Source organism: Rhea pennata, unplaced genomic scaffold (genome assembly GCF_028389875.1).
Source record: "Rhea pennata isolate bPtePen1 unplaced genomic scaffold, bPtePen1.pri scaffold_46, whole genome shotgun sequence".
Lineage (NCBI taxonomy): Eukaryota > Metazoa > Chordata > Aves > Rheiformes > Rheidae > Rhea > Rhea pennata.
The window spans coordinates 566,145-636,677 of NW_026907685.1; the positions used below are offsets into that span (position 1 = coordinate 566,145).

A 70,533-nucleotide genomic window follows, 5' to 3' on the forward strand; every position below is an offset into this window, starting at 1 on the left:
TTCTGTACTGGGCCTGTCCCAGCTCCTCCTGCTTGCACAGAGAAACTGCAAGCAGGCAGCCAGCTAATGAGAGCCCACTGAGGCACCTTGGTGATTTCGTAACACTGCGTTTAGGGGCGATTCTTGCTGCTCAGAGGTGTTCAGTCAGAATCCCACAGGTGGTGACCTTACTCCAGTGGCTCCTCAGACAAGCACAGGCACCAAATACCTCAAGCTGTGGTTCCTCTTGTACTGAGCAGGATTACTATTGCAACAACACATCAGCAGCAGAGCACAAACTAAGCTGTCTCACGATGGTCTAACCCCACCTCACTCTCCCTGTCAGTGGGTGAACAACCCAAGGGTTGACAAAATCTGCTTCACAATGATAGCAAGAGACGACATCAAAGGATCAAAAGGCAACATTGCTATGAATGCTTGGCCGCCCTCACGCCCTCACCGGGTAAGTGAAAAAATGATCACAGCAGTGGTATTTCACCAGCAGACAGGCCTTATTCTACATCTCTCATGTCTCTTCACAGCACCAGATTAGTGCCCAGTTTTCTAACTCTCATTTCTACATTTACTAGGAACCAGCGAGATGACTTTGGGAGCAGAGGTGTATGCAGTCCCGCAATTGCCGTATGCAGCAGATCATGCCAGGGTGAATGCCACATACCTGCATTCCTTGCACCTCGCAATTAGAACAGCGGTGAAGAGCTGGCTTCACCTACCTTCCAGTTCTTGTGATGCCATTCTATATGCCAGCAATCGAGATGGCGGTTTGGGGCTGACACGGCTTGCAAGCCAAATTCCAACAGTACAGGTTCGCCGATTGTTGAGGATCGCTCACTGCAGCGATAACATCACAAGGACTGTCGTTCTTGAAGAAGGAATTCAGTTACAGAAAGTCTGGATTGCTGCTGGAGGGAGAGCCCATAAAGTGCCAACAGTATGAGATGAATTCTTGACAGTAGTCCCATCCGCCCTGGAAGGTATCGAGTGCTCTTCAGAGTGGGAGTGTCCTGCTCCAAAAGTCACCTACCCAATACCTAGCAAGTGGAGGAAACGAGAGTTAGAGAGTTGGCCCAATTTTAAATTGCAAGGCCGCGGAATTACGAACTTTGAAAATGATACCATCTGTAATGATCGGCTGGTATATTATAGAGCTGTTCTTCACGGGAAATTGATGACAGCAATCCAGCTACGGGCCAATGTCTGAGGGCAATGATGGATTGCTCGATGACCTTGGACTCTCTTCTAGCCACATGAAGAGGACAGCGAGGGCCTTCACAAGAAGAGCTCTCCTTTCCTCTGTCGATATTATACACATCTTGGTCAGCAAAGGTAAGGATGTTTAAATTTTGTTTGTAATACAGAGGTTTTCTTTGTAATACAAAGTCCTTCTTCCGAAGGCAACAGCAAAATTCTTCACGCAGATGATATGGGCGTGCTCAGTCTTCTGGAAACACTGAATTTTGCCCTTGCCCAGCTCCCATGGGGTCGAGCTGTATGGTTGGGGTGTATGATCTTATTCTCAAATGACTGTCACCGGATTTGACTCAGGCGGGCAGGCCGCCTTTATAATCAGATCGGAAAAGGTGCCACAGTACTCTGTGGTTCATAAAAAGATGGGACCTTAGTTACGCTAGTGACTGACCTCACCGACCAGTCAATAGTATACGAGGGGACCCAAAATCAGCCTGAGGGCTGATCGAAGGCGCACCAGTTGAGCTTGGTGGGCTGGTTCTTCTGCGTCATATCCGAACCCCCACAGATATGTTCACCAACCCTTTAAAAACCTTGGGTTGTGAATTTTGTTTTGGTGGCCACCCAAACAGGAGAGATCTCCCAAGAGATTGCAGTGCCAAAGCCTGCAAGAGTAACATCAGCGGAATGGGTCCACCTTTCTCAAAACTTGACATTTTTCAATTTGGACTGTGACGGACGGGAAGGCAGTAATCTCATGCCCATCCCCGACTGCATCAAAGATCTGCCTGAGGTTTATGAGGTGCTGGCACCTGTCAGATCACCTCTGATGACTGGACGCTGAGGAAACCCCACAGGAGGATGAGGTAGGCAGTGAGCTGACATCTCCCTCAGGGGCCGCAATCCGTTTACCTACTGTGACAAGTCCCATGCTTGGTTCCAGCAAGGGGGCAATGGACGGGAGTATGGCAGTTGAGGAGGTCTGCGATCAACATCCAGCATGTGCTGCAGAATCAAGATGGGGAAGATGGTGGCTCTCACTGAACATCTGTAGATTGCCCACAGTCGGCACGCAAAGCTTGCCTCTTCATGCCAAGAGTAGTGTCATGACACATGGCTGGCTTGTGTTCTTGCCCTCTGAAAACTTCCGCCAGGTCAACTCACAGCTTTCTGCTAGGAGTACCACCCTGCTCAACGCCTCCCCCACAAACGAGGACTCACAAGGAAGAGCTGTGGGCATGCAAAGCTTGTCTCACGCATACCCAGAGCAGCCCCACAAAACGTGCCAGCTGGCCTTCTGACCCTCCCAACACTGACACGAGGCTACTCACAGCTTACTCACAGGAGTTCCATGCTCTCAAATGCCTCCCTCAACAGCCAGGACTCACAGGTAAGAGCTCTGGCACATCAAGCTTCCCTCTTGCATGGCTAGAGCAGCCCTGCAAGATGAGCCTGGCTTGTCTTCCTACCCTCCTGGAACTTACTACAGGCCTACTCACAACTTACTCCCAGGGTAGTCACCCTTCTGTAAAGCCTCCCACATGAACTAGGACACACAGGCAGGAGCTCTGGGCATTCTGAGCTTGCCTCGTGCATACCGAGGATAGCCTCATGACATGTGCCTGGTTTGCCTTCTTGCCCTCTGCACGCATATGCCATGCTGACTCACAACTTTCTGCTTGGAGTGCCAGCCCGCTCAGATGCCTCCCTCACCAACCAGGAGTCACAGGGAATAGTCCTGGGCATATCAAGCTTGCTTCCACAGATCTAGAATACCCTCACATGTGCCTACCCTCCCAACACTTAGGCCAGTCCTACTGACAGTTTAATCCTAGGAGTTCCACCCTGCTCAGACACCTACCACACCCACCAGGACACCCAGCCAAGAGGTCCTGGCATGCTGAGCTGGTCTCCGCATGCCCAGGGCAGCCCCACAGCACGTGCCTGGCTCGTCTTCCTACCCTTTTGACACTTATACCAGACCTACTCACAGCTTCGTCCTAGCACCCTGCTGAAATGCTTACCCCACAAACCAGGACACAGAAAGAAGACCTCTGAGCATGCCAAGCTTGCCTCTGCATGCCTGCTCACATCATGTGCCCTAATTCCCTTCTTACAGTCCTGACGCTTAAACTAGGCCTACTCACAGCCCGCACCTAGGAGTGCCACCCTGCACAGACACCTCCCCCACCAACCAGACCACAGGCAGAAGAGCCCTGGGTATGCCAGTGTTCCCTCTGCAGGCCAAAAGTAGCCCCACGACATGCGCCTCGGTTGCCTTCTTACCCTCCCAATATTTAAGGCCAGGGGAAATCTCAGCTTATTCCTGAGACTGTCACCCTGCTCACACACCTCCTCCACAAACCGGGACTAACTCGGAAGAGTTCTGAGCACACAAATCTTGCCTCTGCAAGCTGTGAGCAGCCCCACAACACCTGCCTGGCACACCTTCCTACCCTCCCAACACTTACACCCGGCCTACTCACAGCTTACTCCTAGGAACTGCACCCTCCTCAAATCCTTCCTTAACAGCCAGGACTCACAGGTAAGAGCTATGGACACAGCAAGCTTGCCTCTGCATGCCTAGAGCAGTCCAACAACATGTCCCTGGCTCGTCTTCCTATCATCTCAAACTTTATACCAGGCCTACTTGCACCCTACTCCCAGGAGTATCACCCTGCTAAAAAGCCACAAACAATGACCCACAAGGAATCACACAGAATCACAGAATGGTTGAGGTTGGAAGGGACCTCTGGAGATCATGCAGTCCAGCCCCCCCTGCTCAAGCACGGTCACCTGGAGCACCTTAGACAGGATCAAGTCCAGGCGGGTTTTGAGTATCTCCAGAGAAGAGGACTCCACAGCCTCTCCGGGCAACTTGTTCCAGTGCTCTGTCACTCTCACAGCAAAGACGTTTTTCCTCACATTCAGGCAGAACTTCCTGTGCTTCAGTCTGTGCCCGTTGCCTCTTGTCCTGTCACTGGGCACCACTGAAAAGAGTCTAGCTCCATCCTCTTGACACCCTCCCTGAAGGTATTTGTAGACATTGATCAGATCCCCCTCTCAGGCTTCTCTTCTCCAGGCTACACAGGCCCAGCTCTCGCAGCCATTCCTCATCAGAGTGACGCTCCAGTCCTCTAATCATACTGGGGAGCCCAGAACTGGATGCAGTCCGCGAGATGTGGCCTCTCGAGGGCTGCGCAGAGGGGGAAGATCACCTCCCTCAACCTGCTGGTAACACTCTTCCTCATGCACCCCACGATACCTTTGGCCTTCCTCGCTACAAGGGCCCATTGCTGCCTCCGGGTTAGCTTGGTGTCCACCAGCACTTCCAGGTCCTTCTCCGCAGAGCTGCTTTCCAGCAGCTCAGCCCCCAGCCTGTACTGGTGCACAGGGTTATTTCTTCTTAGGAGCAGGACCCTGCACTTGCCCTTGTTGAACCTCAGGAGGTTCCTCTCCACCCAACTCTCCAGCCTGGCCAGGTCTCTCTGAATGGCAGCACAGCCCTCAGGATGTATCAGCCACTCCTCCCAGCTTGGTAGCATCAGCAGACTTGCTGAGGAGGCACTCTGTCCTTTCCTCCAGGTGCTTGAGGAATAGGTTGGACAGGATGGGACCTAGCACTGAGTCCTGGGGGACACTGCTAACTCCAGGCCTCCAATTAGACTCTGTGCTGCTGAGCACAGCCCTCTGAGCTCTGCCTTTCAACCTCTTCTCAATCCACCTGACAGTCCACTCATCTAACCCACTGTTCCTGAGCTTCTCTAGGAGGATGTTATGGGAGCCAGTGTCAAAAGCCTTGCTGAAGTCAAGGTAGACAACATTCACTGCTCTTCCCTCATCTACCCAGCCAGGCATTCCATCAGAGAAGGCTTTCAGATTGGTGAAGCAGGATTTCCCCTTGCTGAATCCATGCTGACTACTCCTGATCACCTTCTTTGCCTCCATGTGCTTGGAGATGGAGTCCAGGAGGAGCTGTTCCATCCCCTTTCCCGGGATGGAGGTGAGGCTGACTTGCCTGTAGTTGCCTGGGTGCTCTTTGTAGCTCTTTTGGAAGACTGGAGTGATCCTGGCATTCTTCCCGCCCTCAGGCACCGATCCTGTTCTCCACAACCTTTCAAAAATGATGGAGAGTGGCCTAGCAATAACATCTGCCAGCTCCCTCAGCACTTGCGGGCCCATGGAGCTGTGGGTCTCAGGTTTGCCTACATGATCTCTAATTTGATCCTCCTCAAGCAAGGGAAAATCTTCCTTTCTGCAGACTTTCACTCTTGTCTCCAGGCTCTAAGCTTCCTTGGGGGTCTGGCCTTAGCAGGGAAGACTGAAGTAAAGGTGACATTCAGTAACTCTGCCTTCTCTGTATCCTTTGTCACCAGGGCCTCCACCAATTCCACAGGGGGCCCACATTTTCCCTAGGCTTCTTTCTGCTACTGATGAATTTGAAGAAGCCCTTCTTGTTGTCCTTCACATCCCTTGCCAGATTTAATTCCAGGTGGGCCTTAGCCTTCTTCATTGCACCCCTGCATTCTGTGACAACTTTCCTGTATTCCTGCTAAGCGGTCTGTCCCTTCTCCCACTTTCTGTGTCATTTCTTCTTCTCTCTGAGTTTTGCCAGGAGCTCCTTGCTCATCCATGCAGGTCTCCTGCCCACTTTGCTTGACTTCTTCCTCAGAGGGATGCACTGAATTTGCACTTGGAGAAAGTGATGCTTGAATATTAACCAGCTCTCCTGGAGTCTCCTTTCTTCAAAGGTCCTAACCCATGGAATTCCTCTGAGCAGGCCCCTGAAGAGGCCCAAGTTTGCTCTCCAGAAGCCCAGGGCTGCAATCCTGCTTATTGCCCTGCTTCCTCCATGCAGGATCCTCAACTCCACCATCTCATGGTCACTGTAGCCAGCTCTGCCCTCAGCCTTCATGTCTCCAACCAGTCATTCTTTTTTTTTTTTTTTGTTAGTACAAGGTCCAGCAGCACACTTCTCATTGTCTCCTCCACCACCTACTGCCAGCAGAGTAGGTTTCCCCTTGTGACAGAGAGCTACCAAGTGGTTTTGCTTGCTAACTGTAACTACTTACACGGAGCTTTAAGTAGGATAATGGAATACGTACCATGCCAGCGATTGCTCGTACTAAAAAGTTAAAAAAAAAAAAAAAGAAAGACTATATATTTTGGGGGCATCAAAGAATGCCAGTAGAGGAAATGTATTGCATTGACTGGAGGCACTGGAAGAAGAGTGACTGGTGTGCCAATAATTTTTAAGAGTTTCTTAATGGCAATGAGGTAGAATAGCGTAAGTTTCTCTCCGATGCTTTCTCTAAAATTCCTCAAGCTTCTACCTTGCCCTGTCCTTGCACAATGACAATGTTGCAGTCAGGGAAAGCTTTTGAGTGCTGGCTCAGTTCTGGACTTGGAATTTGTGCTCAGGGTTTGTGGTAGTGACTAGAGTTTTGGCAGAGGCCTCTGGGTTTTGTGGGAGGGTGGCCTTGAGCCCACTTTATCCCTTCTCGGCAAAGGATGTAGGCTAGGAAATAGCTTCAGGCACAGGCTCGGGGTTAGGGGAAGAGGCAGAGAGGGAAGCTTCAGTGCAGCTCTTTGGATTTGGCCTTAGCAAATCGAGGGAGGAAGGGGGCAAGGCAGAACGGTCTGGCACTTTGGGTTTCACATGAGCTAATACAGGATGGAAGGAGGCTTCAGGTTAGTACTTAGGTATAGGGGAGAGACCTCCCACAGGGGCTCTCGCAGCTCCCAGTCACAACTGCAGAACCAAGGCCCCTTACCTCCCCAAAACATGTCCTCTCTCTTGGCCAGCATCTGGGAGCCCTTCCTGTCCAGGAGCCTCCAGCTCCTGCATGCTTGTCTGAGGGAACACAGAGCACCTCCTCATAAGCACTCAAGTGCTTTCCCTCCAGTCTGCATCCCTCTCTGATCGTTCCAAAACCTCTCTCCCCGTCTGGCCTGCCCGTCACCCTTGCCTGCCTCATGGTCCTCACCAAGCCTATTCCTGCAGCACAAGAGACCTCACAACCTGCAGCCCAGCCCTCACACCTTCACCAGCAGTTCCCTCTGCTCTGCCTCTCCCCTTTCCTCTCAGCACCATGCCCTTTCAGTCCAACACCCCACAAGCCCTGCCCTTCCTCTGCCTCCCACCTCCCACAGCCCTTGCAGCGAGGTTTAAAAGATGGCTGGAGCATTAGGGGCTGAATGGGAGCATCTCCAGGCTTATGCTTTAGGCAGTTACACAGGGTTTGGGCTTTGTGTTTAGTGGAATCAGGGAAAGCTTTTGGGTGCTGGCTCAATGCTGGGCTTGGCATTTGCGGTCAATGTTTGTGGTGGGGGCTAGACTTTGGGCAGAGTGCTTTGGCTTTATGTGGGAGGGAGGCCTCAAGCCTGCTTTCTCCCTTCTAGGCAAGGGATGAGGGCCAGCAATTACCTTCAGGCACAAGCTCAGGGTTAGGGGAAGGGAAAGAGAGGGAAACCTCAACATAGCTCTTTGAATTTGGCAAGTGGAGGGAGGAGAGAGGCAAGGTGGAAGGATATGGCTTCAGGTTAGTGCTTCGGTTTGGGGGAGAGACCTCCCACAGGGGCTCTCGCAGCTCCCAGTCACAACTGCAGCACCATTCCCTCAAGGCCCCTTAAGGGGGTCCCCAAAACATGTCCTCTCTCTTGGCCGGCATCTGGGAGCCCTTCCTGTCCTTGCACGCCTGCCTCCAGCTCCGGCATGCTTGGCTGAGGGAACACAGAGCACCTCCTCATAAGCACTCGGGTGATCATCCTCCTACCTGTCTCTGCCTCTGCCCTCCCATAACCTCTTGGTCCTCTGTTAACTACCCACAAAGGTTCTGCTGAAGACCTCACAATGCCTGCCTTATGCTCCTCACCAAGCACATTCCTGCAGCACAAGTGACTTCACAGCCTAAAGCAGCCCTCACACCTTCACCGGCAGCTCCCTCTCGGCTGCCTGTAGCTTCTTCTCCCCTCTCCACACTCTTTCAGTCCAGTTGGTGCAGAGAGGCCATCAGCTTTTTTGTTGGGACACTATCTGTAGTCTCAGAGCCTTTCTTTCAGGCCATAGGAGCAAGTGAAGACTTGGTGTAAGTCTTCCCGTTAAGTGAAGGTTTACTATTTTGATTGCCTGCTACAGGGAAAATGAACGAATACTTCATTTTTTTTAATATATTCTGTATAGCAGAAGAGATTGACCGCAGGGCAAAGGGAGAAACTTGTGCTCTAGTTCCAGACCACTGCATTACCTGCATCAGCTAGTTTAAGGATGATTGCTGAATCCTCTACTTGAGGAAAGCTTGCCACTTTCAGGTGGTTTATGTTGTGGGCTCTCCTAGAAGCACCAGTACTGCCCCACGGTGGCAGCTGGCAGAGCAAACGACAGGTATAAAAGTACACAAAGTGAATGACAACAGAACCCTCCTCTTCTCAGGTTACACTTAAAAATGACAACACGTAACTTCATGTAACTTCTGCATCTTGAACTGTCTTTGCATCTCAGCTTTGAAATCATAGGCAAGGGATATGCCAAGTAGGGAAAGTGCATCCTTCTTGCCAAAGACTGGGTTCACAGAACTCATTTTTCAAGCGATCCAGGGATATGGGGGTTAGAGGAGAACAGAGGCCAAGGACCCCCTCTCTAAGTGACTGAACAAACAGGCAGTGACACTTGCCAGAGGAAAAGCGGGCAGTTATCCAGTGTTAGCACTGTCTCTGTCTTCACAGTCCTCCATGTAGCCAGAAGCTCCTTACTTTTGCTTTGCTGTAGCTCTTTGCTCAGCTAGTTGCAAAGGCAGTTGAATGACCACAGCCTGCTGCCTCTGTGTAACGGCTTCAGCACTGCACTGAGCTCTTCTGGTGCCTGGATGTCATATTGCCCAGGGCACTAGCAAATTCCCCAGACATGGGGTAGGAAGCCCCAGGAAAGCATTGTGGTCTGTTTTTTGGTCTGCAACACAAGGTTTCAGGAATCAATTAGAAGATCAGCAGCCATCCCTCCAGCCATTCCTCCAGCCAACTCTTCCTTGAGATCCCTGGGAGGGCTGAGACTCGGGAAAAGAGTCATATCTGATGAGCTGGAGAGAGGACAGGAACAAGAGCTAGTTCTACATAACATCTGTATTACAAGTGCCTCTGGCTTTACATTCTGCACTTTGGGAACAAGAGCTTGCCTTTTTTCATAGATAATATGTCTTCTTTTTCTCATATCAGTTTTGTTTCTACAATGTTTCAGAAAAACAGGAAAGAGAAAATTGTCACGAGGTTTCTTTTACCTAGAGGAAAAAAGCTTAGCTGATAGATAGACGATCTTGTAGAGTAAAATTAGCTATGGCTGTAACATGCACAAATGCAGCAGAAGTCCTTATGACCCTCTCTCTTCTTAAAAAAAAATACTCATTTGATGTAGATGGTATAAATATATCCTTCAGTGGTGTTTATTCAAAAAACATTTCTATTCTATTCTAACTCTACTGCGGAACTAGAACAGCTCAGAAGCTGATTTCTGGACATAAGATAAGTCTTAGGAGTCTTGAATACCTGAGGTCAGAACTGGAATACCCCAATATTGCCCATGAATAATGCTTGACTCCATCAGGTATCTTGCCTACAGCTTACATACACCTTTTTCTCTGTAAGGCAGAAATGGCCACCTCCAGCTTAAATGCATTTGGTGGCATGACTCTGTGTTGGGAGTAATCTCTTGTTGAATCTAGGTAAAGGAAAGAGAAAAGAAAAAGGCAAAGACAAAGCCAAAGACAATGACAACGACAAAGAAAAAGGGAAAGACAAAGACAAAGAAAAAGAAAAGGAAAAAGGGAAAGGGAAAGAAAAAGAAAAAGGGAAACAAAAAGGGAAACAAAAAGGAAAAGAAAAGGGGAAAGAAAGGAAGAGGAAGAAAAGGGGAAAGAAAGAAAGAGAAAGAGAAAGAGAAAGAGAAAGAAAGAAAGAAAGAAAGAGAAAGAGAAGGAGAAGGAGAAGGAGAAAGAGAAAGAGAAAGAGAAAGAGAAAGAGAAAGAGAAAGAGAAAGAAAGAGAAAGAGAAAAGGGAAAGGGAAAGGGAAAGGGAAAGGGAAAAAGAGAAAGAGAAAGAGAAAGAGAAAGAGAAAGAGAAAGAGAAAGAGAAAGAGAAAGAGAAAGAGAAAGAGAAAGAAAGAGAAAATGAAAGGGAAAGGGAAAGGGAAAGGGAAAGGGAAAGGGAAAAAGAGAAAGAGAAAGAGAAAGAGAAAGAGAAAGAGAAAGAGAAAGAGAAAGAGAAAGAGAAAGAGAAAGAGAAAGAGAAAGAAAGGGAAAGGGAAAAGGAAAGGGAAAGGGAAAGGGAAAGGGAAAGGGAAAGGGAAAGGGAAAGGAAAAGGGAAAAAGAGAAAGAGAAAGAGAAAGAGAAAGAAAGGAAAAAAGGATGGGAAGGGAAGGGAAGGGAAGGCAAGGCAAGGCAAGGCAAGGCAAGGCAAGGCAAGATTACAGAAGTTGAACGGCATTGTGCTGATTAAGGTGCCGTGAATAGTATCATCTGGCTAACATCAGGTGAAAACGCTGGGAGCTCCTGTCCTAGCAAGTGGCCAGAGAACATGAATTTGTCTCACAGTCTGAAGAGACACAGTCACCTGCATGGCAGGGCAGGCAGTCCTTGTGTTTAGAGCAGTTTTGGAGGGACACAGGCATTTCCCTAGCCGCACCTTTTCACCCTCCCCTTTGGACCAGAAAAATCCTGTCCAGCTGCTGCCACCAAACGGTCTGCCTTTCACACTACAGGCCCTGCAACATTACCAGATGTGGTCAGATCTAAGCGGGACCTTTGTGTTCCCAGGTACACTCAGCATCTCTTTTGTTTTTGAACTGGACTCTGTTCTCTGACCAGTCCAAGCTCTTTTTCAGAGTCACGTCTGAGTGCAGTCTTCCCCTAGCTGAGAGAGGTGGCAAGCATAGGCAGCTGGGAATGAGCAGACCAGCTCTCCTGGGTCGGCAGGAGCTTTTCTGCCTCTAGTGATTCACTAGTGTTCACACGGAGAGCAAGGGAAAAGTCAAGGATTTCTCCCATTGAGAACATCACATGATGTGGGCACCTGAAAATTAAATAAATGTACAGCTAGACTCATCTGCTCTGCCCCATTTCCTGGAGAACAGCATGTGAAAGTGCTGAACCTTCACCTATGGAAGAGTGTGTACATCAGAGCTTGTCACACTCTGTTATCCATATAGTCTGGAAAAATAGCACGCATGGTAAATTGATGTGAGGTCAGGGACAAAGCCCTCTACAATGGGTTGGGTCACTCCCGTCTTTCGTTGCTTTGAGAGGAGGCTGGTGGTGACTGATTCCAAAACAGATAAATCTGCCAAAGAGGGGAAAGTAGGCTATGAACCGGTCCTCTTTCCTCTGAGAAGCAGCTGGCCATGGTGCTTATTTCATCTTTCATGGTAGTAAATGAGATAATATATCCACTGGGTCACTGGATTAACTCACCTTCACTCAACTCAGGGCATCCATCTCCTGGAGCTGTCACCTCCATGTGCCCACTGCTGTAGAGCAGGAGTAACTCCTCTGCTGCTCGTGGGCAGAAGGCACTGATGCGCTCAGCCAGCGCAAACTGGAGTTCAAGGTAGGAAACTGCCAAAAGGTGCTCAAGAGGCATAAAGAGGCCATGCGGAGGGCTTCTGTATGAAATGGAATGTGTTTTGCTCATGGAAGTCCATGTAATTTCTCGGTGTCTTTTTTTCCTTTGACAGTCCTCACTGACCAGAGGGAGGAAATAATGTCCAACAGCAGCTTCCTCACTGAGTTCCTTCTCCTGACATTCGCAGACAAACGGGAGCTGCAGCTATTGCACTTCTCGCTGTTCCTGGGTGTCTACCTGGCTGCCCTCCTGGGCAATGTCCTCATCATCACAGCCGTAGCCTACGACCACCGCCTCCACACCCCCATGTACTTCTTCCTTCTCAATTTGTCCATCCTGGACTTTGGTTCCATCTCCACCACAGTCCCCAGATCCATGGCCAGTTCCCTGTGGAACACAAGGGCCATTTCCTTCTCAGGATGTGCTACTCAGGTCTTTCTATTTCTTTTCTTCATTTCTTCAGAATATTATCTTCTCACTGTCATGGCCTATGACCGCTACATTGCTATCTGCAGACCCCTGCACTATGGGACACTCATGGCCAGCAGAACTTGTGTCAAAATGGCAGCAGCTGCCCGGGGCAGTGGTTTTCTCAATGCAGTGCTGCATACTGGAAACACATTTTCAATTCCACTCTGCCAAGGCAATGTTGTGGAGCAGTTTTTCTGTGAAATTCCCCAGCTCCTCAGGCTCTCCTGCTCTGACTCCTACTTCAGGAAAGCCGGGGTTACCGTGGTTAGCTTTTGTGTAGCTTGTGGGTGTTTCGTGTTCATCGTGCTGTCCTACGTGCAGATCTTCAGGGTCGTGCTGAGGATCCCCTCTGAGCAGGGCTGGCACAAAGCCTTTTCCATGTGCCTCCCGCACCTCACTGTGGTCTCCCTGTTTGTCATCACTGCAGTGTTTGCCTACCTAAAGCCCCCATGCATCTCCTCCCCAGCTCTGGAGCTAGTGGTGGCCGTTCTGTACTCAGTGGTGCCTCCAACACTGAACCCTGTCATCTACAGCATGAGGAACAAAGAGATCAAAGAGGCACTGATGAAATTGGTTCAAAGTATAGTATTTTACCAGTCATAGGCTGCCTTCTGTCTTCGTGAGCGATTCCCAGTTTCTCGTAGGCTGGCTTACGAGGTGTGGGCCCAGTGAGGAATGGGGCAGGGGACATGGTAACAAAGGGCATGGAAAAGGCAAAGGTTTACAGTGCCTTCTTTGTCTCAGTCTTTCCTGATAAGACATGGCTTCAGGAGTCTCAGGTCCCTGAGACTCATGGGAATATGAGCAGTGAAGATTTACTGTTGGTGGAGGGGGATCAGATTGGAGAAGATCTGAACAATTTGAAGTTATGGGACCTGATGAGATGCATCCATGAATGCCGAGGAAGCTGACAGACATCCTTGCTAGGCCACTCTCCATCATCTTTGAAAGGTCCTGGCAGTCAGGGCAGGTCCTGGAAAAAGCAAATGTCTCTCTGACATTCAAGGATGAGGATCAGGGGAGCTATAGGCTAGTCAGCTTCTCCTCGATCCCTGGGAAGGTGACAGAGCAAATCTTCCTGGAAACTATTTGCGAACACATGAAGCATAAGAAGGTGATCAGGAGTAGTCAGCCTGCATTCACCAAGGGGAAATCATGCTTAACCAGCCTGATGATAGCCTTCTATTATGGAGTGACTGGCTGTGTAGAGGAGGGGAGAGCAGTGGATGCTGCCTACCTTGACTTCAGCAAGACTTTCAACACTGTCTTCCATACTATCCTCATAGACAACCTGATGAACTACAGATTCGATACATAGATGATGGGGTGGTCTGCCACTGGTTGTATGACAGAGCTCAGAGGGTTGTGATCAGTTGGAGGCCTGTAGATAGCAGTGTCCCCTAGGGGTCAGTACTGGGTCCAGTCTTGTTCATCAATGACCTCGAGGAAGGGACTGAGTGCCTCCTCAGCAAGTTTGCTGATGATACAGAAGAGGTACAGTGCTACGCAGCTTGGGGTTCCCAGCATCTGAGGGGATCTAATATTACCTATCCTCTTTTTCCTTCTTGTGTTAGCTCCAATAAATGGTATTTTAAGCAACACCTTACAGAATCTGAGTGCTTTTCTTACTGGGATCATAAGCAGCACTGTCCCAGTGCCTTGCACTGGTGTAGAACAGGCTCTCCCTCCCGGCCATTGCAACACCTCTCAGGAGCCCAGAGGCACCCTGGGATGGGAGGTGCAGGGTGAGCAGCCCCAGCCCCAGTGCTCTCCAGCAGCCCCTCTGAAGCCAGAATAGTCCCTGACAGTTGGCATAGGGACTCCCTGTGGGTCATGGGGTGTCTGGGATGTGCTGATAGAAACCACAGGCATCGTTATTTAGAGTGCGCACAGACCATATGCAGTGTCTAGGTGTGCAAGAGCAGGCAGCTCACCAGTGCATTCCCTTCTACTTCATAGTCTTCTTTAAGGACTGCTTTCCAATGAGTTTTTCCCTGCCTGGGGTTTGGCAAGGAGCTGTTGGAGACCTTCTTTCTTCCCTCTGCCCTGTTCTGCTCTTTTGTCAGCCCATGGGCACCTCCACAGTCCCTCTGCGCTGGGTAAAGATGAGTCTCCATGTGCCATCCTCTGACCCCAGGTAGGAACAAGCAGTGCCTATCTCTGCTCGGTCCAATGTAGGTGCTCGGAGCAGGCCAGAGGAACAGAAGAAGAAGGTGCAACAGGCACAATGGCACAAGTAGCATCAAGGGAAATTTCAGCTGGGTATTAGGGAAAAAGCTGTCACCATGAGAGTGGAGCAGTAGGGGTGCAAGGGCCCAGAGATTTTCAGACCTTGCCTGGACAAAGTACTGGCCAACGTAATCTACCTGGGAAGTTAGCCATGCTCAGAGCAGGGGTTTGAGTATAGATCTCCAGATGTCCCTCCTGACCCAGATCCTCTAGGATAGGTAAGAGGTCTCCGGGCATGATAGTATACTCCCATGGGGCTGAGATCTTTCTAGCAGTTTGTCACTAGTAGATGAGGAGGTCTCTGTCACTCTCTAGTTCCCGTGAAGCAAGACTCAGTCACATGCTGGTCCCCATGCTATCCTTCAAGGGGTGCCTTTCCTGAGGAATGAAGGTGCCCTGAAGACCGTCCTCAGCTCCGATCAGCTGGGAGTGGTGAAGCACAGTGGCTCAGACTGCAAGAGCAGCAAGGGACAGAGCAGCAAGAATGGGTACAGTGAGGGGAAATGGAAGAGAAGTGGCTCTAAATGAAGAAGCAAGTACAGCAGCCGCTGGAAAAGCTCTTCCATTTCCCACCTGCGTCATCTGACCATGTATTTGAGCCTTCCTCAGGCACAGTCCCAAGAGCAACTAGCCAGCTCTGACCTTCTGGACCTTGGCACTCACAGCTCCCCATTACTACTGTGTTGTCACCATGGATGGTCTTGGGTGTAAACTTCTCCCAGATGTGGCTGCATAATTTCACCATCTGCTCCTGGAATTCAGGCTCAATCTCACTGTCATGATGCTCCTCCAAGCGTGGCACTTCTGGTGTGGGGAGAACTGGTGAATGCATTCCTGGGAATGGTTATAGAACTGGGTTTCCTGGCTGCTACCTGTGGAGGCAGGCTAGGGAGCAAGCTCACAGGGCTTAGGCTTTTGTTGTCTTATGCTGAAACGCAGCTGTCCAGAGCTGGACACATCTTGCCCTTCCTGAAGCACAGCACTGAGCACAGCGCCATTCCTCTACCGGGCTTTAATTTCAGCACATTCTCTAGGTACTTGTCTTCTGAGATTTCCTTCCCATCCACCTTCAGTTACAATGTGAAGTCCTGCACAGCCCAGAGAAAGGATAGGAAGAACTAGAAAACTTTGTCTGACTCCTCCAGCTCATCTCCACTCCCCCTAGGAGTTGCTTTCACCTTTACATTCTCCATCAGCTTTGTCACATAGCTGGGGAGCTGGCTAAGGAAATAGAGACCCTGGATCCTCAAGCCAGCGCACTCTACCCTTTCCACCCATCAGCACTTAATAAGGAGAAGTGGAGATTCTGCAGGGACAGAGAACAGCCTGGAGTCACCAGCAGAAGTAGGGCTGAAACCCTCAGCCCTGAGGTGTAGGGCACAGGATCCCTGAGGTCCTGTGTCACTGTGCCCCACCAGGAGGCTCTGATCTCCCCAAAGAAAGCAGCCATTTGAGGACCTGGGATATGCAAACCCCTAAGCTAACGCTTAGAGAGAGGAGGTCTCTCTGGTGCTGCTGCCCTGCTGAGGATACTGCAGCTGGCCCATGGCCTGCTGGTTGATGGTGCCCTTGCTGTTATAGACCAGAGCACTGGACAGCACTATGGCTAGCTCAGAGATCCATGCGTTGCTCTGGAACAACCTTGGCTCATACCAAGAAACTCTGTGCAAGACCCCTAAGAGTGGGCAAAGCTCTAAATTCCCAGGCCTTAAATGTCCAACCATGGGCCATGGCAGGGACAGCTTTTTGGAGAGATTCACACACATAACATCACCACGTCTTCCTATAGCCACCTTGTCCTCAACCCTTAACTCTCAGAGTCCCACAGGCTTCTGATTACTAGAAAGTGCTGAGGAATCTGGCAACTTGTCAACCTCAGGAGCCTTCTCCTAGCTCCTCTGGCTGTCAGCACCACAGAGACAGCTCCAGTTCAAAAGGCACTGCAAGCCTGCAAGGCACTAGATTTCAAAAGGCCCACCAGCCTAACGGCTGCTGAGTAATCACAGATCCAGAATGAGAGGGAGCGTGGCTGTGAAGACATGATGTCTCACCAACCAGCATGGCCCCAGCCACAGACTTCCTCCAGTACCCTGCAGACAGCCAGGATCCCAGGCAGAATGAGGGCTCTGACAGTCAAAGGCAAAGGTGAAAAATGCCAGGTAGGACTTCATGCACCAGAAGACTTTATCCATGTAGTTCTACACTGGCCTCCTGCCCCACAGGTGCAGGATGTCCTGCCACATCCTTCCTGGCATACCGGCACAGGCAATGAGAACACCTTGAGTCCTGCCACATGGCTGGGTCCTTGAGAGCTTCCACAGTGTTCTGTTCACACAAAAGGAAGTCTCTGCTTCTTCCACACTTTCCCCATGTCACTCAGCCCTTCAGTGTCTGGCAGCACCACAGTGTGTCCAGGCCAGCACGGGTGAGGAGCACAGCACATCCAGATAGCTTTGGTGTAGGACTGCATGGCGAAGACCAGAGAGAAACCTGTGGAGAGGACACAAGGGGCTCAGTAGTGTTAGATAGAGAGCAGGAAAACCAAGGCATCTTGGCTGCCAGGGGCTGGTACCTGGGCAGCTCACCACCTCTCCCATCCTCTCACAACCCTGCCTGGTCATGAGGTGGGACCTGCCAGTTCAGTACAGCCCTGTGATGGCCACCACCACAGGCTGCATGAACTATGACGGCATCTGCATGCAGTATCTTCTGCTGCACAACCAACTCCCACCTCTGCATGTTCTCAATCAGGCAGATGGGCACTTTGGTGTGGATTTCAGGTGCCATTGCTCACAGCAAATAGAGCTTGCACAGAGGACAATGAGACAGATATTTGGAGCCCTTGAAAATTATCATAGTTTGTTCAATCTCCATCTTCAGAAGTTAAAAGAAAAGTGAGAGTTTTAAGATTTTTGTGGAGTATAAAGGGAGCAAAAGATGTTAAGTCAGAGGCAAAGTTCAGCTGTTTAGTTGCAGCAGATCAAATGAAGCTATGATACATATTCAATGTATTATGCTTGGAAACTACAAAAACATATAAAACCCTTCTTGGCAAATTCCCCATTGGTCTCCCTGAGAATTATATGCTATAACCTTGCGTATTTCAATAAATGGCTTTTGATTCTACAACGTTCTCCTGCTTGTGAGAGCTTGCCGTACAAATAATCAGCAATCAGTTCAACTCCCCATGAGCTGACCCCATGAGCGTCATGAGCTTTCTGCGTCCCTGAAATGCTATGCCTTCATGTTTTCTGAAATGAAGTCCCATAAGGCTCAGAGGCTTGATCCCAAGAGAAGTTACCAGAGAGAGAGAAAATTTCCTTTACTGGAAAGAAATGTGATTGTTTCAGTGAAAGGGAGTACTATATAAAGGTTTCCTGACACCACTGAACAGTCTGCATTAATTTTCTTTGAGAGTGGTATGTTATATGATCTACTAAACTACAATAATACTTCAGCTTTGGGAAAGATTCAGTATATTCAGCTAGGATTTGGAATGAAGAAAATGATTAGAAAACCTTTTCTGAATTAGAAAAAAAAAGAAGAAAACATAGGATTTCAGAATGATCGTTGCTTAAAAATTAGGTAACCAGCCAGCCGTCCTTCCTTCCTTCATCCTTCCTTCCTCCCTTCGTTCCCCACTTCCTTTTTTTCCTGCTCCCTCTCTCCCTCCCTACCTCCCTCATAATTTTCTTTCCTCATTATTCTCAAATATGCCATTCTTTTCAGTGAGCTGGCACACAGGTGGCAGTTTCAACGGTGGTATTGACCATCTAGGCTACCACATTTTCTATTATTTGTTGAAACAGCTGGGGTGGAAAATCAAGGAATTCTTTTGAGTCACTTTTCCAGACTCAGTAGCTGATCTCTTCCATTCCTGAGGCAGCATCAGCTGATGATACACCTTACGGAAGAGGACTCTGGGAAAAGGAAATAACAGCTCAGGACAGAAGACAGCAAGTTACTGCCAAGTTATTTTCTCTTTCCCTGCAGGGATGGATAACCAGACAGAGGTGAGGAAGTTCATCCTCCTTGGCCTGAGCAATCTTCAAGGGCTACAACAATTCCTGTTCATGCTATTTTTACTGCTGTACCTGTGCAGCCTGCTGGGGAATACAGCAATCATGACTGTAGTGGTATGTGAACCCCGGCTCCATACCCCCATGTACTTTTTCCTCTGCAACCTCTCCTGCCAGGATATTTTCTACTCCACAGTAACCATACCCAAGATGCTGGCTGGCTTCCTCTCAGGGTGCCAGAGCATTTCTTACACTGGCTGCCTAAGCCAGCTCCACTTCTTCCACTTCCTGGGAAGTAGTGAAGCTTTGCTTCTGGCTGTCATGGCCTATGACCGCTGTGTGGCCATCTGCAACCCCCTGCGCTACACCCTGATCATGAGTCCATGGGCCTGCCTGCTGCTGGCTGCAGCTACTTGGACTGCTGCCTTCCTTCATGCTCTGATGCACACAGTCATGACCTCCCAGCTGCATTTCTGTGGCCCCAACCACATCCACCACTTCTTCTGTGACATCAAGCCTGTGGTGAGGCTGGCCTGCGATAGCAACCAGATTAACCTGAGCCTTCTCAACATCATCACTGGGAGTATTGTGATAGGCCCCTTTGTCTTCACACTCTCCTCTTACCTGTACATATTTTCCTTCCTCTGGATGAAAGTCCAGTCCAAGGAGGGAAGGAGGAAATCCTTCTCCACTTGTGTCTCCCATCTCACAGTAGTGGTCTTACTCTACGTCCCTGTTATTTTTAATTATGTGCCACCTTCCTCGGGAAGTTCACCCAGGCAGGACATGATAGCCACCCTCATGTATAATGTTGTCACATCGGTCCTCAATCCTTTGATCTACACCCTGAGGAATGTGGAGGTGAAATGTGCCCTAAAGAGAAGACTTTTCTCCAGACAGCTACTAGTGCAAAAAATGTTCTGCCTTGCAGCATGTGTGGGGTAGGAGGCAATGGGAAATGCAATCAGAGGCACTTTTGGCTCAAGAATGTGTTGTGCAGAAATCTGCTTTTCACTGCCAACAGCCTGGGCCCCTTCAGAAAAACCCTACATACTGGATATGGTCTTATGTCTCCTATCTTGGGCAATATCAGTGCATAAAGATGAATATATGTTGGTGGAACTGCCACTCCTATACATCCAGCTGGAAAAGAGAAGCGGCTCCAGAGAGTGATACTTCCAAAAAAACACCTTTATTACAGTGATTTACTCTCAAATGTCACTCGATTCTTTATTTTTCTTTCTTTCTTTTTTAAGGCAGCCGAATCCCACTTCCAGTCAGAGCTGTCAAGAGAAGCCAGGGTATGGTTCATCTTATCCTAAAGCCAACAGATAAGGAGGGATTTAGTTGTTTCTGTGGGATTCATTTGGCCATGTACAGAGAAGTATGTTATGTCACCTGAAATACTCTGGGTATCTCAGCTGGTATCTCTCTGCTGCTCCAGAAAGATTTAGATCCTGTGCCAGATCCACCAGCCCTGTATGGCTGTCAGATAGCCCAGGGCATCTGAGATGGTGCTCGACACTTGTGTTTAGGCAACGGAATTCCACCTCCATCGCCTAGATCCACAGTGGTTGAAACTGATGTTTAGGCATTTGTCTCACAGGGAGGAATGTACGTTTGGAACCTCAAATGTAGGTGCCTTAATCTCAAATTGAATCTCTCCCTTAATCCCAAAATTATCTTCGCTGTGGTTCTAAGAGTACCCTCTGCAGGAGGGTGGTGTGATTTCTTTACTCCTACCTTCCTGCTTTCTCTTTCCTCGTTTACACTACTATATGTATCTACCTAAAATCTGCAGCTAGCTCCACATGTAGTTCTACTAGCCACTAGCCTCAGAGTAGCTCTTTGTTTGTTCGTTTGATTTTTACTGTGAGGTATCTGCATTGATTAATGTAGTCATCTGCAACAGGAGCAAAATGAGATCCATTTTTTTCTTAGGAAGTCAGCTGCAAGGGGTGGGACAGGCTTGCCAACAAGCAGCCTCCTGTCTTCTCCTATTTACTTCTGTTTTCTTATTGTTCAACCTTCACCAGTGTCTCTTTTTCATAAGAATACATTTTATGGAAAAGCAGATTACACTGTGCCTGGAGCTGCACAGTGCGTCCTCTGCATCTAGTTTATGTGGCTTGTTAACAGTTACAGAAGGAATGGGCCAAACATTTGTCTAAACTGTTAGTTCATGTGTTTGAAGGTTAGTCACCGTAAATACAAAGAACAGAAGAACAGTGATGGCAGAGAAATGCCAGTTACCTGCTCAGTGCAAAGGAGCACCCTGACTTGGATATTCTTAAGGCCATCCAAGGAGAGCGACTATCCCATTGTCCCTGGGGCCTTGGAGGGAGTGTTTCTTCCAAGGTGAGTCCACCCGAGGACTCTCCTTGAAAGCCTTGTGGACTGAAGCGTTTATTGCATAAAGGGAGAGAGGATTTATCGTGGGAAGCAGGACAAGAGCATTTGGGAACTGTGCAGAACCTTAAGGGGGCTTTGGGAATGTGTGAGACTTTAAGAGATCTTCAGGAGAAGGACCAAAGGTGGGGAAAGGGATCAGAGTGGACTGGAGAGAAAGAAACTTGAGGGAAAAAGAGTTTAACTGGCCATGTATGAACAGGTCACTATGTTTGTCTAGTTGTGCCCAGCACCTGATCAACCCTACCTAGCCAAACGAGTGAAAAGAACACCAGAGCAGTGTCCCACTTATTCTACAGAGTAAGCTTATTCTCCTCTAATGTCCTTTCAGAGAGGTCCATTCAGATCTTTCACGTGTCTTCTCAGTGCCAGACTAGAGTCAGTCTGAATAGGGTCTTCTTTCCCCACTGATTACATCAAGCCCACTCCCTTGGCTGAGGTTTTGCTGGATGGTAGATAGGGACAGGGAGAATCTTGTTCATCCGTTCATGAACAACACTGATTAGATGATGTGGCATGTGGCTATTTATTAAACACTTGTGTCCTTATATAGAGGTCCCTTTTCCAGGTTAAGGAGATCCAACAAGCCTAAGCTAGCTGGTGGTGATGACACGATTGTGAGAAAGTTTGCCCAATCAAGTATTTGTCCATTTATTTGGGTAAGCTGGCCCTCTGACAGCTTAGCCTCTGAAAACATGAGCAATGTTCAGGACTTAATTTTCTTCTGCAACTCTGGTCTTCACAGTCCAGTCCAAGGGTTTTTCCAATGACTATGATATTTCTCAGAGCTGACAGGTTGTATCATATTCAGCTTTGATACCACACAACGTCCACAGATCACAATCGTTGGTTGTATACATATCCTCAGCAGCTTTTATAAAGAACCCATGACACTTCTCACCTTTCCTGAGAACCACCCCCTTGCTGCCCTCCAGGCACGTCTCTGCTTCTCAGAAAGTCTTTCCCCAGATGAGAGTGCCCACGCCGGCCGGCTGCTGCAGGTCCCCCTGCCCTGTACTCCCTGCAAGGCTCTGTGCAGGCACTGCTGCTCTGCAAACAGCCAATGGTGGTGCCACACGGCTGCGGGGCGATTCCACAGCGCCCGTCCTTGTTAGAGCAAAAAGCAGACCCAAAAGGATGGTTAGCATGCCACTGGCAGTCCCCGCCTCCCATTTTATGCAGCTGTGGAAGGTGCTCAAAGGGACCAGGCAGCATTTCCGAGAGCACGAGGTATGTTATGGGGCTGCGCTGGATCCAGCCTATGACATTTCAAAGAGAGTACAAGGGATGACTCTCTGGTGTCTTTTTCCCTGAGCCTGCTGGGTCTCCACTGCCTCTCCTGGGATTGCAGAGCCTTCCTTTACCTATACATTTCCTGATTTTGCTTCACTCACCGCCCACTCCCACTATACTATGGTCCTGGAAATGCTCTGAGCTCCCCTGGCAGCTTATTACCTTTCCAGGCAGATGGTCATCAATCACTAGCCCCAACAGATATGTTACTGCCTCAGGAAGGTTACTCTGTGATCATTCAACACCTCTAAAGACTCAGGGCCCAAATAAGCAAACTCTGAATCTAAACTTAGTTCTCTAACAAGCTGCAATGAGACACTGATCGCGTCCACCTGAGTCCATGAAGAACCCAAGCAAAGCAACAAGCCCTTTGGGGATACCATTCCATCACAACTTTAATGACTCCAATTTTGGAAGAAGAGCCAAGTGTAAACTCACCGCATTCAGGAGATTGCTTTCTATTGTGGAGAGGCTATTAGAGAGGACAGATTTGTCCGAGAAAACGGAGCCTTCATGCCCTCACAGGTTGCATACTTCCACTGGGCAGTCAAGTGCTAAAACAGAAGAGACCTCCCGGTCTACAAAGAAGCACTGTCCCTACAACCTGTCTCTAGCTCCACCCTTGCAAAAACACTCGACCCTTCTGGGATGCCCCAGAACTTTGCCCTGCACCTCAAAACGCCTGCCTGATGCTCCTCACCAAGCACATTCCTGCAGCACAAGTAACCTCACAACGTGCAGCCCAGCCCTCACCCCTTTACCTGCACTTCCCTCCTGGATGCCTCTAGCCTCTCCTCTCAGCACCATGCCCTTTCAGTCCAACAACTCACAAGCCCTACCTTTCCTCTGCCTCTCAGATCCCAAACCCCTTCCAGTGAGGCTTAAAGGTGGCTGGAGAGTTAGGGGCCAAGAGGGAGCATCTTTGGGCTTCAGCTTCAGGTATCCATGCAGGGTTTGGGCTCTGTGGTTAGTGGGAGCGAGTGAGCCTGCTTTCTCCCTTCTAGGCAAGGGATGAGAGCCAGCAATTACCTTCAGGCACAGGCTCAGGGTTAGGGGAAGGGACAGAGAGGGCAGCTTCAACATAGCTCTTTGGATTTGGCCTCAGTGAGTGGAGGGAGGAGAGAGGCAAGGTGGAAGGATATGGCTTCAGGTTAGTGCTTCGGTTTAGGGGAGAGACCGCCCACAGGGGCTCTCACAGCTCCCAGTCACAACTGCAGCACCATTCCCTCAAGGCTCCTTTCCTCCCCAAAACATGTCCTCTCTCTTGGCCAGCATCTGGGAGCCCTTCCTGTCCTCACATGCCATCCTCCAGCTTCCGTATGCTCAACTGAGGGAACATAGAGCACCTCCTCATCAGCACCCAAGTGCTCTCCCTCCAGTCTACATCCCTCTCTGATCCCCCCACAACCTCTCTGACCCTCTGGTCTGCCTGTCACCCTTGCCATGAGCACCTCACAATGCCTGCCTGATGCTCCTCACCAAGCCCATTCCCGCAGCACAAGTAACCTCACAACCTAAATCAGCCCTCACACCTCCACCGGCAGCTCCCTCTTGTCTGCCTGTAGCCTCTCCTCCCCTCTCCATGCCTTTTCAGTCCAATCGGTGCAGAGAGGCAGTCAACATTTTTTGTTGGGACACTACCTGTACTCTCTAAGCCTTTCTCTCAGACCAGAGAAGCAATTGAAGCAAGCCTTGATTAACTCAGGTCAGAACTGGAATACCCCAATATTGCCCATGAATAATGCTTGACTCCATCAAGCATCCTGCATACAGCTTACATACACCTTTTTTTTCTCTGTAAGGCAGAAATGGCCACCTCAAGGTTATATGAATTTACTGGCATGACTCTGTGTTGGGAGCAATCTCTTGTTGAATCTAGGTACAAATAGAAAAATGAGAGGAGAGGAGCAGAGAGGAGAGGAGAGGAGAGGAGAGGAGAGGAGAGGAGAGAAGAGGAGAGGCGAGGCGAGGCGAGGCGAGGCGAAGTGAGGCTGGGAGCTCCTGCCCTAGTAAGCTGCCAGAGAACATAAATTTGTCTCACAGTCTGAAGAGACACAGTCACCTGCATGGCAGGGCATGCAGTCCTTGTGTTTAGAGCAGTTTTGGAGGGACACAGGCATTTCCCTAGCCGCACCTTTTCACCCTCCCCTTTGGAGCAGAAGAATCCCGTCCAGCTGCTGCCACCAAACGCCCTGCCTTTCACACTACAGGCCCTGCAACATTCCCAGCTGTGGTCAGATCTAAGCGGGACCTTTGTGTTCCCAGGCACACTCAGCATCTTTTGTCGCCTTCTCCTGAGAATCGCTTGAACACCACACCAGACCCAAAAGTGCAGGTATATGTGAAAATAACAGTAAATAACAGTTTCCTGGCTTCATTTCCTGTTTGATGTCAGGCAGGCAGAACATACCCAGCCATAGTATTTCATGTGTCCGGTCACCCAGCACATTGGATATAATCAGAGAGAGATCTGGAGCAGTGCTGTTACTGTGAGAGCTGTACTGCGGGTGTGCTTGGTGCGGCCCAGGCTGTCATGGCACCAGGTGACCTGCTCCTGGCATCCTCCAGACTGGGACTCCACTGAGACATGCTGTGGGGGAGAGGGGAGCTGTTGTGAGGACGCAGGATGTCCCACTGTTACGCCAGGTCCTGTTAGAGAGGCACTGCAGGGACACACCTTCCCCCCGGGCACTGTGCCGGGTTTTGCAGGATGGAATTTTGGTGGAGAAAAGGAGGTGCGAGCACCCTGAAAAGTTGGGCCCAAGCTCAGAAAGAACGGCACATAAGACAGAAAAATGGGTTGCGAATAGGGGATGGTGGTTTTTCTGACAGTAGATGTGTAGATGCCTGTGAATGGTGGTGATGCTGGTTTGCCTCAGTTATGTCTCAAGTCTCTGATCTAAAGGGGAAGCATCAAGTCTCAGCAGTAATAGCTAGAAGCAGTTGCTTCTCGTAGCTAGCCTAGCCTATCTTTTAATAGCACTTCTGACATGGTCTTCCACAGCATCCTTGTAGCCATGAAGCTCATGAAAGGGAGCAAGGGACAAATGCAAAATCTTGTGTGTGGTATGGGCTCTCCGCTGTGGCAGTGCAGGCTGGGGGCTGACTACTTGGGTGACAGCTCTGCTGACCAGGTCCTGGGGGCCTGGTAGACAGGCAATGGTAGACAGGCCCGGCAGACAGGTGGGAGTATCTGCCAGCAGCGAGGCCTACAGGGATGGAGGCTGGCAATACACAGGGCTGTATGAAGATGACTGGAGCTGGTCAAACAAGGTAAGAGATGATTCCCCTTTACGAGGCATACATGAGACAACATGTGGAGTACTGCACCCAGTTTTGGCTTCCACCACTATAGAAAATGACTGACACACTAGAGCAACTGCAGTGAGGAGATACCAAGAGGTTCCCAGGTACCTCATCTTAGCTCCCCCGTGTCTCTCCCCCGGTGCTCAAGTAATAAAGCTGTTGTTCAGATTCTCTCCCCCATTCACCTAGGCAATCAGCACTTTCTCTCATAACGAAGGCTAGTCTCCTGTCACTCTGGCTACATTCATTAGCAAGAGCTCGGGCAAGAAATTTCCAGAGTGCAAAAACATGGAGAAGTGCCCTCATCCCCAAAAAACAACAACCCTCCCCTCCTAACCAAAACACTAAGATAGCAGTAAGAGCTCCAGTGAGAGAAAAATCAAAGCAGGTGCAAGCTTTGTGTCCCCACACAATCCCACAAGAGAGAAAGCTATTCAGAAGAGATAACTCAGCTGCACAAAATCGCCACACGAGACTGTGGTATCTTGGCAGGACGCTTCAAACACTGCAGACATATTAAGAGAGATAACAACGGAACGGGGGGGCCTAACAAGAGCAAACTTCAGCACAAAACCAGACACTAGACTAATACAATTTAGATGGTGCCTCTTTGTGCTTCCTTGATACACTGCAGGTAGCAGCTTACACAGGAGACAAGGCTTACCAGTGAAGCCTTTCCTTCACCCTTTTCATTCTCCAGTTTAAATTCTTGGAATTTTTGTCTCCCAGAATTTGCTGGTAATGACTTAGGAGGAAGCCTAAGGCTGTGAGGGGGGAAGTTTGCATTTCTAGATAATACCTAAAGATCAACTGGAAAAGCTAGGACGCTGTTGTAAGAAGATAATTCCAATGAACAAAGAAGCAAAACATTTAATGATTTTTTCCCCTGCTTCTAAAGTTATGAAAAGAAAGGATTTAAAGTCATATTTCAATGGACTGTGAGTTCAGTTTTTCTGACCAAGAATATATAAAACTAATCATTAAATCTACAGGTAACTATCGTGTGAACTCTAATTCAAGTTAAGTGTAATTAAACAACTGTCGTCAGACAAAAGAAGTCTGTGGGGTTGGATTTTTATTTCTCTCTCTCTTTTGCCCTTACTCTATTCAAACATCTGGGAAGTGGTGGAGCTTACCAGGCAATGCAGTGGGGCTGCTGTGAGTCCTGAGGGAGGTGAACTCTGGTGCGGATGATGCAGGAAACCGCAGGCTAGGAGTACCAGGTTTGACCCTCAGGGCACTGGTACACTGCTGGTGATGGAAGCAGTGCTGCCTCTAGATTATCCTGCAGCCCTTGGAGTCCTTCCTCCCATTAAACACAGCACGCCAGATTTTAAACTCTGTACCCTTGATGGGCCCTGCTAATGCAGCTTCAGAGGAGCACTCGCAGGCAGGAGAACGTCTGGTCCCTGAGGCAAGTGACGTTTTGTGAGTCAAGGGAAAGCTGAAGGCTTCAGAGCCAGGCATCATAATGCCACTGTACACGGAGGAAAACTCTGCGTGTGTTTGTGAGGGGTGGGTATGTGTCCGTGTGTTTGTGGCAGGGTAAATGTTCTGCTACTTTGAAGTCTGCAAGAACCACAGTCCTCCTCAAATTCTCTTTACAAAATGATGCTGCATAGAGACTCTCTTTGGCCTCTTCCCCAGGGGACATGTTGCAGGATCCCATGGGCCTCCAGGGAATCTGTGTGTCAGGGGAACAGCATAAACATGAGACCTGGTGGACAAGTTCCAGCTGAAGTGTTTGTGACCTTAGGTAGCAAGATCAAGGCACCAGTGCCCAGGACAGCTGCCTTCTAGGCTCTCCTCTTGGAAGTGCCTCTGAGCACCGCTGCACTTGCCAGGCCAGGAAGGGCTTCAGAGAAACCACACAGGAGAGACAACACGTGCCCCTAGGCTTGAGCAGGAGACTACTGTAGAATCCCTGCTACAGCTTGAAACATTGTCAGACCTTGTAAGGGCACCAAGGACTTGAGAGCTTGACCAAAATGGAACTGAGATGGGCTGCCTACATTATTGGACAGCCTGTCATCATTTGTGGGGGTTTCCTGTGGAACTACCCCCGAGAACTGCTCTTGGGGGTGTTACTGATACTCTTCCTGTCTGATGTGCAGCTGTGTGTTAGCTCTGGCTTAGCCACTGCTGGTGCTGATGCATCCCTTACCACCTACTTGGTCTGCTGCAAGACCCCTCTGCAACGCCCAAGCGGAGAGGGAAGCCTACGTGCTACTCGTGTGGGGAAATGCAGGGGCTGGGGATAAGCTTTTGCTTTAAGTTAGTGATGGGGAAGACTGTAGCTCTGAAGGCTCAGAACACCTGGCACTGGCCTGTGTGAGGTATTGCAAGTTGCCCTTCCTCTGGCCATAGGCCTCTCTGTTCCTTCTCAGATGAGTTCCTGGGTTAAAGCCTCCTCTTTGGAGATGATGGCACCAGCAAGATTGATGAAATCCGACAGAGAGCAAGGTGTGTGTTTGTTTGTTTGTTTACGCTGCCTCTCAAGGAGCTGCCACTGGTACTAGGATTTGGCTTCTGTGCTTCTGGAATCCCAGTCCAGTGTCCTAACCCGGAGGTCATTGTGCGCCCCTTGCTTCTCTTTCTGCTGGTGAACCAGCTTAGCCATCTCTTCCTGTCACCTAATCCACAGGAGAGCAATAATATTGAATGGGGTGGAGGGGAGGGATTTCTGTGCTTTGAAGGCCAATATTGGAACATTTGCTGAGGAAAGTGCTGCTTTGAGAAGCAGTTTTCCCAGCCCTTCCTTGCCCAGCACTGTGGCTGAGGCTTGTGGAAGGACACTGCCATTTCAATAGGTGTCCTTTTGTGCAGCATGGAGATCAAGAACTGAAGAAGGACAGTTGTAAGATACCAAAAAAACCCCCAAATCATGAAATGTAGCAGGTTCCCTTTCCTGCCCTCAGCCACACACCACACACCAGGTTTCTCACAGGTAGCAGTGGAGCTTCCCCAAGGGCTCTGCAAGCACAGGAGCTGCATCTTGATATGCTATTCCAATTGGAATCTACTAGGGATGGTGTTCTTCTCCCTCTCTTTTGATTTTAACAAAAGGAATAAGACCTTTTTCCGTCATCTACAACTATTTTACTAATTTCCTCTGGAAAAGAAACACGTAGCCCAGCCTCCTTTGAAGGAGCACACAATTCCTGGGGCTTCCTCTCACAACTTCTTGATCAGCTTTGCTACTACCTTTTTTGCTTTATCTCTAGTATTTGTATCTTGGCCACTTTGGAAGAGAGCACTGCCGTTTATGTGAGTCTTTTTAATCTGTCATACTCTGTTCAGTTGTGAATGCTCCTATTGGAATTTTTTCTCTCCCATTCTCTCCCAGCTCCCACTTACTTTTAACCTGGAATAACACCTGCCTCTTTCGGGCTGACCTTTCCAGAAGCAACTCATTTCAGCCTTACTCTGATGCTTTGCTTGCATATCCTTTCCAAGATGTGACATCACATTTGTGTCTGCTTTTGTGCATTTTATTAGGGACAGGAAGAGAAACCTGAGCTCTCCAGAGGGGAATCCCTGGCAAGGTGTGGGTCCAGAAGCTTGCCACGAGCTTCTGTGCTCATGGACCTGCATACTCAGGAGGAATTCACTGCAACAGCCCAGGGCTTGCTCCATGTTTACTCAGCAGGTTTGTTTTGGAGAGGAAAAGCTGGACAGCCTTTTGTTACTTTCTTTCCCACTTCCACTTAGGATACTCTTAGCCTACAATCCCTCATAGCCCTAATAGAATGAGTCCTAGTTTAGGAGCAGTTTTATTTATGCCCACAGATGCAAAAGCAAAGCTGACCTTCAGCACTTGCAGGACTAACTCAGGCTGCTCTCAGCTGGTAACTTCCCTGGTAGCTGCCTGCAGCTCTTGTGGAGGATTTCATTTTCTATAGCCATCTCATCCCTTTGCCTTTCTCTTCCTGAGATGGAGACAGGTGATATTCTATGAGCCAAGGGGAAGCTGAAGGCATCAGCGCCTGGCAGCAGAATGTCCCTCTGTAGGAAGCAAAACTCTGTGTGTGGGTATGTGTGTGTGTGTGTGTGGGGAGTGTATGTTCTTATTCTACTCTCCCACGCTGAGTCTTTGGAACAAATACCTGATGGAGAGTCTGGTGGGTTGTCCAAGGGGCTTCTCTCCCATGTCCCAGGGGGCTTGGGTCCACAGCTCAGCTGCACCACCATCTATGGGCCTTTGCACTCCTGCAGGCATAAGATCCCCCCATTCATTGCCCTCCACCTGAATTTATACCTTGTTCTCCATCCTATTCTTTTTTGGAACTACCTTTCCACCGCCCCTGCATTTCCTTTTCTCCACCCAAACTCTGCACAAATAAACAACTTACCTTTCTGCTGGGCCCCCATTCTAGTACATCCATACCTACATTTGGTGTTTCCGACACTCTTTCCTAGGCTATTTTGACTGAATGTGGCCTTTCTCGCAGAGCTCTCTACATCAAGCTGCTCTCACATCCCAAGACTCCCTTCTGACCCTATGGATCATGCTGGTCATATTTCTTTTCCATTGTATTTTTGGGGGACAGAATTATCTTACTAATCTTAGCCTTGATACTGCTACCTAGCAGCAATTCCTCACAGGCAGCTTGCACAGCAGAGAAATGACAGAACCCAGTTACTACTCACAGAATATCTCTGCCTGCAAACAGTTTTCCTCACACCTCTAGTACTCAGTAGAAGCAATGGGGAGTTTTGAGGCCTCATGTTCCTGCAGGGCCTCTTGCTCAGTCGCTCCTATTAGCATCAGGTGCATTTTGTCCCTCTTCCCGACCCAGCCCCCTCTGACTTTTCTCTACTTTCAGACTTTCAGGATCAGGGAGTGGAAGGGCAACTCCCAGCAGACTCTGGTGACTCCTGCTGACACATTCACTGCAGTGCAGGAGCAGGCCCTCCATAAAAGACTGCCTGGCTTGTGAAGGAGGGGATGTTTGACAAGGAAGACTACTCTGCAGGTTATTACAGTGTAGAAGGAAGATTGGAGGAGATTTGAAAGGAAAGGAAAGGAAAGGAAAGGAAAGGAAAGGAAAGGAAAGGAAAGGAAAGGAAAGGAAAGGAAAGGAAAGGAAAGGAAAGGAAAGAATAAAAGAGAGAAAAGAAAAAAAGCAGGTTGAAATTCAGATGAAGGATTATTTATTCATTTATTTAATAAGTCAAGTAAGCTATTTAAGGCTGGTCTTGCAAAAAGCACTTAATTTGAGCCCTACTCTGCTTCTTCTCTGGCATGTTCTTTCCATTGAGTGTTGTGTAGCGTGTTTCAGCCTTCCCTGCACACACTGCTACAAGCTATGGCCTTCCCCCAGAACAGGCCGTATATTTGGAATGACACATTCTGGTTTCAGCATACTCTTTTCTGTCCTTGAAAGTCCGTCATGACAAATTTGGTGAGTTTCTGTCCTTGTTCAAGTGTGGACAGTGATCCTCCATGACATGTCCTGCCCCTCTCTGCGCCACTGCAGAGAGAACTGCTGTGGAAGGTCTGGTGAGCAGCTGGGTGACCGACAGAGTAAAGCAAAGTTGCCCTGCAGTTTGCTCTGTACGCTGACCAAAACCAGTTAGGGCCAGACATGCATACTCTGTTTTGTCAACACTGTCCAGCTGCTTCACAGTCAGCAACTACTTGAGCTTTGCACAGCTGAGATAAGGAAAGAGCTCTAGGAGATAAAAGGGGCCTCGAGGATACACTAAAGTGAATCCAGCCTGGGCATCTGACCCGTCCGTCCCACAGCCTGCCAGCACTGACCCCTTGGTGCGGTTCTCGGGGTTCCTCATGCAGTTTGGTGGGTAAGTCCTTCTTAAATTTACTTTGTTGTAACCCCTTACATGCCTTGACTGCCTCTCAGTGCATGTATTCAACCCTCCTTTCCCGCATCTTGCAGCGCCCTTATGGCGGGGTTGGCAGGTACTGGTGTGGAGATGCCTCTGTGGGGACAAAAGGGCAAGGTGGAGACAAGGAGCCACAACCTTGGGTGGCTTGCTACAGGTCAGTGGGCACCCGTAGCTCACGAGTGAGCCTCCTTGGAAGCATGGCTGGAGCTTGCAAGTGAGCTGGGGTAACCCCAGACAGGCTACAGGAAATGTTTTCCAAGCTCCGACTGGAGCAAGCTGGGCTGGTGGAGGGAAAGGGAGCAGGGGATCTGTGATGGATCCCGCTGACTGCACTGCACACTCTGGGTGAGGTATTGTTAGTGCAGCACCCACAAATTGGGCAGCTGGGAAGTGATCTCCAAGCTGCTGAGAAGGCTTGCCAACTGACCCGAGAGGTGGGAACCACCGCTGTGGAATGAGGGGAAAATCTGCGGCGCTGCTGTGCGTTGTTATGGCTGACTGCATTGCAGATCACCCACATTGCAAATTGGAGTCGGGACAAGAGGGGACGTGAGATGTCCATCCCCTGGCTGGCCAAGCACTGGTGCGAAAAGAGGATTGGGGTCTGGGAATTTGGGACGGTAATAGCTGGGACTGTGATGATCCCCCCACCCTCTGCCCCTGTTCAGTGTGAGACAGCGAGCATGAGGAGGAGGTAGCTGCCTGGGCAGCAGTAGAGCAGCAGCTTCCTGGACCGAAGGCAGCCAGTACTCAAGGGACCAGCACTATTTGTGATAGTCAAGCTTCAGAGCTGCAGGATAGGCAGGGACACTCTCAGCAGAAGCCTGGTGAAGGGTTCTTAGAATTCCTGTTAAGGTTGTGGCATGATGGGGCAGATGTACTTTGCTTTACCACAAAGGAGCTTGATGGAAGGGACCTCCCCCCCAAGAGGCCATGCTGCAAAGTCCTCTCCGTAAGAATCGGCAGCAAAACAAAAGCATATTCCCCTCCCTGATGGCCTGGCTGATGGGTGCAGGGTGCTTAACTTGCCTGACTGTGCAGACGTTGATGATGGTCTACCTGAGAGGACTGCTGTCACAGCAGAGAGAAACCAGCTGCAGCAATTAGGAATGTTGTCCGGAATGTATTCCCCCCAGTTTACTGGATCAGCTCAGATCCCTGTGTGTGGATCAGATCAGATGCCTGTGTGCAAAACCATCCAAAGTAAGAGGCTACAAACTGACCCTCATTCCCCCACTCACCACACCTTCAAGTTATGGGGCTGCCTATGATTAGAGGGTGAGCAGGAGTGGTCGGGGAAGCTGCAGCACTGCTATCTGAGGTAGCAGAGCTGTCATCTCAGCAGAGACAGGAAGGTGGGAAGCAGGTGGGAAAACGTGAAACAGAAAGGGTGAGTGGCAGCACTGGGTTTCCAGCCTTGCTGTGAGCGGACACATCGTGGGAGGAGGGAGACGGTAAACCCCAAAGCAGAGCTGCTCAGGCGACGGCTGCAGCTTAAGGCGGAGCAGCGCGCTAAGTGCGGCGGGGTGGGGAAGCTCGGGAGCAGCCCGAAGGAGAAAAGGGAAGAACCAGCGGCACCTACTGCCGCGCCTGCAGCATGCACGGAACGGCAGCTAGCAACCCGACACAGCACCATTCCCTCGGCTTCCAGCGCCTTCAGTGGTCCTGTCTGGGCAGTGAAGCAGAAGGATGGTTGCTGGGGAACAGCAGTGGACTACCGCCTTTTTGTAAAGTCCTTCTCAGAAGACCACAGGAAAACTCTCCAAAGAGACGGCATGAGTTAGCTCAGTCATCTGAAAGCACTGAATGCTGCTATTGGCTGAACGTTTGGTGTTTGCTTGAGGATGTAGGGAGAATAAGGCATCTGCCCGCAGAAGACATGGGAGAGTGCATGGTGTCATCCAGGGGGCTGTATGTGCATGTGGTGGGGGTGGGCATCATCTTTGGGGTGGCGGAGCTGGAGGCTGGAGAGGAGAGCAAGGAGCTCAGAAGTGTGGGGCTGGTTTGTCATGGGTGTGTGGGCAGCAGACAGGGCCACTCCTGGTGGCTATTAGCAGTGATGCTGGGGGTCTTGAGGGGACCCCCATCCCTGTGCAGCCGGTGTGGTTGTCCCTGCTGGGCCAGGCTGAGCTGGAGACCTGAGCCAGACTCCAAGTGAGAAAACGGTTGTAGCAGGTCAGGAGCGAGGGCTCCCCATCCTTCTTGTTCTGGTCTTGTCCTCTTCATGCTGCAACCATGTCACACTGCTGGACAAGGTGTGACTGCACTTGGGCACCCGTGGTCCACAGTGATGTCGGCTGCCCACTGAAGCCATCTTAAAGCACAGACCAAGCAGTCTAGCATGTGTGCGACATGTCAGCAGCTTGCACAAAAGCCCGTGATGCAGTGAAGGTGAGGTCCAGTGCATGCTGGCTGAATTGGGATCCTGAGGCAGAGGCAGGGGCAAGGGTGCACCACTGGCCTGTTTTGCCTGCTCCATCAGGGAGGTGTAGCATGCTTGTCTTTGCTAGGATTCAAAAGATGGTGAACTATGCCTGGGCAGGATGCATTGCCCTCAGCCAATCGAAAGGGAGTCAGGTTCAGAGCCCCGAAGCCAGAGTAATGGTGATGTGTGCTGCAAGGCGTCAGTTTCGTAATGCAGCTGATGCCAGGGAAGTTGTTGGGAGGCACCTGGGGAGAGTTCTGCTTTCTTTGTGAAGGGCTGGGCACCCTGAGATGGGTTCATTTTGAGAGAGGGCCCCACACATTGGAAAATGTCGCGGTTCTGTGGGCATCCGGTGAACTCTCACTGGCCTGTAAAAATCCAGGGGAGAAGGTGTAAATCTCATGCCAGGCTGTATCCATATCTGCTGCAGGTCTCCAAGGTGCACAGCCTCTGGTATGCTGGAACAATGTAGGTAAGGGAAGTCAGCAAGCCAGACCTTTGACTTCAGGATAAGGATTGACTCTAAGGACTGGGTCGGTTGTGACATCACATGAAGCAAGGCTGGGTGTGCTGTGCAGCTGGCTGAGGTGCTGTGCACCACACCTGTCCCCTCTGCCTGCTGGGCAAGTGACTCTGGACATGCCCCGGCCCTGTGATGCCATGCTATATGCCAGCCACAATGACAGTGGTCTTGGCCTGTGTGGCTGGCGAGGCAAATTCCAAATATTCAGGCTTGTTGGCCACCTCAATTAGCTCACTGCACCAATAACATCAGAAGGATTATTGTCTTCAGGGAAGGGATCCAGAAGGATTTTGAGAAGGCACAGATCACTGCTGGAGGGAGAGCAGACAAAATTCCATCAACTGGGGATCAACTCCCCATAACAGCTCTGGCTGCTGTGGAAGGTGGCAAGGCAGCATCTGGAGGGGAAATTCCAGTTCCCAGGGTCATCTCTCCTCTTCCTAGCAAGTGGAGAAAAAGGGAGTTAGAGAACTGGGCCAATCTAATATTGCAAGGCTGAGTATTAACAACTTGGAGAATGATAACATCAGTGATGATTGGCTTCTACACTGCCAGGGCATTCTCCACAGAAAGCTACTAAGCACAACAGAGCTACGTGCCAATGTCTATCCCACAAGGGAGTGTTTGGCTTGAGGGCTGAGGGAAGGGCTGCCTAAGGTGTGCAGGCTCTGTCTGCGGAGTAGGAAACCCGTTCCCGTACTATTGGATATGGCCCTTCAGTCCGGGATGCCCAGCTCCAGAGGCACAACATCTTGTGTGGTGTGCTGGCAGAAGGGGCAAAAAGGCTGGGGTGGGTGTTATATTTAGAACCTAACCATGGGGATAACAACAATGAGCTCTTCAAGCCAGATTTGGTGGTACTTAAGGGGTCTTGGGTGACACTAGTGGACGTTACCGTTTGCTATGAAAGTGTGTTGTCATCCTTAGGTGACACAGCATCAGAAAAAGTCCGCAAGTACCAATATCTGGAAGAACAAGTGAAGGAGGTGAGGAGACCTGGAGAAGTGCAGTTCCTGGGCTTCCCGAACGAGACTCACAGAAAGCGGTACAAAGGCAACGACAGGTTCCTTGCAGGCCTTGGACCCCTCAATGGCCGTCTGAAGAGGATAGCGAGGCTTTTTTCGTGGACGGCTCTCCTGTGCTCTGTGGAAATCCTGCACATCTCTACCAGCAGAGGTAAGATTTTTAGTTTTTTAATTCTCTTTATTTACTTGTGTGACTTTGTTACTCCAGAGTCCTTCCATGGAAGGCAACAGTAAAATTCTTCACAGAGATGACATGGGTCTGCTCAGTCTTCTGTACGTGCTGAATTTTGCCCTTGCCCGGCTCCCTTGTGGTTGAGCCCTGTAGGTATGGGACGTGGGATCTTGTCCCCAGTGACGCTCACTAAATTTGACAAGGGTCGACAGGCTGCCTACGAAGCCCAATTCAGAAAAGGTGTCATAGAAATTCAGTGGTTGATTAATAGCCAAATGCCTTGTCATCTAATCAGAGAAGTGCATGAATGGCTGAAGGAGATTCCCACTGTCCCTACCTACTATCCAGTGGAACCACCCCAAGGGAACCAGCTTGGCGGAATCAGTGGGGAAAGACGGCCCTATTGAGCTTAACTGTAGTCTGGTGCAGTGAAGAGACATGAGAGATGTAGAATAGGACCTGTCTGCTGGTGAAATACCACTAATGTGATCATATTTTCACTTACCCGGTGAGGGCGTGAGGGCGGCCAAGCATTCATAGCAATGTTGCCTTTTGATCCTTTCATGCCGTCTCTTGTTATCACTGTGAAGCAGATTTTGTCAACCCTTGGGTTGTTCACCCACTGACAGGGAGCGCGAGGTGGGATTAGGCCAATGTGAGACAGCTTAGTTTGTGCTCTGCTGCTGATGTGTTGTTGCAATAGTAATCCTGCTCAGTACAAGAGGAACCGCAGCTTGAGGTATTTGGTGCCTGTGCTTGTCTGAGGAGCCACTGGAGTGAGGTCTCCATCTGTGGGATTCTGACTGAACACCTCTAAGTAGCCAGAATCGCCCCTAAACAGTGTTACAAACTCGGCAAAGTGCCTCAGTGGGCTAACATTAGCTGGCGGCCTTCTCTGCCGGCTTCTCCATGGAAGTGGACGGGGTGGTGGTGGGCCTGGCATGGAGTGCTGCTCGTTGTAGATGTCAGGATTAGAGTTCGGACACATGTGGTGCCCCCTCTCACCTATTACAAACCGCATGTTCGTGGGGAACCTGGTGCTAAATCATTTGTAGACAACTCGATTCTGGGTCAGGGTTTCATACACAGCAGAGCAGCTCCCTTGCTGCTATCTATTGAGAGTCAGCTCTTGACAGAAGCTTTTGTCGGTTGGCCAGGAAGGGCCAATGGCCGGCACACGCTGGGGGAATGGGCCTCCTTTCCCCTCCTCCAGTTCCTCCCGGGCCAGATCCTCCTCTCCCGATGCCTCCAATGGAGGTGACATGGGCAGGGGTGAGGGTGGGCAGGAGCAGGAGACCCCTCCTTGAGCAAAGGCCACTCCAGCTCCAGTGTTCCTTTTTTCCTCTGCCTGCTTGGAAGCAGGTTGACCTGAAGGACTGCTGCAAAGATGGTGGTGTCCTGAGCAGTGGCCAGAATCGACACACAAGGAGGCAGCTGCACCTGCATCAGCAGTGCGGTGGGTTAACCTCCGGTGTGTCTTTCAGACTGCATGGTAGATGTGGTGTTGCCTTCCCATCCCCGTTGCTATCCCAGGGCAGGGGCACATGGGAGATGCTCACTCTCGCCTGTGGTGGGGTAGATGTGGTGTCAGTTGCCTGCTCTGATGTCAGTGGCTGTCTCCCCAGGAAATGTGTCTGCCTGAGTGGAGGACCCCGGGCAGGCCTGTTGCCGCTGTCCCAGTCCCAGTGGAGATGGGGGAGGCAGCGCTGTGGGGATTTGAGGTTGGTGCCCTCCCACTAGGGCCAGGTACCCTAGCATCCACATTTCTCCTGCCCCTCCTTGGTGACACAGCTGTGTGATGTGCAGAGACACTGCGCGGTCGGCCTTGCGCTGGCCTGACCTGATCACGCGACCTCGGCGCGCATGCGTGCTCACTGTCGGGATGGTGAGCCCCCACTGCAGGTGGTGTGTACGCCGAGCCTCTGCGCATCCACTCTCCTGCCTTGGCCGGTGCTGTCAGCCCCCCGCCGTGGCCGCTGGCAGCACCCTGCCTCGGCACTCCGCCATCTAGCGTGCCTGCCTCGCTCTGCCTGACCCGGCTTCGCTGGGTGGCGGGCAGGCTGCCGGCAGACAGCAGGGGCGTCCTGCCCGGTGTCCACGTGGAGTCGAGGAGAGCGGGTGCCGTTCCCCATCTGTCCCATCCTGCCCGCCCACCCGGCACCGGGCATCTGTCCACGGAATGGCCGGGGGAGCATGGGGTATTGTCCGGTAGGCGCGTGTGCGCGCGTGGGCATGGGCACAGTCTTGGGCACGGCAGAGCTGGCGGAGGCTGGTGAGGCAAGTGCGGAGCTTGGGAGTGTGGGGCCGGTGGGCCGCGGTCATGCCGGCAAGTGGTCCGGGCCGCTCCCTGTGGTGGCTGGGCTCTGATGCTGGCAGTCCGTAGGGATCCCCCCTGTGCTTGAGGCTGACGGGTGCGGCTCGTGTGTGGGCTCCCTGCTGGACTGGGCTGAACCGAGTGCCTGGGCCGGACTCAAAGCGAGAAAAGGGTTGTCCCAGGTCAGGAGCGAGGGCTCCCTGCCCTTCTTGTTTGGGTCTGCCCTTCCCCCCACCAACCTCTGTGCTTGTATGGTCGGTGAGGCGAGCCTGCTCTCCCCGCTGTCCCTCGCTCAGCATCCGGCGGCGGCGCGAGGAGAGAGGTGGAGGGGAGTGGGCCCTCAGAGGCTGCAAATGCTGCCTGCTCCCCTCGTGCGTGCGTTGGGGACCAAAACAGAGACAACTCTTAGCGGTGGATCAGTCGGCTCGTGCATCGATGATGAACGCAGCTAGCTGAAAAATTAACGTGAATTGCAGGACACATTGATCATCAACACTTCGAGTGCACTTGCAGTCCCGATCTCCTGCCAGGACTACCCCTGTCTGAGCATTGCTTGATGGTCTACTGTCAGCCCCCCATTGGTGCAGCGGTGCCATCCCTCCCGGGGGACGGAGGAAAAAGCATGCGGCGGTGGTGGTGCAAGGCGAGTGCGATGTGGTGCGGCTGGGACACCTGGCAGGCCCTCACCCTGCATGGCTGGGCCTTTGCCCCCCCTAAGTGCAGACACGGGGAACCCCCGCTCCCGGAGTGCCCGCTTTGTGGAGTTTGTCCCGCCGGGCCCCAAGGGTGGGTCGGTCATGGTGGCCAGCACTTGTCGCCGCCACCCGCCACTGTTGCCACTGCCACCATACGGGCTCTTCTCCATCACTCTCCCTGTGGTGCACTGGTCCCCCATTTCCTTCTGGGGCGGGGCAGCCGGCTGCCTGTCCCCCACCCCCTGCCCTGACTGCTGCCATTTCGGTGCCCGCCAAGTCCCCCCAACCCCATCTCCACAGCTTGCCTGTGTCCGTAGCATGTTTCGAGCCACTTCAACCCGCTGACTGGCACAAGTCGCGGGGTTGTGTTAAGGTCGGCAGTGACAGGTGTGGGTCGCACACTGGGGTGAGGGGGCAGCGTGGGCCCCAACTAGTGTGAAGGAGGGAGAGGAGGGGAGAGGAGGGGAGAAGAGAAGAGTTGAGGAGAGGAGAGAGTGCCGTGCTGCTCCACGCTGGGCTGAGAGCAGAGGCAGCGGCCGGGAGGAGGAGGAGGAGATCAGCCCCAGATGGCGGAGGGCTGCACGAGCGCATGAGCGAGCGAGCGTGCATTTGGGAGCTGGGCCCGGGGGAGGTGCGGACCTTGCCCCCCAGCCCCATGTGGCTGTCTGCGGGTGGGTACCGTGGTGGTACCGCTCTGTGCTGCCGTGTGTGCATGTCAGAGGGGCCCCTCCCCCCTCTGTGGCGGTGACCCTGGGTCCTCATGCCTCTTCCCCCCGGTCCTGGCTGGGGGCCTCAGGCCGTCCTCCCGCCGGCAGGTGCATGCCTGCTGGCTGAGCCCTGTCTTGGGCTTCTCTCCTCTGGGAGTCGAAGCGCAAGGGGCGAGCGTGGGCCGCCCCGCCTCTATCCAATTGCGACCTCAGATCAGACATGGCAAACTGCTGAATTTAAGCGTATTGGTGAGCGGAGGAAAAGAACCTATCCAGGATTCCCTCAGTAACAGCGAGTGAAGAGGGAAGAGCCCAGTGCCGAATCCCCGCCCTGCGGTAGGGCACGGGAAATGTGGCGTACAGAAGCCCCCACCCCTGGGGCAGCTCTCAGGGGGCTGAAGTCCTTCTGATCAAGGCCCAGACCGCGGATGGTGTGAGGCCAGTAGTGGCCCCCCCGTGTGCTGGGACCAGGGCTTCTTGGAGTCGGGTTGCTTGGGAATGCAGCCCAAAGCGGGTGGTAAACTCCATCGAAGGCTAAATACAGTCATGAGGCCGATAGTCAACAAGTAGCATAAGGGAAAGTTGAAAAGAACTTTGAAGAGAGAGTTCAAGAGGGTGTGAAACCGTTAAGAGGTAAAGGGGTGGGGTGTGTGCAGTGCGCCTGGAGGATTCAACCCGTCGGGCTCGGTCGGCTGTCTCGGGTCTCGGTGGATCCCTGCCTCTGCCTCCGCTCTGCCCCCCTCGCGGGGGCAGTTTGGCCAAGGACCACCACTGGGCCAGCTGCTGGCCCCCGTCAGGCGCGTTTCCCCTCTGGCGTTGTGCCGCGACCGGCTTTGGGTCATCTGGGAAGGCCCCGTGGGCAGGTGTCTCACCACCGCGCAGTGGCGAGTGTTACAGCCTCTGGGCAGCAGCTGTCACTGAATCCCGGGGCCGAGGGAGAGGACTACTGCCGCACCTTCTCCTGCGGCGGCCTCCCGGACCCCAGTGGAGTTTTTCTCCCCAGCCCCGCTTGTGAGGGGCAGGGAGGGCAGTGTATGTTGCTTGGTGGCGGTGGCGAGGAGGGCCCCTGCCCAGGGGATGGGCCGCCCAGTCCCCGGTGCGACTGTCAACCGGGGTGGACTGTCCTCAGTGTGCCCTGACAGTGTCGCGCCACCGGGCAGGGAGTGGCCATGCTTGGGTGCCGGGGTTCTGTGCGATGTCGGCAACCCACCCAACCCGTCTTGAAACACGGACCATGGAGTAGAGCACGTGTGCGAGTCAGTGGCTCACTTGAAAGCCTGTGCTGCAATGAAGGTGAGGGCCAATGCGCGCCGGCTGAGGTGGGATCCTGAGGCAGAGGCAGAGCCGAGGGCGCACCACCGGCCCGTCTCGCCTGCTCTGTCAGGGAGGTGGAGCATGAGCGTCTGTGCTAGGACCCGAAAGATGGGGAACTATGCCTGGGCAGAGCGAAGCCAGAGAAAACTCAGAGGGAGCTCTGTAATGGTCCTGACATGTAAATCAGTCGTCCAACGCAGGTGTAGGGATGAAAGACTAATCAAACCATCTAGTAGCTGGTTCCCTCCAGAGTTTCCCTCAGGATAGCTAGCACTCATGGGCAGCAGTTTTACCTGGTAAAGCGAAAGGTTAGAGGTCTTGGGGCCAAAACGATCTCAACCTCTTCTCAAACTTCCCATGGGTAAGATGCCTGGCTTGTTGATGTGGAGAGAGAACATGGAATACAAGTTCCCTTGTGGCTGAGCCTGTACATTGGGACGTGGAGATCCGGTCCCCAAATGACAGTCTCTGGATTTGACTTGGCGGACAGGCCACCGCTCAAATCAACTGGGAAAAGGCTCCATAGAATTCCATGGTTTGTAAATAGCCAAGTGCCTCATCAGCTACTTAGTGATGTGCATGATTGGGTGGATCCCACTCCTTGGGTGCATTAAGAAGAGTGTCGCCAGCAGGTTGAGGGAGTACCTCTGCTCAGCCCTGGTGAGGCCTCATCTCGAGTACTGTGTCCAGTTCTGGGCTCCCCAGGACAAGACAGACATGGAGCTACTTGAGAGAGTCCAGCGTAGGGCTACGAGGATGATCAGGGGGCTGGAGCATGTGCCCTGGGAGGAACGTCTGTGAGAGCTGGGCCTGTTTAGCCTGGAGAAGAGCAGACTGAGGGGGGATCTTATCAATGTGTATGAGTACCTGAAGGGAGGGTGTCAAGGGGGTGGGGACAAACTCTTTTCAGCTGTCCCATGTGACAGGACAAGAGGCAGTGGGCAAAAACTGACCCCCAGGGAGTTCTGCCTGAATATGAGGAGGAATTTCTTCCCTGTGAGAGTGACAGAGCATCGGAACAGGTTGCCCAGAGAGGTTGTGGAGTCTCCTTCTATGGAGGTATTCAAGGCCTGCCTGAATGAAACCCTGTCTAACATGCTCTAGGTGACCCTGCTTGAGCAGGGGGGTTGGACTAGATGATCTCCAGACATCCCTTCCAACCTTACCGATTCTATGATTCTATGCTTGGATGGCGTGGAGGCAGGCCGTGGAATGGGAGTGCTTAGTGGGCCACTTTTGGTAAGCAGAACTGGCGCTGCGGGATGAACTGAATGCTAGGTTAAGGCACCGGATGCTGACACTCATTGGACCCCAGAAAAGGTGTTGGTTGATATAGACAGCAGGATGTTGGCCTGTTGTCCAGTGGGGTAACACAACTGATCCCAGAGAAGCCATCTGGAGCCCCAGCTAGAGTTCTCTTTTGTTGGAGTGGAGGGATAGTATAGTGGTTATCACATCTGCTTTACCTGCTGAAGGTCCTGGGTTCACGCCCCAGTGGAACCAGCACCAGGAAATCTTTGGGAGGCTGGACTAGATGATCTCCAGAGGTCCTTCTAATCTTACTGGTTCTGTGATTTGCGAAGGGCTAGGTGCCCTGGAATGGGTTCAGCCCGAGAGAGGGGCTTGCACCTTGGAAAGCATGGTGGTTGCGGTGGTATCCGTTGAGCTCTCATTGTTCTGTGACAATCCAGGGGAGAAAGTGTAAATCTCACCCTGGGCCATACCCATATCTGCAGCACGTCTCCAAGGTGAACAACCTCTGGCATGTTGGAACAATGGAGGTAAAGGAAGTCGGCAAGTGGGATCCGTATCCTTCAGAATAAGGTTTGGCTCGAAGAGCTAGGGCAGACGGGTTGGGGCACAAAGCAGAGGTAGGTGTGCGCTGTGGCTGGACAAATCCCTGTGCACCACACCCATTTCCCCAAGGGGGCACGAGTCAGTGACTCTGGTTGCCAGACCCTTCCAGTGGATCGCCCCAGCTGTGGCAGGCACTGCCTGGGCCCTCCCTCCCTCCTCCCTGAGCCCCAGCAGCCACCACTGCCCCTCCTCCACCCATCTGCAGGGCTAAGGGTGGCTGCTGGGACTTGTGGAGGAAGGAGAGTGGGGCCAGGCAGTGGCCCACCTGTGGCTACCTTCGATGGTTTAGCAGGGGGAGCCAGGATCCCGGACTCGTGCCAGCACTGTCCCTGTGGGAGAGGAAAGAAAGTGGATGAAGCGCAGGGCGGTGAAGAAGGGTCATTACCTCAGATACCAGAAGCTGTTCGGTCTGGATCGAAGGAAGCTTGCTGGTATCATTCTTGATAACATCGAAGCACTATGGTGCCCTCTCCCAATGGAGGAACTGTATAGCTCCTTCCAAAAGAAGTGGGAGGAGGGAAAATCTTTCGGCAGCCTCGGTACCTTCCTGAGTGCAGGAGTGACGGATAATTCTACGTTCAAGCCTATGATCTCCCCTGTGGAGGTCGGGAAAAATCTGGCGGAGATGAATAAAGCCTCCGCCCCCGGTCCGGACGGCGTGTCGGTGCGGGACATTATGAAGATGGACCCCCAAGGCAGCCGATTGGCCGAGATGTTCAGTTTATGGCTCTTGGCCGGGAAGATCCCGGACTGGGTGAAGGAATGTAGAACGGTCCTGATTCCGAAATCTTCGGACCCGGCAAAAATAGAGGACATTAAGAACTGGCGACCCATCACCATCGGGTTGATTATTTTAAGTCTATTTTTGCGGATCCTAACAGCACGGCTGCAGCGAGCATGCCCGATCAATATCTGTCAAAGGGGTTTCATATCATCCCCCGGCTGTGTGGAAAACCTGACGCTTCTCCAAATGTAATCAAGCATGCCAAGAAAAAACATAAGGCATTGGGCACTGTCTTTGTGGACCTGGCAAAAGCTTTTGATTCGGTCTAACACCTGCACATCTTCCAGGTCTTATGACAGAAGGACATGGATAGTCACATTTGTGACAGCTTCGCAGAAATGTATAAGGATAGTATTACACGGATCGAAGTTGGGAATAGCTGTTCCGAAAAGATTAACATCCTCACCAGGGTAAAGCAAGGAGATCCAGTGTCCCCGCTTCCGTTTAATCTATCAATAGATCCTTTGTTATGTAAGTTGGAAGATATGGGAAAAGGATTCAAATATGGAAACAGCTCCATAACATCATTAGCTTTCGCAGACGATCTGGTCCTATTGAGTGACTCTTGGGAGAATATGCAGAGCAACACTGAAGTGGTGGAAGAGTTTTGTCAACTTACCGGGCTGAAAGTCAGTGCTTCCAAATGCCACGGATTTTTCATTAGGCCCACAAAAGACTCTTATGTTATTAACGACTGTGATCCGTGGAAGATCGACGGTGCTCAAATGGAGATGATTGAGCTCGGTAGCTCTGAGTGATATTTGGGCCTTGGGATGGACCCGTGGATCAGTGTCGCCCACCGGGAGCTACGTGAGAAGCTGGCTTTATGGGTAGAGAACATAGGGAAAGCCCCTTTAAAGCCACTTCCGAAGGCAGAAATCTTGAAAACATATGCTATCCCTTGACTGCTATATGCAGCAGATCATGTCGGTGCGGCCACATACCTTCACTCCCTAGACCTGGCAATTAGAACTGCAGTGAAGGGTTGGCTTCACTTACCTTCCAGCACATGTGATGCCATCTTGTATGCCAGCAATAGAGATGGCGGTTTGGGGTTAACCCGCCTTGCAAGTCAAATTCCATCTGTGCAGTTTCGCCGCTTGTTGAGGATCGCTCGCTCCAGTGATAACATCACTAGGAATGTAGTCCTAGAAGAAGGGATCCAGGAAGAACTTCAGAAAGTCTGGATCGCTGCTGGAGGAAGAGCGGATCAAGTTCCATCAGTATGTGGCGAATTATCGGTGGTTGCCCCCTCAGCTCCAGAAGGAATGGGAGCGTCCTGCTCCCAAAGTCATCTATCCAGTACCTAGCAAGTGGAGAAAACAAGAGTTAGAAAACTGGGCCAATCTAAGATCGCAAGGCCGCGAGATTAAGAACTGTGAAAACGATACCACCAGTAATGATTGGCTAATACACTATAGAGGCATTCCTCACAGAAAGTTGTTGATGGCTATCCAGCTACGCGCCAATGTCTATCCCACCAGGGAGTATTTGGCGCTCGGGCTGGGGCCAGAAGTATTGAAGAGTTGCAGGCACTGTTCTGCGGAATGGGAAACTTGCTCCCATATTGTTGGATACTGTCCTGCAGTCCAGGAAGCCCGGATCCAAAGGCACAACATCTTGTGCGAAATGCTGGTTAATGAAGCAAAGAGACTGGAGTGGGAAGTGTTTGCTGAACCCAACTTCAGAGACAGAAACAACAGGCTTCTTAAGCCGGATATGATAATGGTGAAGGGATCCCGGGCGAAAGTAGTCAACTTTACGGTACCCTACGAAAGTAAGATGACATCCTTGAGCGATGCAGTGGCTGAAAAAGTCCAAAAATATCGACATCTAGAAGAGCAAGTGAAGGAGATGACAAAAGCTGGAGAAGTGGTGTTCCTGGGCTTCCTGATTGGTGTGCGAAGCAAGTGGTATGAAGGCACTGAAAGATTGCTCGCCGACCTTGGGCTCTCCCAAAGCCACATGAAGAGGTTGGCAAGGGCCTTCTCACGAAGAGCTCTGCTGTCCTATCTTTACGAGTAAAGGTAAGGGTGTGTGATCTTTCTTGTTTGTATTACAAATTTTCTTTGTATTACAATGCCCTTCTTCAGAAGGCAAGAACAAAATTCTTCACTCAGACGACTGAGCTTGCTCTGTCTTCTGGAAACGCTGAATTTTGTCCTTGCCCGCTCCCTAGTGGTAGAGCGGAACTGTAGGGACATAAGATCTAGTTCCCAAATAACCGTTACTGAATTTGACTCAGGTGGACAGGCCGCCTTTATAACTAACTTTGAAGAAGAACCGTCAGGTTCGTAAATAGACCGGACCATAGTTACTAAGTGGGCTTAGCTGCAGAGGCCACACCTCCACGTGGTCCCACTGGAGGCCCATTATTGGGTAACCGAGTTGGCCTCTGCCCCAGTGTGTAGGGTGTTATAGCCACTTCCACCCTATTGATTGAGTTCACCGTCCAATCAATAGTACTCTAGGTGATGCAAAATTTCGACCGCAGGTGTATCACATTTGTGTGTCCAAAGCCCTTTGCCTGAGGGCTACATTTAAAGGCTCACCAGTTGAACTTGGGGGATTGGTTCTTCTGGTTGTATCTGAACCCCCATAGACAATCTGTACGTTCTTGGGTTGTGAATTTCATTTCGGTGGATACCCAAACGGGAGAAATTTCCCAGGAAACTGCAGTGTTGAGGCCTGCAGTGGTAACATCAAGTGAATGGGTCCACGTGACACAAAACTTGACATTTTTCAACTCGACTTATGAGGGTGAAGAGGAGAGAGATCTGCCCCCCATTCCTGATTGCATTAAAGATCTGCCTGAGGTTTATGAGGTGTTGTCATCTGCCAAATCACCCCCAAGGGTCGGAGCTGAAACATCGGCCTGACAGGAGGGGGAGGAGGAAGGCGATGTGCCAACAACTTCCTCAAGGCTTGCAATCTTTTTTGCTACCGTGACAAGTCTGATCCTTGGTGCCAGTGGGCCGGTAGCAACTGATGTGAGTACACCAGTTGTGAAGGTCCCTGATCCAGCATGTCCATGCTGCGGCATGAGGATGGGGAAGATGGCGGCTCTAATTGAACATCTGAGGAGGGCCCATGTTCGGCGGAGAATCTTATATCAGTGCTCCTGTTGTGGGAGGACTAATGAAAAACATCACAGTATTGCCTGCTGCTTCCCAAGCTGCCAAAGGGCCCGATGGGAACCTGAAGAGGATGATGGACTGGGAAAGGACGATGGGAGTTTGAGATGTGAGGAATGCGAGAGAGTGTTTAAGACTAAGAGCGGCCTCTCTCAGCACAAAAGATTCGTGCACCCACAAACTAGGAATCTGGAACGTATAGAGCAAGCTTGTCCGAAGGGAAAAGGAAGGAAGGGTATGCATAAGAGCTGTTGGTCTGAAGAGGAGACAGCGTTATTGCTTGATTTGGAACAGAAGTATAAAAATGAAAGATTTATCAATAAGCTTATCGCTGGACATTTGCCCACGAAAACGGCAAAACAAATCAGCGACAAGCGACAGCAGCTGGCGAGTGCGAAGCCAACAGCATCGGCTGAGAAGGCTGCCCCAGGGGATGTACTGGTGGAGAGTGTGGAGATACAGCTTGTTAAGAAGGAATATAGAAGGTTTATTGCTGAAGCGATTTATTCAGGACCTCAATCTTTGAGCTGGAAGGAAGCGTGTAAGAAGATCCAGGAGGGTATCGAAGATGGTGGGGACATCGTAACAGAGGCATCGGAGCAATGTCTATCACAGCTGGCGGGGCACATTCTCACTGCTAAATTGAAACAACGCAGGAGGAATCAGGCCAGGACCGTTCCTGTGAGAGAGGAGAGGAAATGGATGAAGTTCAGGGCGGTGAAGAAGGGCCAGTACCTTAGATATCAGAGACTGTTCGATCTTGATCGAAGGAAGCTAGCCGGTATCATTTGGGATAACATCGAAGCACTACAGTGCCTCCTTCTGATGGAGGAACTATATAGCGCCTTCCAGAAGAAGCGGGAAGAGGGAAAACCTTTCCCTGGTCTTGGTACCTTCCGGAGTTCAGGAGAGGCTGAGAACCCTACATTCAAGCTTATGATCTCCCTGGCGGAGATTGGGAAAAACCTGCTGGAGATGAACAAAAGTTCCGCTCCTGGTCCGGATGGCGTGTCGGTGAAGGACATCATTACAATGGACCCTCAAGGCAGCCGGTTGGCCGAGATGTTTAATTTATGGCTCTTGGCCGAGAAGATCCCGAAATGGGTTCAAGAATGTAGGACAGTCTTGATTCCAAAATCTTCGGACCCATCTAAAATAGTGGACATTAACAACTGGCGACCCATTACCATCGGGTCAATTATTTTGTGCCTATTTTCGTGGATCCTGACTGCAGAGTTACAGCGAGCGTGTCCGATCAATAGCCGTCAAAGGGGCTTTATCTCATCACCCGGCTGTGCGGAAAATCTGACGCTTCTCCAGATGCCAATTAAACATGCCAAGAAAAAACACAAGACATCTGGTGTTGTCTTTGTACACCCGGACAAAGCATTTGATTCGATCCAACACCAACACATCTTCCGCGTCCTACGGCAGAAAGACGTTGACAGTCACGTCTGTGATGTCATCGCAGAGATGCACAAGGACAGTGTTACGTGACTCGAAGTTGGGAATAGCTGTTCTGAAAAGATTAACATCCTCACCGGGGTAAAACAGGGTGATCCAATGTCCCCGCTTCTGTTCAGTCTATCAATAGATCCTTTATTATGCAACTTGGAAGATATGAGGAAAGGATTTAAATATGGAAGCAGTTCTATAACATCATTAGCATTCGCGGATGATCTGGTCCTGTTGAGTGACTCATGGGAAAATATGCAAAGCAATATTAAAGTGGTGGAAGAATTTTGCCAAGTTACCTGGCTGAAAGTTAACGCTTCGAAATGCCACCAATTTTTTATTGGGCCCACAAAAGATTCCGATACGATTACCAACTGTGATCCGTGGAAGATCAATGGTGCTCAATTAGATATGATGGAGCCAGGCAGCTCCGAGAGATATTTGGGCTTAGGGTTGGACCCGTGGGTTGGTGTTGCCCGGCCGCAGCTACGTGAGAAGCTGGCTTTGTGGATTGAGAACATAGGGAGAGAACTATGTTGCACTTCTCCTGGGCCCGGCTCCCGAAGACTCACTTGCTCGCTCATGCACTCACGCACATTTCCACCCGCTTGGGCTGAGTTCCTCCTCCCAGCCACTGCCTCCGCTCTTGCTCTGGTGTGGCATGGAATGGCACCCTCCCCTCCTTTCCCCTTTTGCCACCTGTCAGGGCCCACGCTGCCTCCCACCCTGCTATGGCACCTGCCGCATCACTGCCGACCACTATGCAATGCCATGGCTGACACCAGCCAGTGGGTGGAAGTGGATCGACACATGCTATGAACGGGGGTGCAATGCAGGGTCGGGGGGGCTTGGTGGGCACCGAAACGGCAGCAGTGAGGGCAGAGGGTGGAGACAGGCAGCCAGCCACCCCACCCCAGAGCATAACAGAGGACCAGTGCACCACTGGGAGAGTGATGCAGAAGAGCCCACATGGCGACACTGGCAAGTGGTGTCCAGCGGCGGTGACAGGCGCTGGGCCACAGCGATGGGCCCACCCTTGGGGCCAGTGGGACGAACTCCGCAAAGTGGGTGTGTATCCGTACTATGTGATAGTTGGCGGGAATGGTCCGTGTTGTAACTCTTGAGTCTGTACTACACAATACTTGGTGGCAATGGTCTGTTTTGTAACTTTTTGGTGTCTAGAACAATACCGCTGTGTTAAGCAGAATACAAATAAGTAACTAACAAGGTCTTGGAAATCTGTGAGAAAGAGCAGCGGTTGCTAACATAGATTCTGTGGCTTCCAGCCACAAAATAACCATGAGAAGCTGTCAACATGAAGGTCAGAAGTTGAAGAGTAATGAAATAGCAACCCCCAAAGTCAATGTGGCCCCCGAAATAAGTCTGCACGTATGCCCAGTATCACAGCCTGGTTATGCAACTGGGGCGGAGTCGAGCTAGACTCCCTGCACCTGTTGGCCCCATGTGCCAGGACTCCTGCCTACAGCGAGTAATCATAAATACCGGAATTTTTCTGAAGGAGAGTGAGGCTGCTACGCAACAGAGGACCACGTTGCCCCCTCGGGGACGCCCGAAAAGATTGTGACTGCCAACTTTCTCTCTTTCATCATGCAGCCGATCGGGACAAGCATTGGAGTGGTCCTTCTCGAGATTACCATCGGGTTGGTCTGTTTGTAAGTATTTACTAATAAACTGCTTGCTGCTGAAGGGCGTTTGTGTGTGTGTGCCTGTGTTTGTGCTGGCTTACCAAACTGGATGTTTGGCTCCCGGGAATCTAACTGCCACAGGGTGCTCCGGGAGTGGGGGTTTCCTGAGTCTGCACTTAGGGGGACGAAGGCCCAGATGCATGGGGCACAGGCCTGCCAAGCGTCTCAGCCATGCCACACCGCATCAGCCACACAGCGGCAGCCACCGAGCCCGGTGGGCAGGGAGGGGAGGACAGGTGCAGCAGGGCATGCCGGCTGCAGCGGACGGTCAACAGACCTGGGTGGGCCAGCTAGGAAACTGGGTGCACACACCAGTGTCCCGGCTCTGCTGCTGCCGCCAACTTGCCACCACCACCACTGCCTCTGCTGCACACTTCCCCCTGGCCCTGCTGCCTGCTTCAGGGATGGGTGTATGGAGGGTCCCTGCGGAACCTAAGCGTCGGAGCCTGCCCGCCATCAGGAGTGTCCCCGCCCACTCACCCATGGTCCACCAGCCCAGCGCTTCCAAATCAGGGAATGGTGCCTGCTCTCCCTGCCTCCACGTGGACACCGGGGTTGGGGGGTGGGGCACCCCCTCCACAACCCAGCGAAACTGGGTCAGGCAGAGCGAGGCAGGTGTGATGGATGGCACAGTGACGGGTCTGACTGCAGGGTGCCACCAATGCCTGCAGTGTAGGACTGATTGCAATGGCCGAAGCAGAAGAGTGCAGAGGCCTGGTGTCCACATTATCTGCGGTGAGGGCTCACCGTCCCAGCAGCGAGCATGTGCTTGCACCAAGGTTGCATGATCGAGGCAGGTTGGCACAGGCTGACCATGCAGCATCCCTCCGCCAAGACCAGACCACAGAGAGAGGGAGTAGGGTACCCCTCTCCGACCTACCTGCCCAGGGGGTGAGCATGGGGCATGCCCGCTAGCATGGTGGGGGGGAGTGCGATGCTGCACATGCTGACCCCTCAGCCCTCTGGAAGCACACCCAGTGCCCCTTGGGTTGCGTCGTGCCACCCAAGTCTTTAAACCCCTTTTCAACTCCTCGACCAAGAACCACCGGGCCAAGTGCCTGGGGCCCACGGCCATCCCGACCAGCGGTGGCTGTCAACAACTGCAGTTGCCAGAGGACCTTCTCTCCTCTCCTGCCAACCCATAGCACAGACTCCAAGGAACGCTGTGGAGTGACTAGAGTGGTGGGCAGGGAAGGGTGGTAGGTGCACGGTTGGTGCCGTGCACGCAGTGCCCACGAGGAGCGAGCTGGCACACAGGACCACATGGCTGGGTCATCAAGGTGGGGCAGAAGAAAGGCAGATGCTAGGTACCTGGTCCTAGTGTGAGGGCAACAACCTGAAATCCCCACAGGGATGCCTCCCCCGCCACTCCGAGGCCCACGACAGCGGCAACAGCTCTGCCTGGCGTCCCGCACTTGGACACCTTTGCTGAGAAAACAGCCACCGGCATCAGAGCAGGCGAGCAGCACCGCATCTACCCCACCACAGGCGACAGTGAGCATCTCCAGCACACCCCTGCCCTGGCATGGCAACAGGCATGGGAGAGCGACACCACGTCCACTGTGCAGCCTCAAAGAGGCACCGCACGTTGTCCCACCTGCCTGCTGCTGCACGTGCCATTGCCTCCCGGCACACAGACTTTTGCTGCTGCTCTTGTCACCACCACCTTTGCAGCCCTCCAAGTCAGCCCGCTCCCAAGCAGGGAAGGAAACAACATAAAATGAGAGCTGGAGACACTTTTGCTCAAGGAGGGGACTCCTGCTCCCTCCCACCCTCACCCCTGCTGCTCTCACCACCACTGCAGTCATGGGGAGAGGCGGATCTGCCCTGGAGGAACTGGAAAAGGGGAAAGGATGCCTGTTCCCCCCAGCACATGCTGGACATTGGCCCTTTCTCTCTGACCTAAAAAAGCTTGTGTCAAGGCCTGACCCTCAATAGATCGCAGCAAGGGAGCTGTTCTACTACATACAAAACCCTGACCCAGAATAAGGTTGCCTACGAATGATTTAACACTGGGTTCCCCATGAACACGCAGTTCGCAATGGGTGAGAGACAGCGTCACATCTGTCCACGCTCTAGTCCCGACAACCTGTGGCATTCTGCACTGGGCCTGTCCCGGCTCATCCTGCTTGTGCAGAGAAACTGCAAGCAGGCAATCAGCTAATGAAAGCCCACTGAGGCACCTTGGTGATTTTGTAACACTATGTTTAGGGGTGATTCTGGTTACTTAGAGATGTTCAGTCAGAATCCCACAGGTGGAGACCTCACTCCTCAGACAAGCACAGGCACCAAATACCTCAAGCTGCGGTTCCTCTTGTACTGAGCAGGATTACTATTGCAACAACACATCAGCAGCAGAGCACAAACTAAGCTGTCTCACGATGGTCTAACCCCACCTCACGCTCCCTGTCAGTGGGTGAACAACCCAAGGGTTGACAAAATCTGCTTCACAGTGATAGCAAGAGACGACATGAAAGGATCAAAAGGCAACATTGCTATGAATGCTTGGCCGCCCTCACGCCCTCACCGGGTAAGTGAAAATATGATCACAGTTGTGGTATTTCACCAGCAGCCAAGTCTTATTCTACATCTCTCATGTCTCTTCACAATACCAGACTAGAGTCAAGCTCAACAGGGCCTTCTTTCACCACTGATTCCGCCAAGCCAGTTCCCTTGGGGTGATTCCGCTGGATAGTAGGTAGGGACAGTGGGAATCATGTTCAGCCATTCATGCAAATCTCTGACTAGATGATGAGGCATTTGGCTATTAATCAACCACTAAATTGCTAAGACACCTTTTCTGAATTGGGCTTCATATGCATCCTGACCACCCTTGTCAAATTTAGTGAGCGTCACTGGGGACAAGATCCCACGTCCCATACCTACAGGGCTCAACCACAAGGGAGCAGGGCAAGGACAAAATTCAGCGCGTACAGAAGACTGAGCAGACCCATGTCATCTTTGAGAAGAATTTTATTGTTGCCTTCCATGGAAGGACTTTGCATACACAAAGTCACTAAGATGTCATTATACACCAGTTAAAATGAAACATCCTTACCTTTGCTGGAAAAAGATGTGGATAACACCTACAATCCTAATGTGCTGACAGAGGTTGCTTTTTGATCTTAAGCACTCTTCCATCCTTTGACTTCCACATAAACACCTTCATCGCTTTTAGCTTCAGCTGGGGTTAACTGGCATCTCAGGAAGTGGCAGGCAATACTATATTTCTCGTTAGTCCTCCAACACAGGGAGCACTGATACAGGAATCTTTGCCGACCGTGGTCCATCTGCAGATGTTCAGTTAGAGGTACCATCTTCCCCATCTTGATCCTGCAGCACAGACATGCTGGATGTTGATCGGGGACCTTCACAGCAGAATACTCGATGTCAGTTGCTCCCCCACAGTCAGTGAAAGGAGTACAAGCTGTGAGGGAGATGTCAGCTCACTGCCTACCTCAGCCTCCTGTGGGGCTTCCTCAACTCCGGTCATTGGAGATGATGCAGCAGGTGCCAACACATCGTGAACCTCGGGGAGATAATTCAGGCAGGCAGGGATGGGCATGGGAGTACTCTCTTCCCATCCGTCCTAAACTGAAACAAACAGATGTCACATTTGGGCATAGGTGGACCCACTCCTTAGATGTTACCCTTGCAGGCTTAGGCACTGCAATCTCCTGGGAGACCTTGCCTGTTTTGGGGTGCCACCAACACACAATTCACAATCCAGGGTCTTATAGGGCTGGCTAGCATGTCTGTGGGGGTTTGGATATGACCCAGAAGATCCAGCCCCAGGGTCAACCGGTGTGCCTTTGATCAGCCCTCAGGCAAAGGTCTTTGGACATGGGGGAAGGGTAGAGTTGCAGTTGAAATTTTTGGTTCACCTCGTATACTATGGTCGGTGAGGTCAGTCACTAGGGTGGAAGCAGCTATAATGCTTGCACACTGGGGCAGAGGTCGACTTGCTAACCTGAAAATGGGCATCCAGGGGGACCACGTGGAGGTGTGAGCTCTGCAGCTAAGCCCAGCTAGTAACTATGGTCCCATCTTTTTATGAATCACAGAATACTGTGGCATCTTTTCTGAGTTGATTATAAAGGCGGTCTGTCTGCCTGAGTCAGGTCAGATGAAGGTCCTTTGGGAACAAGCTCTTACATCCCAACACTACAAGCTCAACCACAAGGGAGCTGGGCAAGAGGAAAATTCAGCACTTCCAGGAGACTGAGCAAGCTCATGTTGTCTGTGTGAAGAATTTTGCTGTTGCCTTCCACAGAAGGACTTTGTGCTACAAAGTCACTGTGATGAAATAGAAGAAAGTTTAAATGCCCTTACCTTTACTGGCAAAGATGTGGGCAATACCAACGGAGGACAGGAGAGCTCTTCTAGAGAGCTCTTCTAGAGAAGAGTCTCGCTATCCCTTTCATGTGGCTGGAGGAGAGCCCAAGATCGGCGAGCAATCCCCCATTGCCTTCATAACATTTCCCTCGCTCACTGATCGGGAAGCCCAGGAACTCAACCACACCAGCTTTTGTCCTTTCTTCCACTTGCTCTTCCAGATATTGGTATTGCTGGACTTTCTTTACAGCTGCGTCACTCCGGGGTGTTAACTCACTCTCATAGTGCACTGTAATGCCCACCACTTTCACCTGGGATCCTTTAACCATTATCAAATCTGGCTTGAGGAGTTTGTTGTTGTTATCTCTGAAGTGGGGTTCCATAATTGCCTCCCACTCCAGTCTCTTTGCCTCCTCTGCCAGCAATCCACACAAGATGTGATGTCACCAAATCTGGGCCTCCTGGACTGCGGGACAGTAGCCGATAATATGGCAGCAAGTTTCCCAGGCCGCAGCACAATGTCTGCAATTCTTAGGCACCTCTTGTCCTGGTCCACGGGCTAAATTCTCCTGAGTGGGATAGACTTTGGCCTGCAACTGGATCGCTGTTATCAACTTCCTGTGGGGAATGCCTCAATAGTGCAAGAGCCAGTCATTACTGATGTTATCATTTTCAAAGTTCTTAAAACCATGGCCTTGTGATTTTAGATTGGCCCAGTTTTCTAACTCTCCTTTTCTCCATTTACTAGGAACCAGCGAGATGACTCTGGGAGCAGAGGTGTATGCAGTCCCACAACTGCCGTATGCAGCAGATCATGCCGGGGTGAATGCCACATACCTGCATTCCTTGCACCTCGCAATTAGAACAGCGGTGAAGAGCTGGCTTCACCCACCTTCCAGTTCTTGTGATGCCATTCTATATGCCAGCAATCGAGATGGTGCTTTGGGGCTGACACGGCTTGCGAGCCAAATTCTGACAGTACAGGCTCACCAGCTGTTGAGGATCGTTCACTGCAGCGATAACATCACAAGGACTGTAGTTCTTGAAGAAGGGATTCAGCAAGAGTTACAGAAGGTCTGGATCGCTGCTGGAGGGAGAGCCCATAAAGTGCCATCAGTACGAGATGAATTCTTTACAATAGTCCCATCCGCCCTGGAGGGCAATGAGTGCTCTTCAGAGTGGGAGTGTCCTGCTCCAAAAGTTGCCTACCCAATACCTAGCAAGTGGAGGAAACGAGAGTTAGAGAGTTGGAGCAATCTTAAATTGCAAGGCTGTGGAATTACGAACTTTGAAAATGATACCATCAGTAATGATTGGCTGGTATATTATAGAGCTGTTCCTCACGGGAAGTTGATGACAGCAATCCAGCTACGGGCCAATGTCTATCCCACCCGGGAGTATTTGGCGCCTGGACTGGGAGGAGAGGTACCGAAGAATTATAGACATTGTTCTGCAGCCTTGAAACTTGCTCTCATATCATTGGCTACTGTCCTGTGGTCCAGGAGGCCCAGATTCGACATCATAACATCTTATGTGGAGCGCTGGCCGAGGAGGCGAAGCGACTGGAGTGGGAGGTAATCACAGAACTGCACTTCAGGGACAAGAACAATGAGCTCCTCAAACCAGATTTGGTAATGGTGAAGAGAACGTGGGCAAAGTGGTGGACCTTATGGTACACTGTGAGAGTGGACTACCATCTCTGAGAGATGCAGCGACTGAGAAGATTCAGAAATATCAACATCTAGAAGAGCAAGTGAAAGAAAGGACAAGAGCTGGAGTGGTTGAGTTCCTGGGCTTCCCAACTGGCCCTCAAGGGAAGCAGTATGAGGGCAATGATGGATTGCTCGATGACCTTGGACTCTCTTCTAGCCACATGAAGAGAACAGCGAGGGCCTTCACAAGAAGAGCTCTCCTTTCCTCTGTCGATGTTATACACATCTTGGCCAGCAAAGGTAAGGATGTTTAAAATTTGTTTGTAATACAGAGGTTTTCTTTGTAATACAAAGTCCTTCTTCCGAAGGCAACAGCAAAATTCTTCACGCAGACGACCTGGGCTTGCTCAGTCTTCTGGAAACGCTGAATTTTGCCCTTGCCCGGCTCCCGTGTGGTCGAGCTGTATGGTTGGGGTGTGTGATCTTATTCTCAAATGACTGTCACCGGATTTGACTCAGGCGGGCAGGTCGCCTTTATAATCAGATCGGAAAAGGTGCCACAGTACTCTGTGGTTCATAAAAAGATGGGACCTTAGTTACGCTAGTGACTGACCTCACCGACCAGTCAATAGTATACGAGGGGACCCAAAATCAGCCTGAGGGCTGATCGAAGGCGCACCAGTTGAGCTTGGTGGGCTGGTGCTTCTCGGTCATATCTGAACCCCCACAGATATGTTTACCAACCCTTAAAAACCTTGGGTTGTGAATTTTGTGCCAGTGGCCACCCAAACGGGAGAGATCTCCCAAGAGACTGCAGTGCCAAAGCCTGCAAGAGTAACATCAGCGGAATGGGTCCACCTTTCTCAAAACTTGACATTTTTCAATTTGGACTGTGATGGACGGGAAGGCAGTAATCTCATGCCCATCCCCGACTGCATTAAAGATCTGCCTGAGGTTTATGAGGTGTTGGCACCTGTCAGACCACCTCTGATGACTGGACGCTGAGGAAACCCCACAGGAGGATGAGGTAGGCAGTGAGCTGACATCTCCCTCAGGGGCCACAATCCGTTTACCTACTGTGACAAGTCCCATGCTTGGTTCCAGCAAGGGGGCAACAGACGGGAGTATGGCAGTTGTGAAGGTCTGCGATCAACATCCAGCATGTGCTGCAGAATCAAGATGGGGAAGATGGTGGCTCTCACTGAACATCTGTAGATTGCCCACAGTCGGCACGCAAAGCTTGCCTCTTCATGCCAAGAGTAGTGTCATGACACATGGCTGGCTTGTGTTCTTGCCCTCTGAAAACTTCCACCAGGTCAACTCACAGCTTTCTGCTAGGAGTACCACCCTGCTCAACGCCTCCCCCACAAACAAGGACTCACAAGGAAGAGCTGTGGGCATGCAAAGCTTGCCTCATGCATACCCAGAGCAGCCCCACAAAACATGCCAGCTGGCCCTCTGACCCTCCCAACACTGACACGAGGCTACTCACAGCTTACTCACAGGAGTTCCATGCTCTCAAATGCCTCCCTCAACAGCCAGGACTCACAGGTAAGAGCTCTGGCACATCAAGCTTCCCTCTTGCATGGCTAGAGCAGCCCTGCAAGATGAGCCTGGCTTGTCTTCCTACCCTCCTGGAACTTACTACAGGCCTACTCACAACTTACTCCCAGGATAGTCACCCTTCTGTAAAGCCTCCCACATGAACTAGGACACACAGGCAGGAGCTCTGGGCATTCCGAGCTTGCCTCATGCATACCGAGGATAGCCTCATGGCATGTACCTGGCTTGCCTTCTTGCCCTCTGCACGCGTACACCATGCTGACTCACAACTTTCTGCTTGGAGTGCCAGCCCACTCAGATGCCTCCCTCACCAACCAGGAGTCACACGGAATAGTCCTGGTCAAATCAAGCTTGCTTCCACAGATCTAGAATACCCTCACAACATGTGCCTACCCTCCCGACACTTAGGCCAGTCCTACTGACAGTTTAATCCTAGAAGTTCCACCCTGCTCAGACACCTACCACACCCACCAGGACACCCAGCCAAGAGGTGTTGGCATGCTGAGCTGGCCTCCGCATGCCTAGGGCAGCCCCACAACACATGCCTGGCTCGTCTTCCTACCCTTTTGACACTTATACCAGACCTACTCACAGCTTCATCCTAGCATGCTGCTGAAATGCTTACCCCACAAACCAGGACACAGAAAGAAGACCTCTGAGCATGCCAAAGCTTGCCTCTGCATGCCTGCCCACATCATGTGCCCTGATTCCCTTCTTACAGTCCTGACGCTTAAACTAGGCCTACTCACAGCTCACACCTAGGAGTGCCACCCTGCACAGACACCTCCCCCACCAACCAGACCACAGGCAGAAGAACCCTGGGTATGCCAGTGTTCCCTCTGCAGGCCAAAAGTAGCCCCACGACATGCGCCTCGGTTGCCTTCTTACCCTCCCAATATTTAAGGCCAGGGGAAATCTCAGCTTATTCCTGAGAGTGTCACCCTGCTCACACACCTCCTCCACAAACCGGGACTAACTGGGAAGAGTTCTGAGCACACAAATCTTGCCTCTGCATGCCGCGAGAAGCCCCACAACACCTGCCTGGCACACCTTCCTACCCTCCCAACACTTACACCCGGCCTACTCACAGCTTACTCCTAGGAACTGCACCCTCCTCAAATCCTTCCTTAACAGCCAGGACTCACAGGTAAGAGCTATGGGCACAGCAAGCTTGCCTCTGCATGCCTAGAGCAGTCCAACAACATGTCCCTGGCTCGTCTTCCTATCATCTCAAAATTTATACCAGGCCTACTTGCACCTTACTCCCAGGAGTATCACCCTGCTAAAAAGCCACAAACAATGACCCACAAGGAATCACACAGAATCACAGAATGGTTGAGGTTGGAAGGGACCTCTGGAGATCATGCAGTCCAGCCCCCCTCCGCTCAAGCAAGGTCACCTGGAGCATGTTAGACAGGATTGAGTCCAGGCGGGTTTTGAATATCTCCAGAGAAGAGGACTCCGCAGCCTCTCTGGGCAACTTGTCCAGTGCTCTGTCACTCTCACAGCAAAGACATTTTTCCTCACATCAGGCAGAACTTCCTATGTTTCAGTCTGTGCCCGTTGCCTCTTGTCCTGTCACTGGGCACCACTGAAAAGATTCTAGCTCCATCCTCTTGACACCCTCCCTGAAGGTATTTGTAAACATTGATCAGATCCCCCTCTCAGGCTTCTCTTCTCCAGGCTACACAGGCCCAGCTCTCACAGCCATTCCTCATCAGAGTGATGCTCCAGTCCTCTAATCATCTTCATAGTCCTACACTGGACTCTCTCCAATGGTAGCTCCATGTCTCATAGTGGGGAGCCCAGAACTGGATGCACTCGAGATGTGACCTCTCGAGGGCTGCGCAGAGGGGGAAGATCACCTCCCGCAACCTGCTGGCAACACTATTCCTCATGCACCCCACGATACCATTGGCCTTCCTGGCTACAAGGGCCCATTGCTGCCTCTGGGTTAGCTTGTTGTCCACCAGCACTTCCAGGTCCTTCTCCGCAGAGCTGCTTTCCAGCAGCTCAGCCCCCAGCCTGTACTGGTGCACAGGGTTATTTCTTCTTAGGAGCAGGACCCTGCACTTGCCCTTGTTGAACCTCAGGAGGTTCTTCTCCACCCAACTCTCCAGCCTGGCCAGGTCTCTCTGAATGGCAGCACAGCCCTCAGGACGTATCAGCCACTCCTCCCAGCTTGGTAGCATCAGCAGACTTGCTGAGGAGGCACTCTGTCCTTTCCTCCAGGTGCTTGAGGAATAGGTTGAACAGGATGGGACCTAGCACTGAGTCCTGGGGGACACTGCTAACTCCAGGCCTCCAATTAGACTCTGTGCTGCTGAGCACAGCCCTCTGAGCTCTGCCTTTCAACCTCTTCTCAATCCACCTGACAGTCCACTCATCTAACCCACTGTTCCTGAGCTTCTCTAGGAGGATGTTATGGGAGCCAGTGTCAAAAGCCTTGCTGAAGTCAAGGTAGACAACATTCACTGCTCTTCCCTCATCTACCCAGCCAGGCATTCCATCAGAGAAGGCTTTCAGATTGGTGAAGCAGGATTTCCCCTTGCTGAATCCATGCTGACTACTCCTGATCACCTTCTTTGCCTCCGTGTGCTTGGAGATGGCGTCCAGGAGGAGCTGTTCCATCCCCTTTCCCGGGATGGAGGTGAGGCTGACTTGCCTGTAGTTGCCTGGGTGCTCTTTGTAGCTCTTTTGGAAGGCTGGAGTGATCCTGGCATTCTTCCCGCCCTCAGGCACCGATCCTGTTCTCTATGACCTTTCAAAGTGATGGAGAGTGGCCTAGCAATAACATCTGCCAGCTCCCTCAGCACTTGTGGGCCCATGGAGCTTTGCTTCTCAGGTTTGCCTACATGATCTCTAATTTGATCCTCCTCAAGCAAGGGAAAGTCTTCCTTTCTGCAGACTTTCACTCTTGTCTCCAGGCTCTAAGCTTCCTTGGGGGTCTGGCCTTAGCAGGGAAGACTGAAGTAAAGGTGGCATTCAGTAACTCTGCCTTCTCTGTATCCTTTGTCACCAGGGCCTCCACCAATTCCACAGGGGGCCCACATTTTCCCTAGGCTTCTTTCCGCTACTGATGTATTTGAAGAAGCTCTTTCTGTTGTCCTTCACATCCCTTGCCAGATTTACTTCCAGGTGGGCCTGAGCCTTCTTCATTGCAGCCCTGCATTCTGTGACAATGTTGCTGTATTCCTGCTAAGTGGTCTGTCCCTTCTCCCACATTCTGTGTCCTTTCTTCTTCTCTCTGAGTTTTGCCAGGAGTTCCTTGCTCATCCATGCAGGTCTCCTGCCCACTTTGCTTGACTTCTTCCTCAGAGGGATGCACTGAATTTGCACTTGGAGAAAGTGATGCTTGAATATTAACCAGCTCTCCTGGAGTCTCCTTTCTTCAAAGGTCCTAACCCATGGAATTCCTCTGAGCAGACCCCTGAAGAGGCCCAAGTTTGCTCTCCAGAAGCCCAGGGCTGCAATCCTGCTTATTGCCCTGCTTCCTCCATGCAGGATCCTCAACTCCACCATCTCATGGTCACTGTAGCCAACTCTGCCCTCAGCCTTCATGTCTCCAACCAGTCATTCTTTTTTTTTTTTTTTGTTAGTACAAGGTCCAGCAGCACACTTCTCATTGTCTCCTCCACCACCTACTGCCAGCAGAGTAGGTTTCCCCTTGTGACAGAGAGCTACCAAGTGGTTTCGCTTGCTAACTGTAACTACTTACACGGAGCTTTAAGTAGGATAAGGAAATACCTACCATGCCAGCCATCACTCGTACTAAAAAGTTAAAAAAAAAAGAAAGACTACATGTATTGGGGGCAGCAAAGAATGTCAGTAGAGGAAATGTATTGCATTGACTGGAGGCACTGGAATAAGAGTGACTGGTGTGCCAATAATAAAAGGTGTTCAGAAAAGAGGAAAGGAGAATGAGAGTGAGAGAGGATCTACCCGACTAGCCCATTAGATGCAGGTTGTGAGTGTAGCCAGCTTACACGGAGCTTTGGGCAAGGACTCCAGTACTGGAGTGGCAGCCTTAGCACCAGCTGGAAAGCTCAGTGTATTTTGGCAAATCCTGCTGGATTCAGTTGAAAAAGTCCCAGATGCCCCTGCAAGAGAGTTCAAGGCCACTACTGAGCTCAGGACAGGACAGGCTTGCAGAACAGGACTGCCCTTGACCTTTCCAGTGGGGCGATCTCACAGGAGCATTTCATAGGGGTTGACACATAGTGCAGTGTGAGAGGAAGGAGCTCTGGCTGGCTGCATTGGCTCCTCTGTCCGTGTGCCCAGGTGGTCGCACTCCAGTGCTTGGCCACTTTCCACTAAGAACCGGCTTGAAAGCCTCAAGCAGAGACTCCCCTTGCAGAGGTCCCCAACACACGAGGCTCGTCATGGAGCAGCTCCACATGAGCACCCCGACATTGCTCACACTGAAGCTTCCTAGCAGAGATGAATGGTGTTTTGTACAGAAAGATTTATCCGTTACATCCATGCAAATAACTGTGGAATAGCACATGGGGGTTTAAACACATCTCCCTTCATCCTGCCTGCAGAGAAACCCACTGCAAGGCAGAGGCTGGTCACTCCAGCTCGGAGCAGGCACCAACCATCTTTACTTTGCATTTGTCGGTGAAATTTAGCACAAAGAAATGCGCCTCCTCCCTTTCTAATGCCTCCACTGCTGCAAAAGGGGACCAGTGGGAGCTCCCATGCAGAAACACATCCTCTCCATCCTTGGGACGCAATTCCCACTGCTGCAGCTGGACATCTATGGCACAGCTGTGAGAGAGAGCTGCCTTGGGAGCAGGGAATGAGATGCACTCCCTGTTTCTGCGGCTGTCCTTTCCGTGCCTCTCCAAAGCTCCCAGGTAGCTCATTGTTGATTTCCAGCCCCATCAAGGAAAGTTTCATCCTAATTTTGAAATTTGAAATTCAGCATAGTTATCGTGGGAATCCAGGGGGACATCTGGCTAAACAAGCTGCCTTGTCCTTGAATGGTGACAAACAGGTCCTAAAGCATGTGACTGCATTCTGAAATTCAAAGAATGAATTATCTAGCCAGGGAAAACAGGGGAGGTGGAAGTTTCTTCATGAAACATGGGACCCAGAGGGGCAGCCAGTGTCTGACATGGTAGCAGGCTCCCCCGTGTCTTGGACTCTGAGAGGAATCAGTAAAAGATTCTCTGTCCTCTAGGTGCTCCTGCCTCATGCTCCTCTCCAAGCCCATTCTTACAGCACAAGAGACCTCACAACCTGCAGCCCAGCCCTCACACCTTCACCAGCTGTTCCCTCTGCTCTGCCTCGCCCCTTTCCTCTCAGCACCACGCCCTTTCAGTCCAACACCCCACAAGCCCTGCCCTTCCTCTGCCTCCCAGCTCCCACAGCCCTTGTAGCGAGGTTTAAAAGATGGCTGGAGCGTTAGGGGCCGAGTGGGAGCATCTTCAGGCTTATGCTTCAGGCAGGCACATAGGGTTTGGGCTTTGTGCTTAGTGGAATCAAGGAAAACTTTTGGGTGCTGGCTCAATGCTGGGCTTGGCATTTGCGGTCAATGTTTGCGGTGGGGGCTAGACTTTGGGCAGAGTGCTCTGGCTTTATGTGGGAGGGAGGCCTCCAGCCCGCTTTCTCCCTTCTAGGCAAGGGATGAAGGCCAGCAATTAGCTTCAGGCACAGGCTCAGGGTTAGGGGAAGGGACAGAGAGGGAAGCTTCAACATAGCTCTTTGGATTTGGCCTCAGTGAGTGGAGGGAGGAGAGAAGCAAGGTGGAAGAATATGGCTTCAGGTTAGTGCTTCGGCTTGGGGGAGAGACTGCCCCCAGGAGCTCTCCCAGTTGCAACTTACCTCCCCAAAACATGTCCTCTCTCTTGGCCAGCATCTGGGAGCCCTTCCTGTCCTTGCACGCCTGCCTCCAGCTCCGGCATGTTTGGCTGAGGGAACACAGAGCACCTCCTCATAAGCACTCGAGTGATCATCCTCCTACCTGTCTCTGCCTCTGCCCTCCCATAACCTCTTGGTCCTCTGTTAACTACCCACAAAGGTTCTGCTGAAGACCTCACAATGCCTGCCTTATGCTCCTCACCAAGCACATTCCTGCAGCACAAGTGACTTCACAACCTAAAGCAGCCCTCCCACCTTCACCGGCAGCTCCCTCTTGGCTGCCTGTAGCCTCTCCTCCCCTCTCCACACTCTTTCAGTCCAACTGGTGCAGAGACACCATCAGCTTTTTTGTTGGGACACTATCTGTAGTCTCAGAGCCTTTCTTTCAGGCCATAGGAGCAAGTGAAGACTTGGTGTAAGTCTTCCCGTGAAGTGAAGGCTTACTATTTTGATTGCCTGCTACAGGGAAAAAGAACGAATACTTCATTTTTTTTAATATATTCTGTATAGCAGAAGAGATTGACCGCAGGGCAAAGGGAGAAACTTGTGCTCTAGTTCCAAACCACTGCATTACCTGCATCGGCTAGTGTAAGGATGATTGTTGAATCCTCTACTTCAGGAAAACTTGCCACGTAAAGGTGGTTTATGCTGTGGGCTCTCCTAGAAGCATCAGTACCGCCCCACGGTGGCAGCTGGCAGAGCAAACGACAGGTATAAAAGTACACAAAGTGAATGACAACAAAACCCTCCTCCTCTCAGGTTACACTTAAAAAATCACAACATGTAGCTTCTGCATCTTGAACTGTTTTTGCATCTCAGCTTTGAAATCATAGGCAAGGGATATGCCAAGTAGGGAAAGTGCATCCTTCTTGCCAAAGACTGGGTTCACAGAACTCATTTTTCAAGCGATCCAGGGATATGGGGGTTAGAGGAGAACAGAGGCCAAGGACCCCCTCTCTAAGTGACTGAACAAACAGGCAGTGCCACTTGCCAGAGGAAAAGCGGGCAGTTATCCAGTGTTAGCACTGTCTCTGTCTTCACAGTCCTCCATGTAGCCAGAAGCTCCTTACTTTTGCTTTGCTGTAGCTCTTTGCTCAGCTAGTTGCAAAGGCAGTTGAATGACCACAGCCTGCTGCCTCTGTGTAACGGCTTCAGCACTGCACTGAGCTCTTCTGGTGCCTCGATGTCATATTGCCCAGGGCACGAGCAAATTCCCCAGACATGGGGTAGGAAGCCCCAGGAAAGCATTGTGGTCTGTTTTTTGGTCTGCAACACAAGGTTTCAGGAATCAATTAGAAGATCAGCAGCCATCCCTCCAGCCATTCCTCCAGCAAACTCTTCCTTGAGATCCCTGGGAGGGCTGAGACTTGGGAAAAGAGTCGTATCTGATGAGCTGGAGAGAGGACAGGAACAAGAGCTAGTTCTACATAACATCTGTATTACAAGTGCCTCTGGCTTTACATTCTGCACTTTGGGAACAAGAGCTTGCCTTTTTTCATAGATAATATGTCTTCTTTTTCTCATATCAGTTTTGTTTCTACAATGTTTCAGAAAAACAGGAAAGAGAAAATTGTCACGACGTTTCTTTTACCTAGAGGAAAAAAGCTTAGCTGATAGATAGACGATCATGTAGAGTAAAATTAGCCATGGCTGTAACATGCACAAATGCAGCAGAAGTCCTTATGACCCTCTCTCTTCTTAAAAAAAATATACTCATTTGATGTGGATGGTATAAATATATCCTTCAGTGGTGTTTATTCAAAAAACATTTCTATTCTATTCTAACTCTACTGAGGAACTAGAACAGCTCAGAAGCTGATTTCTGGACATAAGATAAGTCTTAGGAGCCTTGAATACCTGAGGTCAGAACTGGAATACCCCAATATTGCCCATGAATAATGCTTGACTCCATCAGGTATCTTGCCTACAGCTTACATACACCTTTTTCTCTGTAAGGCAGAAATGGCCACCTCCAGCTTAAATGCATTTGGTGGCATGACTCTGTGTTGGGAGTAATCTCTTGTTGAATCTAGGTAATGGAAAGAGAAAAGAAAAAGGCAAAGACAAAGCCAAAGACAATGACAATGACAAAGAAAAAGGGAAAGACAAAGACAAAGAAAAAGAAAAGGAAAAAGGGAAAAGGAAAGAAAAAGAAAAAGGGAAACAAAAAGGGAAACAAAAAGGAAAAGAAAAGGGGAAAGAAAGGAAGAGGAAGAAAAGGGGAAAGAAAGAAAGAGAAAGAGAAAGAGAAAGAAAAAAAGAGAAAGAGAAAGAGAAAGAAAGAAAGAAAGAGAAAGAGAAAGAGAAGGAGAAGGAGAAGGAGAAGGAGAAGGAGAAAGAGAAAGAGAAAGAGAAAGAGAAAGAAAGAGAAAGAGAAAAGGGAAAGGGAAAGGGAAAGGGAAAGGGAAAAAGAGAAAGAGAAAGAGAAAGAGAAAGAGAAAGAGAAAGAGAAAGAAAGAGAAAGGGAAAGGGAAAAGGAAAGGGAAAGGGAAAGGGAAAGGGAAAAAGAAAAAGAGAAAGAGAAAGAGAAAGAGAAAGAGAAAGAGAAAGAGAAAGGGAAAGGGAAAAGGAAAGGGAAAGGGAAAGGGAAAGGGAAAAAGAAAAAGAGAAAGAGAAAGAGAAAGAGAAAGAGAAAGAGAAAGAAAGAGAAAGGGAAAGGGAAAAGGAAAGGGAAAGGGAAAGGGAAAGGGAAAGGGAAAGGGAAAAAGAGAAAGAGAAAGAGAAAGAGAAAGAAAGGAAAAAAGGATGGGAAGGGAAGGGAAGGGAAGGGAAGGCAAGGCAAGGCAAGGCAAGGCAAGGCAAGGCAAGGCAAGGCAAGATTACAGAAGTTGAACGGCATTGTGCTGATTAAGGTGCCGTGAATAGTATCATCTGGCTAACATCAGGTGAAAACGCTGGGAGCTCCTGTCCTAGCAAGTGGCCAGAGAACATGAATTTGTCTCACAGTCTGAAGAGACACAGTCACCTGCATGGCAGGGCAGGCAGTCCTTGTGTTTAGAGCAGTTTTGGAGGGACACAGGCATTTCCCTAGCCGCACCTTTTCACCCTCCCCTTTGGACCAGAAAAATCCTGTCCAGCTGCTGCCACCAAACGGTCTGCCTTTCACACTACAGGCCCTGAAACATTACCAGATGTGGTCAGATCTAAGCGGGACCTTTGTGTTCCCAGGTACACTCAGCATCTCTTTTGTTTTTGAACTGGACTCTGTTCTCTGACCAGTCCAAGCTCTTTTTCAGAGTCACGTCTGAGTGCAGTCTTCCCCTAGCTGAGAGAGGTGGCAAGCATAGGCAGCTGGGAATGAGCAGACCAGCTCTCCTGGGTCGGCAGGAGCTTTTCTGCCTCTAGTGATTCACTAGTGTTCACACGGAGAGCAAGGGAAAAGTCAAGGATTTCTCCCATTGAGAACATCACATGATGTGGGCACCTGAAAATTAAATAAATGTACAGCTAGACTCATCTGCTCTGCCTTATTTCCTGGAGAACAGCATGTGAAAGTGCTGAACCTTCACCTATGGAAGAGTGTGTACATCAGAGCTTGTCACACTCTGTTATCCATATAGTCTGGAAAAATAGCACGCATGGTAAATTGATGTGAGGTCAGGGACAAAGCCCTCTACAATGGGTTGGGTCACTCCCGTCTTTCGTTGCTTTGAGAGGAGGCTGGTGGTGACTGATTCCAACACAGATAAATCTGCCCAAGAGGGGAAAGTAGGCTATGAACCGGTCCTCTTTCCTCTGAGAAGCAGCTGGCCATGGTGCTTATTTCATCTTTCATGGTAGTAAATGAGATAATATATCCACTGAGTCACTGGATTAACTCACCTTCACTCAACTCAGGGCATCCATCTCCTGGAGCTGTCACCTCCATGTGCCCACTGCTGTAGAGCAGGAGTAACTCCTCTGCTGCTCGTGGGCAGAAGGCACTGATGCTTATAGTGCACTCAGCCAGTGCAAACTGGAGTTCAAGGTAGGAAACTGCCAAAAGGTGCTCAAGAGGCATAAAAAGGCCATGTGGAGGGCTTCTGTATGAAATGGAATGTGTTTTGCTCATGGAAGTCCATGTAATTTCTCGGTGTCTTTTTTTCCTTTGACAGTCCTCACTGACCAGAGGGAGGAAATAATGTCCAACAGCAGCTTCCTCACTGAGTTCCTTCTCCTGACATTCGCAGACAAACGGGAGCTGCAGCTATTGCACTTCTCGCTGTTCCTGGGTGTCTACCTGGCTGCCCTCCTGGGCAATGTCCTCATCATCACAGCCGTAGCCTACGACCACCGCCTCCACACCCCCATGTACTTCTTCCTTCTCAATGTCTCTATCCTGGACTTTGGTTCCATCTCCACCACAGTCCCCAGATCCATGGCCAGTTCCCTGTGGAACACAAGGGCCATTTCCTTCTCAGGATGTGCTACTCAGGTCTTTCTATTTCTTTTCTTCATTTCTTCAGAATATTATCTTCTCACTGTCATGGCCTATGACCGCTACATTGCTATCTGCAGACCCCTGCACTATGGGACACTCATGGCCAGCAGAACTTGTGTCAAAATGGCAGCAGCTGCCTGGGGCAGTGGTTTTCTCAATGCAGTGCTGCATACTGGAAACACATTTTCAATTCCACTCTGCCAAGGCAATGTTGTGGAGTAGTTTTTCTGTGAAATTCCCCAGCTCCTCAGGCTCTCCTGCTCTGACTCCTACTTCAGGAAAGCCGGGGTTACCGTGGTTAGCTTTTGTGTAGCTTGTGGGTGTTTCGTGTTCATCGTGCTGTCCTACGTGCAGATCTTCAGGGTCGTGCTGAGGATCCCCTCTGAGCAGGGCCGGCACAAAGTCTTTTCCATGTGCCTCCCGCACCTCACTGTGGTCTCCCTGTTTGTCATCACTGCAGCGTTTGCCTACCTAAAGCCCCCATGCATCTCCTCCCCAGCTCTGGAGCTAGTGGTGGCCGTTCTGTACTCAGTGGTGCCTCCAACACTGAACCCTGTCATCTACAGCATGAGGAACAAAGAGATCAAAGAGGCACTGATGAAATTGGTTCAACGTATAGTATTTTACCAGTCATAGGCTGCCTTCTGTCTTTGTGAGCGATTCCCAGTTTCTCATAGGCTGGCTTATGCTTTTCTTTGTTTATTGTATCTGTGAAAAGCATTTCTGTACACAGATATTTGTGTTTATCATACTTCTCCAGAGGCATGAACTTGGTCTGTCTGGCCAGAGGCCTTCTGTAAATGTGTCTGTCCTTGTGTCAGAGCTGGCTGCTGTAATAGCATCTCTGTAATATAAAAGAGATCTTGTCAGTGCAGTGACTGAAGGTCAGGTTCTTCTTACACTGGGAAAGGAGGTTGGAGAATGGTAGGGGTTGCCAGAGAAGCACCAGGGCACTTGTGCTGGCCTGGGGAGTGGGGCTGGGTAGGAGGCAGCTGAGGTGGGTGTTGTTATCCTAGAGAAAAGAGCAGGGGGGCAAGAGAGGGACTGGCTTCCACTTCCTAGTGTCATTGCTGGCCTTAGGGCTGGTAGGGAGGCTAACACCCACTCTCTCCCACCTCAGGAGCTGCTATGGCCATTAGAGGGGCTCAGGCTTGGTGTCAGGTGCCAGATCCCTGCAAGCACCCTGTGGCGGATACTGTCATGGGGGCGATTCCCAGACTGTCCTGCCCTGCTGAGATGGGCTGAGGAGAGGCAGTGGGAGGTGGAGGGAGTTGGGGGAGGCTGCTGAAGTGGGCTGGAAAGTGCCGGGGGTGGAAAATACTGGTCTTCAGATAACTTGTATGAACAAGTAGGGTGGGAGAACACACCAGTGTGCTTAAGATGCAGAGCCAGACTTCATGACAAAGGGCCTGAGACATTAAAAAAAATGCACAAAAGTGTGGTCTGTGCCCTCTGCGTGCTTCTTCTGCAGACCTTGTGGGGCACAACCAGAAGGGACTTTCAGACGTGGCTGAAGAATGGCTAGTGGTCCCCGCTCTGATGCCAATCTCCCACCGCCATCTTCCCCTCAAAGGTGGGCTTCTATAGGGTATCTAAGTCCCTGTGTCAGAGCTCAGTCTTAAGGAAAGGTGTCTTAGGAGCCACGTCACAACTTGATGCTGCCTGGATGCACCCAGTGCAGTGCACTTCTTCCATCCTCCATGCAGATGCATGCCACATCAGGGCATCATTTCCTTGGTGCACAGGAAGTCTAGATTGGGCTCCATGACTCTGTACTTGCTGTCCTGAGAAAATGATTCAGAAAAGGGCCATGGTCAGCATCGCTTGGCCACACTGTGATGGGGGCTGTGCTTTGCAGGAGTGGCTGACAGTGCCCAAGGACATGGGAGGGATTGGCTGGAAGTAGTTTGGGAAGTGGAAGTGGGTGTCCTGGTCACCCAAGAAAATCCATTTTGTCCAACTCTGCACATTGTTCCGAGGAGTGCAGAGGAGGCAAGACGTTTACAGTAGGAGGAGGGGTAGGCTTGAGGTTTCAAAGGGTGGTTGAGTAGTTTAGTAGATGATAAAAGAGACTTTGTAATCAACAAAAGAGAGCAGAAGGGGGCCCACCCCAAGTGTGTGCACACAAGGACAAGGCAGGGCACATGCAATCCAGGAGGTTCCTGGAGTGCAGTGATGATAACACTGTGACACAGGTGATTACAGAGTTGATGAGGGCAGGCACTTTGCTGGGCCTGATACTCACTGGCAAGGAAGAATTGATTGGGGTTGTGAAGACTAGGTGCAGCCTTGGCTGCAGTGACCATGAGATGGTGGAGGTCAAGATCCTGAGAGGAGGAAGGAAGCAGGATCACAACCCTGGGCTTCAGAAGAGCATACTTTGGCCTCTTCAGGGACCTGCTTGGAAGAATCCTGTGAGATACGGTCCTGGAGAGAAGGAGGGTTCCAAGAGAGCTGGCTGATTTTCAAGGATCTTCTCCTCCAAGCTCAAGAATGGTCCATCCTGATAATCAAGAAACGTGTCAGAAGGGCTGCGTAGATGAACATGGAACTCCTGACTAAGCTCAGACATTAAAAGGAAGCATACAAGAGACAGAAATAGGGACAGTTGACCAGGCAGGAATATAGATTTGCCGTCCAATCATGCAGGGATGGGGTTAGGAAGTCAAAATCTACCTGGAGCTGAATCTAGTGGGGGATGTGAAAGGCAACAAGAAGTGCTTTTGCAGGTGTATCAGTAGCAAAAAGGAGATTATGGACTATGTGGGCCCAGTGAGGAATGGGGCCGGGGACATGGTAACAAAGGGCACGGAAAAGGCAAAGGTTTACAGTGCCTTCTTTGTCTCAGTCTTTCCTGATAAGGCATGGCTTCAGGAGTCTCAGGTCCCTGAGACCCATGGGAATATGAGCAGTGAAGATTTACTGTTGGTGGAGGGGGATCAGATTGGAGAAGATCTGAACAATTTGAAATTATGGGACCTGATGAGATGCATCCATGAATGCCGAGGAAGCTGACAGACATCCTTGCTAGGCCACTCTCCATCATCTCTGAAAGGTCCTGGCAGTCAGGGCAGGTCCTGGAAAAAGCCAATGTCTCTCTGACATTCAAGGATGAGGATCAGGGGAGCTATAGGCTAGTCAGCTTCTCCTCGATCCCTGGGAAGGTGACGGAACAAATCTTCCTGGAAACTATTTGCGAACACATGAAGCACA

General features: G+C 51.0%; 2 protein-coding genes and 1 pseudogene across 2 annotated transcripts; 2 read left to right on the top strand and 1 right to left on the bottom strand.

Annotated features, from left to right (window-relative positions):
* The first annotated feature begins 11,935 nt into the window (after positions 1-11,935).
* Positions 11,936-13,179, top strand: LOC134154833 (olfactory receptor 14C36-like). Its single transcript, XM_062601480.1, has 2 exons — positions 11,936-12,532; positions 12,913-13,179. The coding sequence occupies exons 1-2, from the start codon at positions 11,936-11,938 to the stop codon at positions 13,177-13,179; spliced, it is 864 nt and encodes a 287-aa protein (XP_062457464.1).
* A 112-nt stretch (positions 13,180-13,291) lies between these two features.
* LOC134154834 (guanylate-binding protein 1-like) lies at positions 13,292-17,175 on the bottom strand (annotated as a pseudogene).
* A 1,317-nt stretch (positions 17,176-18,492) lies between these two features.
* LOC134154835 (olfactory receptor 12D1-like) lies at positions 18,493-19,461 on the top strand. Its single transcript, XM_062601481.1, has one exon. The coding sequence runs from the start codon at positions 18,493-18,495 to the stop codon at positions 19,459-19,461; it is 969 nt and encodes a 322-aa protein (XP_062457465.1).
* Positions 19,462-70,533: the final 51,072 nt, after the last annotated feature.

What these genes read in the sequence shown, in the direction of transcription:
- LOC134154833 (XM_062601480.1), top strand. Translation starts at nt 11,936, where the DNA reads ATGTCCAACAGCAGCTTCCTCACTGAGTTCCTTCTCCTGACATTCGCA. An exon ending in GGAAAGCCGGGGTTACCGTG is followed by an intron (nt 12,533 to 12,912) that starts GTTAGCTTTTGT and finishes AGTTTCTCGTAG; the next exon opens with GCTGGCTTACGAGGTGTGGG.
- LOC134154835 (XM_062601481.1), top strand. Translation starts at nt 18,493, where the DNA reads ATGGATAACCAGACAGAGGTGAGGAAGTTCATCCTCCTTGGCCTGAGC.